Source organism: Parasteatoda tepidariorum, chromosome 5, assembly GCF_043381705.1.
Source record: "Parasteatoda tepidariorum isolate YZ-2023 chromosome 5, CAS_Ptep_4.0, whole genome shotgun sequence".
In the NCBI taxonomy this organism is placed as follows: Eukaryota; Metazoa; Arthropoda; class Arachnida; order Araneae; family Theridiidae; genus Parasteatoda; species Parasteatoda tepidariorum.
In genome coordinates this window covers 23,943,016-24,015,104 of record NC_092208.1, presented here as the reverse complement: position 1 = coordinate 24,015,104, position 72,089 = coordinate 23,943,016, and the positions used below count along the sequence as shown (strand labels likewise).

At 28.9% G+C, this 72,089-nt stretch overlaps 10 protein-coding genes across 18 annotated transcripts in view; 4 read left to right on the top strand and 6 right to left on the bottom strand.

Annotated features, from left to right (window-relative positions):
• The window catches only part of LOC107451303 (uncharacterized), a 32,180-nt gene extending 28,035 nt beyond the window's left edge, over positions 1–4,145 (bottom strand). Inside the window, exon 1 of one of the 2 annotated variants that reach the window (XM_016067356.3) lies at positions 3,972–4,145. The gene's annotated coding sequence lies outside the window, so the exon portion shown is untranslated. The remainder of the gene's footprint in view (positions 1–3,971) is intronic. The other variant, XM_043050766.2, reaches the window with a different exon arrangement.
• Positions 4,146–11,406: 7,261 nt separating this feature from the next.
• LOC139424791 (zinc finger protein 271-like) lies at positions 11,407–12,471 on the bottom strand. The gene has a single exon (XM_071181017.1). It carries the CDS (start codon positions 12,469–12,471, stop codon positions 11,407–11,409), a length of 1,065 nt encoding a protein of 354 aa, XP_071037118.1.
• Positions 12,472–20,967: 8,496 nt separating this feature from the next.
• On the bottom strand, positions 20,968–25,419 carry LOC107451296 (zinc finger protein 845). Of its 3 annotated transcripts, none has more exons than XM_071181178.1 (3): positions 25,211–25,419; positions 23,722–23,767; positions 20,968–23,611 (listed from the first exon to the last, which is right to left on the bottom strand). In XM_071181178.1, the coding sequence occupies exon 3, from the start codon at positions 23,073–23,075 to the stop codon at positions 21,132–21,134; it is 1,944 nt and encodes a 647-aa protein (XP_071037279.1). In that variant the 5' UTR covers positions 23,076–23,611; positions 23,722–23,767; positions 25,211–25,419; the 3' UTR covers positions 20,968–21,131. The 3 variants fall into 3 exon arrangements, with proteins under 3 accessions (XP_071037279.1, XP_071037280.1, XP_071037281.1); XM_071181179.1 differs by having other exon boundaries at positions 20,968–23,080; XM_071181180.1 differs by lacking the exon at positions 23,722–23,767.
• On the bottom strand, positions 25,208–34,762 carry LOC139425685 (gastrula zinc finger protein XlCGF57.1-like). Its single transcript, XM_071181182.1, has one exon. It carries the CDS (start codon positions 34,600–34,602, stop codon positions 33,496–33,498), a length of 1,107 nt encoding a protein of 368 aa, XP_071037283.1. The 5' UTR covers positions 34,603–34,762; the 3' UTR covers positions 25,208–33,495.
• On the top strand, positions 25,673–26,565 carry LOC139425623 (uncharacterized). Its single transcript, XM_071181016.1, has 2 exons — positions 25,673–26,048; positions 26,162–26,565. Exons 1-2 carry the CDS (start codon positions 25,673–25,675, stop codon positions 26,563–26,565), a joined length of 780 nt encoding a protein of 259 aa, XP_071037117.1.
• Positions 34,763–35,537: 775 nt separating the features above from the next.
• On the top strand, positions 35,538–43,529 carry LOC107451294 (gastrula zinc finger protein XlCGF57.1). The gene is made up of 2 exons (XM_043050762.2): positions 35,538–35,713; positions 39,441–43,529. Exon 2 carries the CDS (start codon positions 40,203–40,205, stop codon positions 41,307–41,309), a length of 1,107 nt encoding a protein of 368 aa, XP_042906696.2. The 5' UTR covers positions 35,538–35,713; positions 39,441–40,202; the 3' UTR covers positions 41,310–43,529.
• Positions 43,530–52,098: 8,569 nt separating this feature from the next.
• On the top strand, positions 52,099–52,953 carry LOC122268283 (zinc finger protein 271-like). Its single transcript, XM_071181015.1, has one exon. The coding sequence runs from the start codon at positions 52,099–52,101 to the stop codon at positions 52,951–52,953; it is 855 nt and encodes a 284-aa protein (XP_071037116.1).
• Positions 52,954–58,920: 5,967 nt separating this feature from the next.
• On the bottom strand, positions 58,921–65,962 carry LOC107451300 (zinc finger protein ZFP2). 3 transcript variants are annotated; one of them, XM_016067352.3, is made up of 2 exons: positions 65,651–65,962; positions 58,921–64,442 (listed from the first exon to the last, which is right to left on the bottom strand). In XM_016067352.3, the coding sequence occupies exon 2, from the start codon at positions 63,966–63,968 to the stop codon at positions 63,114–63,116; it is 855 nt and encodes a 284-aa protein (XP_015922838.1). In that variant the 5' UTR covers positions 63,969–64,442; positions 65,651–65,962; the 3' UTR covers positions 58,921–63,113. The 3 variants fall into 3 exon arrangements, with proteins under 3 accessions (XP_015922838.1, XP_042906702.1, XP_042906703.1); XM_043050768.2 differs by having other exon boundaries at positions 65,719–65,962; XM_043050769.2 differs by lacking the exon at positions 65,651–65,962 and adding an exon at positions 64,530–65,602.
• Positions 65,963–66,083: 121 nt separating this feature from the next.
• LOC139425686 (zinc finger protein 665-like) lies at positions 66,084–69,190 on the top strand. The gene is made up of 2 exons (XM_071181195.1): positions 66,084–66,200; positions 67,599–69,190. The coding sequence occupies exon 2, from the start codon at positions 67,772–67,774 to the stop codon at positions 68,927–68,929; it is 1,158 nt and encodes a 385-aa protein (XP_071037296.1). The 5' UTR covers positions 66,084–66,200; positions 67,599–67,771; the 3' UTR covers positions 68,930–69,190.
• Positions 69,191–71,682: 2,492 nt separating this feature from the next.
• LOC107451320 (TBC1 domain family member 19) overlaps positions 71,683–72,089 on the bottom strand; it is a 25,408-nt gene continuing 25,001 nt past the window's right edge. For all 4 annotated transcript variants that reach the window (XM_016067388.3, XM_043050774.2, XM_043050775.2 and 1 more), the window contains exon 18: positions 71,683–71,901. In XM_016067388.3, coding sequence (XP_015922874.1) covers positions 71,791–71,901 — 111 coding nt within the window. In that variant the 3' untranslated portion in view covers positions 71,683–71,790. The remainder of the gene's footprint in view (positions 71,902–72,089) is intronic.

Below are 72,089 nucleotides of genomic sequence, written 5' to 3'. Positions count from 1 at the left end.
AGTCGGGGTCTTAGGGTTTGGCCATTAGGGTCGCAGGCCTACAAGCGGTTGCATCATGAGAAGCTATTAGAATTCAGCCCATCTTGCCTTTTATTTAGGAATTCTGAAAGGAAATGGGTTGCAAGATATTCCCTTACGTAACCGAATGTCATTCAAAAGGGAAAATAAAATATAACTATCTTGATTCTTTTTAACATGTTAATTCCGGAAAACTTTTGGAATTTTCTTAATGGGTATATTTTCCAGAATTATTAACTTCAGAAAATAATGTTTTAATTGGAATATTGACTTTTTACTGTGACTCTTTGTGTAAAACGATTCTTTAAAATTAGTAAGCGAATCTATTTTAACCGCTGAATTTAATGTAGAAAGAGTGGCATGAGACATTCTAAGCGTATGGTCTTATTTTATGACCGGCGTTGAACAGCCGTCCCAAATCAGAGTTAAAGACAATCTATGCTTAACTCCTAAGCATAAGTTTTAAACTTGACTCTTTTTTGAAGCTTTCCAAACACTCGTTTTAAAAAAAACTTAAATTGCACCGTATAATCAACCGTTTTATACTACTTTGAAAACTTATTGTAGTATTTAATGATGCTTAGACAAATGATTAAAATTATCATATTCTAATAAAGAAATACACGAAAGTATTTTATTTTATTTTTCAGATAAGAAGAGCTCGGACTCTGTTTCAAGCCCCGAATTCCAGTAAATCATAGTCGGGCTCTTATTCTATTTTTATCCTATTAATTTAAAATATAACTTTCTCTACAAACGTAGATTGAATGTAGAGTAGAATTCCTCAATATTTATAGGGATGACTATTTTTCATCCGTGAATGGAACTTTTGCACCGCATCCGGGCATTGAAAAATGTCTCTCATAGATGTAACTTTACAAATTGCAAAAAATCGTAAAGGGAAAAAAAATGGAAAAGTTTGATGTTTTCAAATCTACGTGAGATACAATTTTTTTAATTTTATATTGTGGAAAATCAAAGTTGATTTTAGCATAAATAGATTTAAAAATACTTGAAGAAAAAAAGTATACGCTTCAATTTCTAGCCATTCTAACTAATCTAGTCAAGTAAGTTTAATTTTAAGTTATACCTTGTTTCCACCAGCAAATTAGGAAAACTGAAACGTTCGGAAAACTGTTTTAAGAAATATCAACTGCTCCTTAAGAAAGCTTAAAGCTGCATGAGCAAACATGATACTATAATTGCATAGGAAAAGTATGGATGGTAATGTCTTCAACACCCGATACAGAAGAGCCAGAAAACAGTATAAAATGTCTGTTACACAACAGTGGCTTAAAGAGTTAAATGAATGCGTGATTTACAAGTATTATAGGTATTGGCATGAATGCCATGCATGAAAACTATGCGATGTGAATTAGTAAATAAAAATATCTCGTGTAAAAATATGTAAAAAAATATTTCAAGGAGCCGGAGGATAAAGAATCCCATTGAACCATCTCATCGAAACATAATTGAGATGCTGTCGAAGGCTACGGGGTCGATGGGGGAGCCGAGAAATGTTGAGTTCCTGAAGGTGCGTTAGGTGGCTAGTGTTAAGTATAAAAAACAAGAGAGCAATATTGTTAAGATGATTATGTATTGAATAAAAGAAAATATAAGAAAAATTGCATGTAGCTAAATTTTAAATTCATTTTTAAATAGAAAAATTAAATACAAATGTGAAGCTTACCTAGAAAATGATGCAAGATCCTCTTTAGAAAAATCTTCTTTGCATCAAAGTCTTGAGAACTCAATATCTTGAACAATCGCAATACCAATAATACGGACGAAGTCAAGCGATCATAGACAACCACAGGTTTATATATAGTGCAGCTTTCAGGAGAACTCCTCCAGACACCCGTCTCGCGTCGTGACGGGTACTATGGTTACGAGGAAAGGTCACTTCGAATAGGGGTGCGGGATGAATAGTTTTGTCTTAATCTTAGCATGGGTCCTAGTGAGTAAACCAATCAACACCTTCGTTCCTTCATTTCACTCCATTAGAAATGTACTCTCGCTTGTTACCATAGCAGCAGACAACCCCAGACTTTCAGTCGGGAGGAGTTCTCCTCAAAGCCGCACTTACTCTCTCTATCCAACAAGATTATCTCTAAGGTCATCAAAATAGTCGCATAGAGGGCTGTCAGTGTTATCTGTGACTTTGGAGTAAGTGATTAAGCTTTTCTCATTTTAAATCTATCATTGAATTTTTTTTTTCTTCGTATGTCTAATTTGGCATAAGTCAAGCAATTGATTCATTCCAGCTATATAATAAATAGTGCTATAATTATTTATTGTTGTCACCTTTTACAAGCGTACGATGGTTAAAGTGATGTATATGTCTAAGTGGTTTTGTATAAGTCTTGTCTAAGTGGTTTTGATGGGAAAAAAATTATGATTGGGTTTGCAAATATGCATAGACATTAAACTTAAAATGAATATAACTTGTATTTCTTGAATAAGCGAAATTACCTTATGTCAATACGCTGCTACTATATGCCAATATTACTACTTACTAATATCATATACTTTCATTTTGCTAATTGAAAAAGTATTGCAAAAATTCACTATTCACCTTTTTTATCACATAGTATTCTCTAATCATTGGTTTTGAAATATATTTTGAGAATCCGTCAAGAATGAATCCCAAAAAGTTATACACAGCAGGGAACGCAATATTTTATTTAAGCAAAAAATAAATAAATGAAACAATAACAAAATTCCACAAATCACCATTGAAGTAGATTGAATCCAGATTGATTATCCGATGAAAAATTTATGTACCTTGATAGTCTTTTCTTAACTTTCATAGGCAATCTAACAAACGCTATTCGTCAAGCCCCTATAATACTTATGTTTTTTCTGACAAAACTATTAATTAGTCCGCGATAACTCAGTACTTAAGAAAGAGGGTGCCATATCAAAGGAGAAACCTTTCGTTGCAAATTTTCTTTCACATCCAAAAGTAATTTAAAATTTAAGGTATAGAAGAAGTGAGTTCAGATAAACTTAGAGTAAGCCAAAAAATTTCAATTGTTGAAAAAAATAATTTTGCTGTCACTCTTTTTATTTCCCCTAACTACCGTTACCCTGTAAATTTGCTAAATCAAATCTGTGTAGTTCAAATAGTGCAACCAAATAGTGTTCCACAAATTATAACTTAACAAAATTTTCCTTTAATTTAAAATAAAACAAATTATTAATATTTTCAACAGCAACCAACCAATTTTCTTAGCAACCAATATTACCTACAACATAGAGTACGACGACATAGTGGCTACAAGTATATGCTTCAAAATATAGAGCTATTTTTATTTGTGAACGTAATGCGAATTATGCTTCTAAATTCGAATTCGTTTGATAGTTTTTTCAAATATAAGTTTGAGAATTTTTTTTTAGATTTCTGCATTAAAGTTTAACTTATTATCTTCTTTAGTAGAAAATTAATAAGCAACGATAAATACCTAAAACCTTTTCTTACTTGAATTACTATAAGTCTCGTCAACGGTTTAATTATTAAAAATTATTCATTTATTTATTTCTCTATAATGAGTTCCACTATACGTATTCCTTAGGTTAATTTTTTTCAGGGGAAGACTATTTTCCAAATCTAGGTAAGCGTCTACTTCATTACGATTGACATATTAACAAAATGTTTTTACATAAAGCTACAATAATAGTATAATTCGAAAACAAAATGTTCTGTTCTTTTGCTGGAGGTGGGTGGGAAGAAACAATAAATTTAAGGGAAAAAACAATGATGTATGAGAAGCAATTATTGGTTGCAAGCAAAGGTTGATGAGCGGAGCGAGCACTAAGTTCAAATAAAAACTTCAAGAGAATATTGAAGTGAAACAAATAGAATAATGAAATTGATTTACAGATTAATTTAAAGAAAACAAATCTATGAAAATTATTTAATCACACAGTGTAGATCAGACAAAGGCTCTTACCTGAGAAAAGAGCAGCCACAACGCAATATTTACATTTCCCAAAAAGAGTTAGGAGAGAAAAGAAGACTTATTTTAAGTGCACCGATTTTTAGAACGAGCGGGAAGAGAAGATCTGGAGTCAATCTTCAACACTTCTTTTTTAACTACACCCAACGTCACAGTCAACGTCAAAAAGGTGAAAAGGCATATTCACCATGTATCCTAAGGAAAACAAATAAACCCAACAGCAAATCTTGCTGTCCTCCCCTGACGTCATAACAAGATATGACTAACGTTTCGGTTCGATAGAATGTGCATCTCAGTATTTAATTTAAAACGATTTATGCTTTTTTAAAAATTTAATATTATAAATTATTAGCACATAATCAGTGAGAATGCAGTTAAATTAAATAATAACAAATCTAAACTGAATTTCATTTGCATTAAAAACATAGTATTCCGAACTGGATGAGGAACAAATACAATTTTAAAGCATTGCCTCATAAATTTAATACTTACTTTCTCTTCTTAATTTTTTTTAGCAAATAACACTAGACTAATCAAGTTTAAATTCTCAGTAAGTTTATCGATAAACAGTTAAAATAGATAACTGTAATTACTTCACATTGCACTCAAATATTTGGAGAAACTCACCTTCTTACAGGTGCAACGTATAAAGCTATATAAATAACAGTTCCATTATTTTATAAAAATACAAAAACTTTTATTCACAAATAGTAACAAATATGAAGTACCCGTAACGGGATAGTTATAATCTTGTAAAACAAACGAGAAAAACCCGTATTCATAAATAAAACTAATCTCTTAAAAACCAATAACTCTGTTGTTCTAAAAATTGTTATTCTAATTTTATCGTATGTCATTATTAGGTTAATAAACGACCAGTTTAAATTACTCGGTCAGCTTTAATTCTGAAATGAAGACATTTATTTTTTTTTTTAAAAAAAAGGGGGATTTGCAACTAATTCGCATTATTTTTTATCTTTGATGCATTCATCAAGAAAGCTCTTGATAAAACAATTCTATTAATACTATGAGTACACAATTCTTCATTAGCACTTGAAAAGTACTTTATTAGCATTCGAATAAATAGTATATTTGAAAAGTACTATTTATTCGTTAAACACGCTGCTTTGTAGGTTTGCTAAGTAGGTAAAAAATGTATATATTCATGTAAGCAGAAAGGATACAGATTTGTTTTGTTCAAGTTAACAGTAAGATAAGTTCACATTGGTATTAACTTATGTTACTTATTTTAAAGTGCCTTTATTGAAATAAAACGTAAGTAAACTTAGCAATCACCTTTTTTTTTATTGCTTGAACATAATTATTTGTTCTTTGACTGGTTCCTTTGTTTCCCAGATTATAAAATATGTAAGATAGAGTTATAAAGAAATATAACCTCATTTAATATTCACAATTTTACAAACCATATGAAATGAAAATAAAGCAATAAGATTTTGTTCTCCTTAAACATTTACTTTAATTACTTAGCTTTTCAGCAACATCAAAAATTTTAGACACTTTATACAATTCCGAAATTATATTTCTTAGCAGGACTATTCTCACTACGCGTGTTTATAAACGAGAACGAAAATTCCACCTATCAGATTTGAAAGTTCACTTGCTTTTTCGAATATGAATAGTACAAATTGCACTTCGGTCAATGCAAAAAAAAAATTTTTTTTTCCAGTTCCGAATAGAAATGTCTTGCTTCACTTCGTAAAGAAATAATAAACAAATAGAGAAAACGGAAAAGGAAAAAACTGAAATCTTTTTCACGATAGCAAACAAAATATTTTAGGGAACGGCATTCCCTTGGGTTACCCCCAACTACAGTACTGCTCTAAGCTCATTAACTGTTTTATATTGTCCATTACAAGTTTTATTTTATTACAAGTATTATAACTCCCAAGATATTGTAATTTAGATAAATATTTAATCAGAATTTATAACTGCAAATTTTATTAAAAACTTAACCAAGAGATACAAAATTATAGAATAACCAATATTTTAATTAAAACAGTAAGAATGACTGAAATAAATTAAAGGCATTAATATTCTTAGCTTGTAATGAGGTCGTGTTTTGCACAGTGTTTAAAAATTAGCTTACTGAAGTGAAAATAAAATTGGATTAATTAACATTTCTTATTTTAAAAATAAAATACGAACCCTGAAAATATACTGCTTTTTAACTAGAATTTTAAACTGAAAAAACTCAAATGACAGACAAACAAAAATTTTATTTGATTGAAAAAGTTAAATGGATTGAATTTTTTTTAAATTAAATATTTATTTCAAATAAACGATAAATTTTAACTTAATATAATTAAATTTATAAAATAAATTATATTGAAATAATAAGTATAATTGGTCTCTATTTAATTTTTACCTGATTAAACTATACAAATTTTTACAATTACTGTTATAATTACTTATTTTTTCATGATGCACCGATTTTACTAGGCATTTATAACATTTTTCAAATATTTATCCTTTTTTTCTGCTGCACTGGCTTTAGCTTTATGTTTAAACTCGCTTAAATCTTAATAAAAAATCAGGGACGCAGAAGCATTTAGGGCCTGTGGTGGAAATTCAAGATTCAACCCCACTGCCTTTTTGGTTAAGGAGCGAATTTTGGAGACAAGTAGTTCATGTTTGCCTTTACTTTATTTTCATACTTTTGTGTTGCAAAAGCATACAAATGTGTAAATATGTCCTTTATTTTCTAAATTTAAATATTAATGATCATATATTTTGTGTGAAGACTTATGAGATTTTTAAAATACAATTTTTTTATTTAAATTAGTACCTTAATTTAGTTACAGTCATAAGTATAAAAATCTATTTTCACTGTTTAATTTAAATAATAATGAAATAATTCCAATAAAATAATAAAATTAAACTAAATAAATTTGTATAATAGCAGTAAAATACTTTAAAACTATTGAAATCTAATTTTAGTGAAATTTAATTTTTTATCTGTTGATTTTTTTTTATTATCATTAAGATTTATTTACGAGTTTTTAGAAGTTAATATTTTATTTATCAAAGTATTATGAGCAATGTTAATTTTTACACAATTACTCTTACTTTGATTCAGTATTAAAAAAAATCCAGTTTCTTCCGCTTGTATTCGCAACATAACCAGGTGACAGCTGGCTAATATACCACATAACTAATTAGTTAGAATCAAAGGAGAGAAAAAACAGTATTATTATATGTTCTAAAAGAATAGACAAATACAAACAAGACTGTGATTTGTTTGAAAATTTTTAATTAACTGAAAAACATGGTTCAAATAATATATAGTACTTTTTCCCTTGAGAATATGAACAGAGCACTGATTAGTCGCAGATATAATAAATAAAACATATTTTAAAAAAATATACACCACTCTCAGTACACTTCTTTCTTCTAGATTTTTTTTTTGGCACATAAATAAAATAAAAAATCATTATAAGAAATTTAGAAACAACAATGTATTAAATCAAAATTTTACCCTAATTTATACACTGAAGTACAAGCCAAAGCTAATTTTTGAAAGATAAAAGCTTCGTATACAGTAAACATCATTGGTTTCCTTTTCTGTCTGTTAAAAACACACTGAAGGATTTCCTACAATGTCGTGAAACTAATCTTGGGCCCCGCAATGTAAATTTTAATATGAACTTTTCCCCACCCATATTTTGAACTTAAACTGAAATATTATATCATTTACCGTATCTTATTCAACTATAATGTTAGAAGCTTTTTTTTTTCTTCTTTTTTTTTTTGATTTTCAGGAAATAAGAGATTATTTAAATCCCTGAACTAGTATGTTCAAAAAATAACTATTCAAAATGCTGATCATGGTGAAGAATGAAGCTTTTGATATAATTTCAAAAGCATAACACACACTGGAGTGTATAACTTTACAATAACTTTGAACTCAAATAATTAACAGTTGACGATTCTTTGAAATCTGATTGAAATTTTCAAGAAGTCAAAACTAAGCACAATTGAATGAAAATTTTTCATACAAATTGAAATATAAAATCTTAATATGTAAGTATAAAATCAAACGAATTCGAAAAAGAAAAAAAAGTTATTATGTATGAAATTTTTTTACTTCCTTCATATACAATCAAATCGGAAAAAAAAAGAACTTAATATGTATTTTTTTACAGATAGAATTAAACAAATTAAAAAAAATTAACTTAATATTCATGCAATTTTTTTCAAATAGAATCAAAAAAATTGACAAAAAAATTTATATGCATGTTTTTTTAAAAAATTCTTTTAAGAAATAAGCAAAACATTTTCGTGTTATAAAATTTTTCAACTCTTTCTTAAAAAATATAAATAATTCAAAAATTAAAGCTAATATATTACGATCCTTTAAGCTAGATCACTAAGAGAAACGGTTCAAGCGTTATAAGAATATTATAATCAATAAATCCAATAAGTTGATCATACTAAGTTATTAAAAAAAAAAGAAAGAGAATATGAAGACTTTATTGGAATTGGAACAGTATCATTTTGAATTTAATCTAGATGCATCAATCAGGAAAACGGAAGAATTTAATAAAAATAGAATCGGCCAACAAATTAATAAGAATAAAACAAAAACCACGAGAATAAATGCAAAATTTAATAAGAAAATAAAAAGAAATTCTGTAGTTAAAGAAATTGATTCTTTCACATACCTTGAAGCAATAGCAAATTAACAAGGAGGCAGCAACGATGATGTAAACTAAAGAATCATAAAAGGTAGAACCTATTTCAGAAGCCTTCAAAAATTTTGAAGAGCTTCAAACGTAAAAATCTCCACTAAAACAAATGTTTTTAAAGCTGTTGTTCGCTCCATACTTTTATATGGTGCTGAATGTTGAAGCCACCACAAAACCGAAAAACTAGAAACATTCCAGAACAAATGTACAAGAATAATTCTTAAAATTTTCGGGACAAACACTATTTCAAAAAAAGGTCTACTAATATAAGCAAAATTGCAGGGCTAAATGTACGGAAGGAGGAAAGAGGACTGGCTCAGGACAGGAGTGGAAGCAAAAAGACTTGAGGCCTTGTGTGCCAGCTGGCGTGAAGAAGATAAGTAGGTAAAGTACTAGTCTTAAAAATTATAAATAGAAACACAGAGCTAGGACAACATTACAGAGTGGGGTTTGAAGAAAAGTCATCAATCCAGTTAGTCAGTGATTTTGCAATATTTCAGGAATTTAAGGGAGTCTCAGAATTTTTCACAAAATTATTTATTGTTTAACTGGATAGTCATTGAAAGCTTTTAACTTGTAAGGTATTTACATCATTTGAAGTAATGAAATTATAGATGACAAAAACACAAATTACATAATTCAAAATATAGTAATTTGTAGACCTTACAATATAGGATATTACCACTCTTAAAAATATTTCAAAATTGAACTCTTTTTTTTTTAACCAATTAACACAATCTAGAGTTGTTTACTAGAATTTTCAGAAATTTATAGCTCACTGACTCCAAAATGTACCTTTCTATGATAATGACTCATATATTAAATTAATTATATAATTTTTTTAAATTTTATTAATTTCTATTTTACAGCAAACAAGAAAAAAATAGCAGATAAATTTGTAGATCAATCACAGAATAATAAACCACTAATTTTTTCATGAAGCTATATAGTTTGTCTAAGGTAAGAACACCCCTCGTAACAAAGTCCGAGACCATCTGTGATATGGAAACAAGAATAGTGCATTATCTTCTCTTCACTCTAGGACTAACACAATAGACCAAAGAAAAAGATTATTTTTCTCTAGCTGACCCAAGCCAAAGCCTGTCCTAAACAGTGACCCCACGCCCCTACTTGAAATAGTTATACCTCGTTACCATAGTCACCGCCACGGGTTCAGACGAATGGCTAGGGGAGTTCTTACTTTAGACAAACTATAGTTTATTCCCTTTACAATGACATATTTCAGAAAAATTGATAAAGAATGGAAAATTTGACTCTTCAATTTTGTTCTTTAGATTATAATAAAAGTTAAAATGGTTTCATTACAAAAATAACATTTTAAATGCAACAACTACTGTATTTATAATTTTTGCATACACATAAAAGGTAATGGATTACACACACATCTTATTCAATTAAACAAANTTTTAAATTTTATTAATTTCTATTTTACAGCAAACAAGAAAAAAATAGCAGATAACCTTGTACATCAATCACAGAATAATAAATCACTAATTTTTTCATCAAGCTATATAGTTTGTCTACGGCAAGAACACCCCTCGCAACAAAGTCCGAGACCATCTGTGATAGGGAAACAAGAATAGTGCATTATCTTCTCTTCACTCGAGGACTAACACAATAGACCGAAGAAAAAGAATATTTTTCTCTAGTCGACCCAAGCCAAAGCCTGTCCTAAACCCCACACCCCTACTTGAAATAGTTATACCTCGTTACCATAGTCACCGCCACAGGTTCAGACGATTGGCCAGGGGAGTTCTTACTTAAGACAACTTTTTACATTTTTTTTTTTTTTTGCCTNCTATAAATTTCTTTAAAAAATAATCATAATAAAAAAAACTATAATAATAATCTCAATTTCACTTTGGTCAGCAATTCAAAACGTTGGGGGGGGGGGGAACAAGAAAATTTAGATACAATATTAGAAATTTTGTGTAAGCAAGCAGGTATTTAAGTTGAATCAGACAATCTCATTTTTCATAGCTGAGCTATATCATAACTTGATTATTTTGCAATAATTATGAAAATTAACAATGTTTAAAATATAAAGTATTATTTATTTTTATTTAACAGAAAATATTTGTTACATTTTTAAGGAAAAACAAAAATTTTACTATTAAAAACAAGTGGATTAATTTATGAAACTTAATCTTCCGATTTTCTTGCAAGACTGATTTCAGTCCCCAGAACTGAAGAGTGGCGCCCATGCTTACAATGTAATCATTTTTCAATCGTTATTATTATTAAATTATCTAAACAATAAAAAATGTATTAAAAAATTAAATTGTAAAACATTTTTGCTCAGAATTATTTCTGAAAAAACCTTTTTTATAACTGCAATAACACAATCTTTTTTCTTTTTTTTATTCATTTTAATAATTTCATTTGTTTTTAGAAAGAAAACTGTCAAAATGAATGAAAATGTAAAAAAAAAAATTATCTTTAATTGAATGAATTAATGTATAAGCGAGGATTGTAAATTAAATAACTGCATGTTGAAAAAGAGTTACTGCATAAATACATAGTTATAGGGTGAAAAAAAGTTTTTTTTTTCCTGGATAGATAAAACTGTGTTTTGCTAAATAACCCTTTCTTAAAAAACTCTTATTACATATACTACAAGAATATGATTTTCTTCCAGTATGAGAAAGGGTGTGTTCATTTAAATTACTGCTCAAAACAAAACTCTAATTGCTTATGTTGCATTAAAAAGGTTTTTCACTTGTATGGACCATGCTGTGTCTTCTTAAATCACCCTTTCTTAAAAATCTCTTATCACATATACTACAAGAATAACGTTTTTCACCAGTATGAAAAAGGATGTGCTCATTTAAATTACTACTTGTTGAAAAACTTTTATTGCATATGTTACATGAAAAAGGTTTTTCACCTGTATGGACTAGGCTGTGTTTACTTAAATCACCCTTTCTTAAAAAACTCTTAGCACATATACTACAAGAATAACGCTTTTCACCAGTATGAACAAGAATGTGCTCATTTAAATTACTACTCGTTGAAAAACTCCTATTGCATATATTACAAGAAAAAGGTTTCTCACCTGTATGGACGTGGATATGTTTAGTTAAATCCCCCTTTCTTAAAAAACTTTTATTACATAAACTACAAGAGTAAGGTTTTTCACCTGTATGAATTAAATTATGCTTAGTCAAATTATTTTTATTTTTAAATCTCTTATTACATATGCGACAAAAATGCTTTTTCTCCCCACTATGAACAAGGTCGTGGTCAATTAAACTACTTTTAGTGGAAAAATCTTTATTGCATATAGTACAAGAATAGGGTTTTTCACCAGTATGAACTAGTTTGTGTGATTTTAAAGTAGTTATTTGAGAAAAACTTTTGTTACATATACTACAAGAATATGGCTTTTCTCTAGTATGAACTAACATGTGCTTAATTAAACCATGTTTTCTTGAAAAGCTCTTGTTACACGTACAGCAAGAAAATGGTTTTTCATCAGAATGAACAATGCTATGTCTAATTAAATATCTTTTTATAGAAAAACTCTTGTTACATATATTACAATAGTAAGGTTTTTCTTCCGTATGAAACATACTGTGTCTTTTCAAAGCTTTAGTACTTATAAAAATCTTATTACATATGATACAAGATAAAGGCGTTTCAGCAATAGGAACAATATTTTGTGGAGATAAAGCACTTTTTTCAGCACAGAAATAAGGTTTTTCATTAGTATCATCAGAGCTGGGGCAATTTAAAAGAGGTTGACCTAAAAAAATTTTGCTAGACATGTTGAAAAAAATATGTCTATTTCTAAACCTTTACAAAAACACAGAAGTATTTTGAGAATAATATTTTTGTTGTGAACATTTATATGTATTTTTTACAATTAAACTGATGAAAGGAATAAAAATTGGACAAATTACAGATAATTGATTAAATATTTATCATATGACATTCAAGAATGAGTAAAATAACAGCAACGTTAAGAAATAAATTTTAAAAAATGGGACAAAAAAAGCGTCATTATTAAAAACAGCTAACAGATTTCTTCAATTTACTAACAGTACTGGAACTTCAAAACCACTTTGAAAGTTTACTTTTAGACAATATAACATATCAACACGCAAAATGGATTATCAGTTAAATTTCTCATTTTCAATACAATAGGGATATTGATATTGAATTTTTTTAAATTGGATTTTAATTATGCGGCTTAAAAATTATGACAGTGCAATAAATTTATGCATATCTTCTTTAATTTTAACTTCTATGATATACATCCAATGATTTTGATTAAACCTAAAAATTGAAAAAATAATTAATGCACAGAAAACATAAAATCTAAATACATAAAAACTAAAAATTACAATAGACATAATCATTCTTAGCATTAAAATCATTACACTCATACACCACACTACATATTCATTAAAATTTGAGAAAATAAAAGTTAGTGCTTTGATTTAGTAACTTAATTTTTTTTTTTAATGTCAGAAGAGTTATTACAACTGATTAGAAAAATTGTGGAGAGTTCAAATATCAGGTTAAAGCTAAAATATTTTCATCTTATGCCTCTTTAAAATTTCTATTTCTAGAGATGAATTTTTATCTAAATCTAGCTAACTCTCAGATCCATGTACTAAAATTAAGGGAATAAAGTTTGGTACCTAATACTGAGCAACATTCATAGATGATTAACTTAATTTTGTAATCACATTTTTTAACATTCTAGCAGTATTTATATGTTATGAATGAGTGGATTGCATTTAAAGTTATTCACTAACTAAGTAATCAGGGGTGGATCCAGATTTTACTTTTTAAGACCAGTCTCTCTGAAGAAGAAAAAAAAAGTGTGATGACAGTAAATATTTTTGTGACAATATTTAATGCGTAAAAACAGTCATTTTTAGTTTATTTACCAGAAAATACAAGAGAGGTAGCAATATGTTAGGTATACAATAGTGCGATATCTTTTCAGTTTATTGATGAAATAGGGGGACCTGAAAAGATTTCTTCCGATACTTTATTTCTCAGAAAATGTTTACATAAATGCCTGAACTTGTTTTAGAATTAAGCAAATCAGCTGCGAAATAATTTTATAAAGAATAATTTATTTAAATTTGAGATACGTAAGGCAGCGGCGTTTTCGAGATATAAATTTTGTAAAGTTTCCCAAACGTATTTCGTGAAAATGGTCCTAATTTTCACCAAGATAGAACCCTTGATAATAAACCTTAACGCATATTTTTTGTTGAGTATTATACAGAGCTATTTAACAAAAGTAGTAATTTAATATATCTTTGATACAAAAGAAATGACTAAAACTTTTACATATTGTAAAAATGTAAAATTTCTCAAATAAAAATTAAGTTATAAAACTCACTACTAACAGATATTACATTGTCCACAATTCTAGTAGGTAGTGGTTTTTTATAACCAAATAAAGTTGGGTTTAATTAAATTATTTTCAACACATGTAGAATAGTGTATCTTTTATTTATTTAAAAATATTAATTAAACATCTTTATTCATAATTATAAGGGTAAGTACCTGGCTTTTTAATTATATATATCAAAAGTGATTTTTTAATTAACATAGATAACGAGATTGTCAGGAGTAAAGAACAAATATCAATCGTAAACTTTGTAATATTTATAGATTTTTTATGAAGTAGCCACTAAATTTAATAGCTCTAGTTACCATTGACTGTTAGATTAGTCTTTCAGTTTTTATTCCTTTACTCATTTGCATACATGATAAAATATACACAAACGTGCAGTTGTAGAAAATTTTTTTGTTATTAGTCATTATAAGAAAAAATTTCAGATATTATGATGTTATATATACAAGCATTGATCAGTCTTTTTCTTAGATAGTAACATCATGTATATAGTTTGAACATAATATTTTTCTGTTATAAAACATTTTGACACAATTCAGTTTTAATACTCTTTATTTTTATACTGTTATATAGGGTAAAATAACTATCTAGAGAAAGCAACATTATTTAAGCGTAGAAAAATTGAAAAGTGGTTCTTATAAAAAAATTTCTGATGAAGTTAGTTTTTCGCTTTTTTAAAACTAAATATTAATCCTGTATAAGGACCAAGCAGAAGTTACTGTTACATTTTTCTTTTTTTTTTACCGATTTAATTCCTCGTAATACTTGAAATTATATTTTTCCCCGAAGTATTATATTCGAGAGAAATAAAAAGACTTCATTTTCAGTTCAATAAAATTTTGTTCTTATTCAAAATAAAGAATAAATTCTGAACTATTTTAGAGTTTACATCTTAACCTCTCCGTATGTAAATGCTAAACAAATCAGCAATATAAAAATAAAGATTTACTTAATACATATGCGTTTATAAGTAAAAATTGTTTTCAGTTTGATAGAAATGTACATAAACATAATTTGGTCGTAAAACTAAAATAACTTAAAATATAAAGCACCGCATATATTTCAATATTAATAACTCCATTTTTAACCTAAAAAATAGATACAATTAACTAAATAGTTAAAATTCCTAGTCATTACAAATTTAGAAATTGATATTTTTCTTCAAATAATTAGGACAAATTTTCACCAAAATTGAAAAAAATTTTAAATCAAAGAATTTTAGTAAAACTTTACTTTTAAATTATTTTATCACAAAAAGAAAACTAGAATAAATATTTTTTCATTTAATTGAATTTAAAAAAAGACACTCATGCAAAGTTGTCGTATGTGTTATGTAGTTAATGTATGTAGACGTACTAAGTAGTTTATGCCAGTTGTTTATGTAAAGTTAAACTGCGTTATAGGTACTAAATTAAAAAGGTATCGAAGTGTTTAATTTAAAAAAAATTTAAATTAAAAGTATATATTCAAATACAAAATTTAAAATAAATAAACATGGAAATGTAAAGTAACGCCAATACGAAAATAAGGTATCAGATTATAGCTAAGCTCTTTACGGGCAACTCTGCCACACAATGGCCTATGACATCGTAAGGCAGTGGTGGATAGCTCTTGTGTAGAGGTACCTCATTTATTCGCCGAAGCTTGTAACGTAAGGACGTTTTGAAACATAATAGTTTAAGCCCAATCCTTGTTTTTTCAATTTCTTTGTTTACCCATCGTTAATATGGCCAGTGGTCATTGCTTAGACAATGGCACAAGATGGCGAATAGTTGGAAGAATCACTGGCTACCTGTTCCAGGGAGCTCGGTGTTATGAGAAATGTGGTGTCCACTCTGTGGAAACAGTTCACGGAGATAGGAACAAAGGTCCACCGACCTGGTCAAGACCACAGAAAAACAACAACACTGACTCAATACCGTTATTTGAGACCAACGGCCAAAAGCGATACAACTGTCTCGCAACACGTATGATGCAACAGAAACATCGATTTCATAGATAACAGTCTCCCACAAACTTAATGCAGGTGGCCTATATGCCAGATGCTCTGTAATCTGCATCTCTTTGATTATGAACCTGAAAGAATGACCGCCTAGCATGGTGCGGGAATACAGAGGGTGATACGGAGCGGGTTCTCTTCAGACATAAGTCGCGATTTAGTCTGGACAGTGACTACAGATGTTTTCTCGTCTGAGGAGAATCAATACAGGCCCTCTAACATTGTCGATACTATGACCACAATGGTCGAGGTAGTCTGGGCAGTCATTATGGCACTCTGACTAGTCAATCGTACAGGAACGAGATTCTCATATCTTATGTAAAAATTTTCCACGTAGCATATCGACCGAATTTCATCTTCATGGACGATAACACCCATCTACACAGGGGTGGGTGAATACCTCCAATCGAAGGATATTCAACGATGGGAGTGGCCTGTGATATACCCTGACCTTAATACCAACGAACACGTATGGGACGTCCAGTTGCAGCTCGACGATCAGCACAGCTCGAGTTGTGCTAATCGTTAGATCTAACTACCGTCAACGAGCTCAAGGTGCCGTTAATACCGGCAAGGATAAGGACTCTTGTAAAAATATGAAACACCGGTGCGAGAGTTGTGTAGGTGTTAGAGGCGATCATACACCATATTAGACATGTTTTTCTTTGACTGTTCAGTCAGTTGCTGTGCTGAACAAGTAACCAGTATCCTTATTTGGGGAAAAGGTACTGCCCACGTTTGTTTACCCACATAGTGGTGTTATAGCGAATAATATTTTGGCCAGATTTGGTTCGATTCGCTTTGTTAATTTTTTGTGAACGGAGTTTTTATTGAAAAAAATTGTCCACCGTAATTGAAAATTTTTAATATAAAACAAATTAAAATCTTAAAATCATGTTTCTCTAATATTACATCTAAAGTATTTCTAAAAATGGTACATAAGATTTGATAATTCTATACGCAATTTTCTTTTAAAAAATAATAGTTTTCTTAGAAAGAAAACTTAGTCCCAATTATCACAAATGTTGTCTTGGAAGGGGAGAAGAATCTTTCAGTGGCGTAAATAACACCCCCTTGATGCGGGGGCGCGCGATCCACTTTTGAAATACTGCTCGAGCAGCACTTGACCGTAATAAAATAAGCTATTTCATTTTATAACAGTCGTTTAAATGCCGACCCGGGTTTACGATAACTAATGTTCAACTACGTAGCCTTGTAATTTTGAACCCAATCCAGAAGACAAGGGAATTCCTAGATCCTGGAAATTGGGAGAAATTTGCCTTCGTGGGGGACTTCTTGATGGAACTAACCCGCATTTGTGTTACATGGAGAAGAAGAAGACGAGAACTTCACACGGTTAGCCAGACGACAAGGGGACTCTAACCCATAATCCGTCCACCACTGAGGATATTTCACGTCAGCACTGTGGTTGGTGCAAGCCGGATGCGGAATTCATATCGACCAGCTTTCACTGGGATTTGAACCCGGTTTACCTCATTGGAAGGCGAACTCACTATCCTCTGAGCCATCGAATGAATCTTTATGAAGTGCACATTTGAGTTTTTAACGCATCAAATCCAAGGTTCTCGATCGCTTTTTACAGAGGATATCGCTACGAGTTTCCAAAGTTTAAAAAATTCCAATAATAATTCGACAAAATTATGATGCTTGAATTTCAAATTTTAGCAATCAGTTTTAAAACTCTTTATCTATGTTCAGTTTATAGTTAATCCAAGTGACTTTTTGATCGAGTTTTGGTTTTCGTAGGCTACCGAAATCCCTATCCTTTTAGTACATACATCAGACAAGCGAGTTTCGAATTCTGCAAACAGTAATCACTTTTGACGTGCCTTCTTTGTGTCAATATTATCATACTATTTTGTCAGTACTAGTACTGACAAAATAGTATGAGCTCTCTTTTTAAGTACTATTTCTTTCTTGTTTCTCTAAGTATGTTTACATAAGTTTACCTCGTAACTAAGTTTTGACCTGTACTCGTTTTTCTAAGTATCGTATCATTTCTCTAAGTATTTTTCTGTTATTTTTCATCACTCAATGCTACTCATTTCCACGAGATTATGTAAATCCCGATATATTTAATATCTATTAATAAGACACTCGAATCGCGCATTTAAATGTGCGCTTTATTTGAGCAGATTTCATCGCAAATCTAAGAGATTTATTTATTTTTTATTGTTATTTCAACAGTTATTGCTTGGCTTTTGCACGTGGTTTCAAGAATTCTGATATTTTTAATCCGGTTGAACGAATTTAAATGAATTTTTATTTAACAACATATACTTTATAGACACGAAAAATGATTTTTTACAGACGTGAATAAATTTGGATTTATTATAAAAAAAATTACACGTCAAAGGTTTTCTAAATGCTTTTACACGACAAGACAGAATTAAGACATTTAACTAATAACAATAATGTTGCACTCAATAAAATCATTACATTTTCTAAAATGTTGTAGCACAGATAATTTACAACTCATACTTACAGCGCACATGAGCATGATTTTTTTAAAATTTTTATTGAACATAGTTGTATTTAATTCCTTCAGTTCATTCTTAATGTTGAGTACTCCTCCAACAAATATAATTAACAGTGGGTATCACAATCAAGCAGGCTCCAGAGAAGTTAATGAATATTGTGAATGGTCTCAATTTTTTCCCCTCATGCCTTGTGGAATAAGTAAATCAAGGGTAGTCATCTGCAACCCGTGATTTAGGAGATAATTTTTTTTATGATTTAAGAGGCTCTCCTGACCAAACTTAACTGCCGAAAGGGTTAAAAAGAGACTGGAAGAAAAAATTCTAAATATGCTGGAAATCCTCTTTATTTAATTTTTACAACGAAACTGATCATGGATATTTACTCTATTTTAAGTATCTTTTGACGCATGTAAAATACAAGACCGCCACCTAATCACAATTGGAGACATAAAAGCGTGCAGTATTTTAGATTCTCTATTAACTTTTTCTGACAAAATTATGCCAATACAATTCTGCAATTCATACAATTCTACAGTTTTTAATAGGTAGTTAAATAGTATATAGTTGCCTGTTTTTCGATTTTTGATAAGTATCTTTGTTTTTACGTCATTAACGTTAAAGGAATTTTTAAGCATCATCTAAATCCATTTTCCTAAATTTAAACTGTAATAAAATTAAAATTTAACAAATATAAAAATTAAGAAACATGTAGTTTTAAATTACGTTTAAGTTTTGAGGAAAATTTCATAGAAGTTCTAAAATTATCAAGTTATCAATTATTATTTTAATTAACAAAATAAAAATTTAACTTAAATTTAAAGATGGCGAGGGTAGATTCTTCTTAAAGAGGAGAAAAGTAAATATTTTCATCTACACTGAGCATCGTTTCCGATATTTTTTATGTTGAATCGAATGAAACCAAAACCTTAGTAGATAGAACTATTAGTTAAGAATTATTAAGACTATATGAACAAAGAGATCACTTTTGTACTTATAAGCATGTATTCGACTGACATAGCTACAACATATACTCGCAGGGCCTGATCTAGAAATGTGGACGCCCTGGTCCTTACCTTAAATTAAATTTACAGGTTATTTAATTCTGAAATTTTTAAATTATAATTTTTATTAAATTCTTAATTTATAACACAAGTATTTTAATATATATTAGTAAATTAGAGCTTATCGTTATTTAAATTTTTTTTAACTCACAACTTTAAAAATTCTTAAGGAAAAACACAAAAATAAATTATTTGTAACATTAAGGGGACCCTTAGAAATGTGGGAGCGCTAGACCTGGGTCCACTTGATAAATCAGGCGCTGTATTTTATATGCAAATAAGTATGGTTTCCACCTATAAAACACACGTCGATAAGAGTAATTGCTTAGTTGTATATAAAAGTACTATTTATGATCTTTACTTAGTTACACATCTAACATTGTTATATAGATATATAACATATTATGTTCGACATACTTTCTTTATATTTTTTGACGCTAATTCGAAAGAGATTGAACACGAATGGATAGTGGACAGCTATATGGGCATAACTCTTTGGTAAAAGGAAAATTAAAAATTGTAGAACATATTTTTATAATTGTTGAATGTTTGGATTTTGATTATTTTTGAGCTATTTTAACTGCATTAAAAGTAGATTAAATTATAATTTAGTATATTTATACACAAAAAACCTTATAACTTCTAAACTATCCTATCGGCTCGCACTTTATCTCATTAGATTCAGCCTGAATTATATAAATATGAAATAATACTTCAGACATATTCATAGAAAAGAAAAAAAAGCAATGTTAGGCCAATGGTCACAAATGAAAAAAAAAACCGAAGTTAATTTGACACGAACTGAGTAATGACATATTCAATTCAAATACCGTTAAAGCAAATAATTTCAAAATAAAGTTTCCTATAACCTATCAAAATGTGCAAAATATCCTGATAAAATTAATGGTCAGCAATCTCTCACAGTAAATAAGTTTGCATAAATAAGTACACAAATCAAAAATAGAAATTATTATGCATAACAATCTTCTAAACTCATGTTGAACAAATGACTCGTGTTTATCTAATTGATTTACCTTTAAAAAATACACATGAAACCATGCATTATTAGTCTAAATAACTATGTCAGATGTGTATACAAAACCTTAATAACGTCTGAACTATTAGTCCCTTAGACTAGAATATTGTCTTATTCAATTCAGCATTTAAAAAAAAATGCTCTCCAAAACAATACCCCTTTTGTCTAAAAAACAAAATATATGTAAGTTATGATTGATTAAATGATAGATTACTCATAACTCCACAGTTATGAGTAATCTATCATTTTGATTACTTTACAAGTACAAAGAAAAACAAATAAGAAATTAGAACACTAATAATATTTATTCTCAAAATTACACAGTGGTTTAAGAATAAGTGTAGTTAGGAAACCCACTAACTGAAGAATAAGGTTTTTATTGTCAGCAGTACAGATGATGCGGTTTTTGGCTAAACAATTGTTTGCATGAAAAAAAGCCTATTATATAAACTAAATTTTATTATCAGCATGAACAAATTTATTATGCTGAGTTAAGTGATTTTTCCGAGAAAATTTTCTATTGCATATATTACAAAAATGAAGTTCTTTCGCAGTTTGGACAGTATGTACAAGATTGTGTTTAGTTAAACAATATTGCCTTGAAAAGCTTTTATTACAGATGCTACAAGAATAAGGTTTTTCGTTTGTATGGACAATGCTATGTTTAGTTAATTCACTGTTTGTTGAAAAACTTTTATCACATATATTACAAGAAAAAGGTTTCACATTAACATGAATACGCTTATGTACATATAAAACAGAACTTGATGAAAAACGCTTGTTGCATATGTGACAAGAATAAGGTTTCTCACCAGTATGAACAACACTGTGAGTCGTTAACTGACTCTTATGAGCATAACTTTTATTACATAAGCTACAAGAATAAGGTTTCTCACCAGTATGTACAATGCTGTGTTTTAATACAGCACTTTTTGTTAAGAAACTCTTATTACATATGCTACAAGAATGAAGATTTTCACCAGTGTGAATGAGGCTGTGCCTAGTTAAATGAGTTTCTTGATTAAAACTCTTATTACATATTTTGCAAGAATAAGGTTTTTCTTCAACATGAACCAGACTGTGAGAAGTTAATTGAAATTTACGAGCAAAACTCTTATTGCATATGGTACAAGAAAAAGGTTTTCTCCCTGTATGCAGAAAACTGTGAGTAGTTAAATTACTTTTTTGAGAAAAGCTTTTATTACATATATTACAAGAATAGGGTTTTGCATCAGTGTGAATACGATTGTGGACATTTAATTGACCTATTTGAGAAAACTTTTTATCACATACACTACAAGAATAAAGTTTTACCTCCATATGACTAAAGCTATGAGAAGTTAAATGACTTTTTTGAGAAAAACTCTTACTACATATATTACAAGAAAAAGGTTTTTCACCACTATGAACATAACTATGAGAAATTAATTGAGATTTACGATAATAACTCTTGTTACATATGCTACAAGAATAAGGTTTTTTTCCAATGTGAAGAAGACTATGACTAGTTAATTGACTTTTTTGAGAAAAACTCTTATTACACATAGAACAAGAATATGGTTTTTCTCCCGTATGAACACGAATATGAGAATCTAAATGACATTTTTGAGAAAAACTCTTGCAACATGTATGACAAGAATAAGGTTTTTCATCAATATGGGCAAAACTATGAGTAGTTAGCTGACTTTTTTGAGAAAAACTCTTATCGCACACATTGCAAGAAAAAGATTTTTCCCCACCATGAACAAAACTGTGAGAAATTAACTGAGATTTTCGAGCAAAACTCTTATTACATATGCTACAAGTGTAAGTTTTTTTACCAGTATGAAGAAGACTGTGAGTATTTAACTGACTTTTTTGAGAAAAACTCTTATTACATACAGTACACAAATAAGGCTTTTCACCAGTATGAATGCGAATATGAGAAATTAAATGACAAGTTTGAGAAAAAGTCTTATAACAAATATGGCAAGAATAAGGTTTTTCTTCAATATGAACAAAGCTATGAGTAGTTAAATGACACCTTTGAGAAAAACTTTTATCACATTTATCACAAGAATAAGGTTTATGACCAGTGTGAACCACACTATGAGAAGTTAATTGAGATTTACGAAAAAAACTCTTAACACATATATTGCAAGAATAAGATTTATTACCTGTATGAAGAAGACTGTGAGTAGTTAAATTATTTTTTTGAGAAAAACTTTTTTGACATACATTACAAATATAAGGTTTTTCTCCGGTATGAACACGAATGTGTGAAACAAAATGACTATTTTGAGCAAAACTTTTACAACATATATGACAAGAATAAGGTTTTTCTTTAACATCATCAGAGCTGTGATTTGTCACAGAAGGTTCATTCGAGCAGCTATTAGAACTTTCAGTAAACATAATACCTAAATTTTAATAAATAAAACTATAAAGGATTTAAAAACCAGGAAATTAAGTATGTACAGAAATAATTTCACATGAGCACACAATTTTTATTAAAAAAAAAAGAAAAGATTCCTTTGAATTTAAAGCATTTTTTCATTCGAATAATGCTTTACTAAAATGCATGCATAGTATTAATGTAATTCATATTTAAATGACTATTAATTAGAAAAGTATTAAAAGAAAAAACAATAAAATTTGCACAAGGTTTTTTTTTCAGTTAGTTAATCTTTCAAAACAACTGTTTTGAGTAAATTTAATCGACATCTTATATAAAACATGAAGTAAAAAAAATAAAGAGTTATAGGAGTTCACAAATTATTATCAAACTGAACCATGATATCTTTCTTTTATTAGCTGATAATAAAATATTAAGTTAAAGAGTTGATTAAGTTCTAATTTTATTTCAATATCAAGACACGTTCTGAAGGAAAGATAACATTTCAAACTGAATTGTGGTATTCTCACTATCTTTTATTGCACAGCTTCAGAAGCTATAAAAGAATTAAACAACATAAGGATACCTCAATTTCAAACATAAAAGATTGATTACAAAGCTAAAAGATTGGTATGCTATAAGGGTTAATAGTCGCTTCTAGCATACCTTTTATTCGTTTTTATATCATGATAACACTTCTGCTTGCTTTTATCTAAAAGAGAATACAAATATTTAATAAAGTAAACTAAACAATGCTTTACATTAAAATTAACTTATAAACACAAAAATATCTTACAACTGAGCAACTTATCTTTTAACTAAGAAATTATCAATATGAAGAGGTATGTAAGTGATGTTTAATTTTATAATTATGATGCAACAATATGTGGATGATTTTCTCCAAAAAGTCAATTTTTGCCTAAGACAGTTGGAAAAATTCATCCTTTAATTACCTTAATGTTAATAATTTGCACTTATTTAAAAATAATTAAATTTTACAAAATAATTATAATAACATGTAAGTGTAATTACATTAGATTTACATATTTATATTAATATCATTGATATATTTAAGTATGCAACTCAACGACCAGTAAAGTGTCAGTTAAATTTTTACTCTTTTACTGAAACGTTTTGAAAGCATGGAATTCGCAGAAAAAACTTTTTCATTGCGATTTTATAAAATCCAAATATATTACTAAGTGACAAATTTGTCACCTATGAGTATGATTTTAGCAATTTTTGAAGAACATTTGGTGACAATTGACACCATACTGGCTAGAACCTTAGTAAGAATATTCTTGTAATTTAATACTAACAATACTTATCAGCTAGTCAGGTGCAATGAAATTCAAATATTTTAATTAAATTTTAATCAATTTACAAATTAATTTTTTTAACTTTTTATATTTTGTGAACTCCCCCCCCCAACTCCCCTTTTAATTCAATGATTTTTAAGAAAATAAATGAAATAAAAGTTTGCACAGAGGTCTATATTTTGGGGATTGTAGAGGTTTATAGTATTGTCATCTGGTGAGCCAACAACATTCGCCAAGGTTACAAATGGACTTTAAACTTGCAAAAAATTTTAAAAGAAAACATGTAGATGTTTGCCCGGGGGTGGCTACGATTTTAACCTCTCGAGATGGTCCCTTTCTGTGATTCTTTTTCACTTTCTTGCAGGTCACTGCCCAGAAATTGCCAAGACTTGGCAATTATTCTGTCACAAATCAAGATACGGAAATTTCTCCTATATTTATTGGCGACTCATCGCTTGCACCATGCTAATCGAAAAGTATTATACATAAAAACTTTATTATTTTAAAAAAAATTAACAAAAAACATCATTATCATGTTATTAGATATTTGTTCAACATCTACAAACTCAAATAGTATCATAAAAATTAACTTTTTTAGCTCAGAAATAAACCGATGCATACTTCTTGTTTTCAAATTTTGGAAAATTTTTTATTTTTTAGCGCTTGGAGTTGTTACACGACCGACACGAAAATATTTATATACCCTTTCAAACACTTGAAACTGAAAGAAATTATCTATAATTCAGTATCCAGATTTTTCACACCAACTACATTCGCTAAACGGGTTTTTATTTATTTTTATAGTGAAATAACGTATTACGAAATTATTTCCATACCATTATGTAACTACTGACTAAAAAATTCTTCACTTTCCAAAAATCCGAAGGTCTTAGGGGAAACAATTCAAGCTTGAATGTGAGTAATATTGTTATACTCTGTAGAATCGGGTAATTTTTTTTATTACGGTCAACAAATCTAATTTAATTTAAGATTTAATAGCTATTAGATCTTTGGTAAAACAAATACAATAACAAACTTGTGGAAATCGCTCTAAGCTGTTTATTTCTGTAATGCTAATTAACTTAATCCAATACTTCAAATAATGAAAGTCTTGCGACTGACGTCAAGTCCCCTGATGAAACTTCATTATACGAGCTGTAGATGGCGCTAGACAGAACTCTCTACCTATGGTAATACTTTACCATAGGTAGAACCAGAAGAACATTCCTCCAAACTGGGAAAACGAAAAAAAATCTGGGAAAGACTCGTACATTGGATTCAAAAGAAGGCCCGGTGTTATGTTTTCACTTCGAAAACCAGGACCAACTGGTACTTCTCGAGCCACCAGCTTCAGAACGGACAATGTGAGCAAGTTTCACGAAAATTTAGAATTAACTCTCCAACGTAAGAACTTTTCAGGTAGTAAAATTTTTAATCTTGGCGAGTCAGGGCTCACAACTGTTCATGTACCACCAAAAGTTATAGCTGGAAAAAGAGTAAAGCAGGAGTTGCAAATGACACCAGGAATGCTTGGTAAACTTATAACAATTATTTCTGCTTTAAATGCCATTGGTAATTCAGTGCCACCATTTTTGATTTTCCTTAGAAAGTTTTTTAAACATCATATGCTAAATGGGGCACCCCTTGGTACCATTGGGGCTGCAAATCCACGTGGTTTGTCAACATTTCAAACATTTTTGCTTTATTTCAAACACTTTGTAAAACAACAAAAAATAACAATATCATCCTAATAATTGACAATCATAATACATTTATAACTATTGCAGTCATTGATTTCTGTAAAGAAAATAGAATTATTGTGCTCACTTTGCCACCTCACACAAGTCATAAACTGCAGGCTTTGGATCGTACCGCATTCAGTTCTGTTAAAAAACATTATAATATTGGTTGTAATAAATGGATGCTTGCACATGCTGGAAGGCCTATAAAAATCTATGATATTGCTGAATCTGTAGGCATAGCATATACTATTTCCTTAATACCAAAGAATATTGTTTCTGGTTTTCAAGTAAATGGAATCTATCCCTTTAATCGAGATGTATTTGATGACATTCTTACATTTTTATCAGCTATTGTGAGTGATACGCCAATTCCATCAACAAGTTTATTTATGCAAAATATGAATGAGTCCCTAGTAAGCGATTCGCTTCTGACAATAATACCTGAATGAGTGAGACTATTTCCAAAGGCAGAAACTCAAAAAGAAAATAACCAAGGTCGAAAAGGGAGGAAGATCTGCGATTTATACAGACATTCCTGAAGAAAAAAAAGGCACTTGAAGAATAAGGCTATTAAGAATAAAAAGGACTCTCAGGGAAAACAAAAATAATGAATGAATAGAAGAGGTAAAAAAGTGATTGAAAAGCTCCGGTTTAGCAGTAGTAAAGATGAGGATTTTATGCTCTCAAAATTAGTGGGAAATACATCTAGAAGAAAACCAGTAATTAGTGATCTATATAATGATAACAGTGATGATGCTTGTAGCTTAGATGAAATGAGCAGTGAAAGTGACAAGGAAATATTTAATGATAAGAAAAAAGTGGTTAAACAAAACCATTTCTAATTGCAACTTTAATACTAATTTGTGTAATAAAATTTTTAAAAATTTAGTTTTTTCACAATTGGTTAGGATCAAAAATATTTGCAATAATGTTGAAAGTTTTCGGGAAGATGTGAATAATTTGAGCAATAATGATTTTCCTTTTAATTTTTGTAATGTTAATTTTTTAATTAAGAAAATGATTGAAGAATTCTAGGTTTTTATATATTTTTTTCTTTTAACAGGGCGCGATTCAAGTCTTAACTGAGCAGCCCCAGTTAAGCATTTTATTAATTTGTTGCGTATTTCTTTCTCTTGACTTCTTTTATTTTATTTTCTATCTGCGCATAGAAGGAGTTGTTTTCTTTAGTTTTCAGTGTTTCCTTTTCATTCGGCTTGCTTGTGAAATCGATGTTTGACCTGGTTAAGTGAGTTTTTACTTTCTGATGATTTTGCTTGAGTTTCTTTTCTAAATTGGTTATTTGTACTTCATGTTTTTTCCTGGACTTCTATACAAAACCATCGGGGTACTGAGGGAGTTAATTTAGGCATTTGCTTCTCCCTCAATTAGAAATGGTTTTGTTTTATGGCTACCGGGGCCGGCACCCCCTGAAGACGTCGGCTTCGGTGGTCATATTTTTATTTCCTTCGTTTCCTTTATTGCTACTTTTTTGAAATTTCTGCTGCTTTTTAGCGCGTTTTTTTCAAAGAAGTTTTATCTATTTAGAATTTTAAAAAAAAATTTGTTTTCTTTTAGTATTGTTACTTTTGTAGGTTGCATTGAAAGAGTTGATGGTGTTATTGATAAATATGAGCTATTATTTTTGAGAAGAGTGACTCAAACTACAACATTTATTTATCCCGAAAAAGAAGACAAATCATAGGTAGATTCAAATGACATTTTGTTAAAACTTAAAGAACCTGAGCGAAGCAATGAACAATCTTTAGGTTTGGTATTTGATTCTGAACAATTGACTACAAAATTTGTTAATTGGATTTGCATAGAAGTACTTGAGACTAACAAAATAAAGCTCTACTAGCAAAATTAGATAATGTAAACTTATTAGTTATACTATTTTTAGAAAATTTATACCTAACTTTTCACATCAGTTTAACTGTCCCAAGGCGCCACACTAAGAGGTACACCTTGGGACAAATAACAAGATAACTAAAAAAAAAAATTAAAATTTTTTCTATGACAGATACAAAACCGAAACCTAGGTAAAAATGCTTTCAAATGTTACAAGAGTACCAGGTAAAATTTGTTAATAATTGATCAAAATAAAAAAAAAAATTGAAAAAAGATAGTAAAAAAGTGTCCCAAGGTGAGCAACTCTGCCCTACTACAAAAACAGTTTCTTAAAGTTATCTAACAAAGCTCTCAATGTATTTTAATGTGTTAGAATAGCCATAGATAGAAATACATCGACCATGAACTTTTGTGTGATCTTTGATACAATACTGCCCATTGGCCAATTTAATAATTATCAGAATAATTGTGGATTTTCCTGACAATTCTGTCGATATTTTCAAATTCCCATAAAATTCTAGGTGCATCCTGTTTCCAATGAAGAGTCACACTTTTGGATTAGTTTCAGTGTTATAAATCATATTTTTTCATGAAACTTTTAAATTTCAATTTGATTATAATATTATTATTTAAAAGTTAAAAAATAAATTTGACTAGATGACACAATATTTTAACTCCAAACATTATAATAATACAGATCCAACAGAAGAGCTTAATCATACACCCAATTATTTCGTTAGGGACTTGTGGTTTTGATTAGAGAGCCCCCCAAATGATTGATTACCCCCAAACTGATTATTGATGATTATTGAAATGATTTTGATTGATTACCCCCAAACTCACTTCATAAGTTAAAAAACTATATTTCAGAAAAAAAGCATACAATTATAAATAAAATTAAACAAATATAAATATGATGCTTTTTTCTGTGAGGTGTTTGTTCTTTTGAATTAATTACAGTAAAATTGGATGCAACAACATTATTTGTTTTGCAAACTGCATGCAATAAATTGTACTATGCTTTTTATTGAGCATAGCTAACTAAAGAGTTTTTCTTAAATAGACAAGGCATAAGACTTTTTCAGTCAAAATTCAGTTTGTTCTTTTGAAGAAAACACAATGATCACTGATGCTAAAGTAGAACTTCAAAAGTAAAAAAAAAAAAATAATAATAATAATTAATAAACTCTGGAAAGTATTTAAAAGATTAGAATTCAATAAAGAAAATAAACTTAGTTTTCTTTCCTTTGAAAACATAAATGGTAAATAGTAAGATATTTCTACAGGTCTTATATACCACATCACTACCTCTCTATGTCTTATTTTTAAATAAATTTAAATAGTATTTACATTAATAAAGGGGATCAGAAAACTTTAATGTAGATTACAAGGGAGGCAATGCAGTGAAAAGTTTTAGAACTTCAGAGTAACATTTTACAAAAAGGTGTTATACACTAAAATGCTAATGTATATTCTCAATAGATGAGTAATGAAATGAACCTAAGGTAAAATATAATCAATCAAGTATAAATTATAATTTATTTTAAATAACAAAATTATATTAAAACATATTACTTATTTCATTTGAGTATTAACTGAAAATACAAATCACATAATATAAACATTTAATCTAAAATATAACAATGGAATAGATGAGTTCATTTCTTTACATTCAAATGTTGAAAAATTACTTACATGAAAGACTGAGTTTCTCGATTTATTTGCTATTTAAAGGATATAACATTTTATAGTGCTTATGTATGGTGGTGCAAAAAAAGAAAAAAAAATTAAAAAAAAAAAAAAAACCTATTTTGAGTAACATTAGATAAAATTTTATTGATGTTACTCATATTATTTCTTTTTCATCTAACTTAGTTACTATATTAATTAGTGTTGGTAATTAAGTAAAAAATTAAGCACAAAAACCTACTTTCCCTAATTGACATAACTTTTTGGACCAAACTAGAGAGTTCTACCTGCTGCTTGCAATCCCAACAACAGAGCTGCAAAGCGCAATTCATATCAGATTGCTTTTAATTAGTCTTCAAAAAATAAATATTTATTAGAGGCAATGCTTCTTGCTTTTTCCTAACAATCATTAGAACTACTTGCATAATTTTTTCTAGATCACTTCTCACTTCACCTGCCCAGTTCCCAATGAGAAGATTATAGATAGAGCAACAAAAATTCAAGATGCTGGTGTGGATTAATATTCTTTTAAAATAAAGCAACTTTACAATTTATTTACTCAAAAATTTATGAAAAATTTAAATAAAGCAAGATGCATTGTTAATAGCCAGACACAAGAGAAAGTGGCTGCAAAAGATCATAAATCTAATGCTAAACTAAAATACCCTACACCTAGAAAAATAATAATATAAAATAAAATAAAAACTTGACTTAGGCATAAAACAACTCAACTAACATTTTCTACACACCTTCTTATATAATAAAATTCATAAAATTATATTACGTCTATATTAATCATGAAGTAGGGAAGTTTTCTAAATGGGAGCAGTTACGTTTTAAATTATTTTATTCATTCTAAAGGTATGATGAACCTATGATAATATTTCAATAGGATAAATAAGCTCAATGTTTTTGCCAGTCTCTTGAATAAACTATTCAGAAATTCAGCTACTAATTATAATTTTCATAACTGAATTTGGAATATCATATGTGGGTCTTTCAATTATTATCATTATTTTATAATATTGTACATTAAAAGTACATGCAGTGGTTTATGCACAATTCAATTCGGGAGAAGTAACCAAAGAATTATTTTGATTTGTAATAGACTCCTCTACCCTTGGCTATGCTGTAATTAAACTATCGAGCCAAAAGTATTCAGACACTGAGTGGTACAGAATTGGAGAGTTCTGAGGCATAATATGATGTCAGCCCCCCTTTTGCCTCAGTGACAGGTTACACACGTCTGGGGAGACTTCCCACATTTTTAGTAAAAAAGAATACTTCTCCGCATCATCACAGCTGGAGTATGAGCTACCAGTGAGTTTGGTTGATTTGACTGGCTACATAATCTGGTTTCTAATTCAACCCAAGATGTTCTGCGAAGCCATGATGGTTCAGAGGATAGGGCACTAGCCTTCCAATGAGGTGACCAAGGTTTGAATCCCAATTATGGGTTGTATTGATAACATCGCTGATGCAAAATATCCTTAGAGGTAGAAGACGGATCATGGATTAGAATCTCCTTGTTATCAGGCTAACCTTGGAAGATTTTAGTAATTTTCCTCTCAATGTAACATAAATGCAGCTTACTTCAACCAAAAGTCTACTACAAATGGTAGCTCGTCCCAATTAAGTTTGGGGTACTCGTTTCCTGGATTGAGTTCAAATTTACAAAGATATGGAGTAGAACATTGATAGTTGTAAACCATAAAATGGCTTGGTTGTTCAACCACTGATTATAAAATAAAAGTTTCTATGGGATACAGATCAGGGTTCTAAGAAAATTAGCCCAGTTTTTGAACATTCATTCAGTCTAACCGAGGATGCCCAGGTCTCGACGTGTGAATGGTCCCATAATCTGGCTAGAAGAGAAATCGGCTTTCCCTGAAATATTGAAAGAATAATATTGAAAGGGATCTGAATGTCCACATGCATCTCAGAGTTCATACTTCCATCCAACCACAATAACTAAGGGAACCGGGCTAAACCATGATAAATATTTCCACATAATGATGATTTAGATGCCTGTATGTATACATAAAATTATTTCATTTTTATATATTTTCCTCATATGACTTGTAATAAAGTTATTATTTAATGTTCACAGTTATCTTTTTATCTAATATTAAAAAAAAAATATATAAATGCTGGTTCTAAGTTTTTGGTAAAGGCAAGAACAAAAATTTTTTTCTAGTGTTTAAAATTCAACACAAGGAAGAAAAATAAAGAGGATAATAAAAATATATGCATCAACACAAAAAAAATTTTTTTTTTTTTTTTAATAATTAAAGATTTAAAACTTAATTGATTTATAGACTAAATTACTGTTATTCAAAAAAAGATTAAATGAAAGGTTTAAAATATTTTGGTTATATTGCCCATTGCTTACAAGTATTTTAAAAAGAAAAATGTTTCTGTCAGTACCTATAGTTCTGTTGGTACAGTACACCTATTAAAGTAGATGAAAATCCAGTCACTACATCAAAGTTTTTGACAAGTCTTTGTGCACAAGTTTTTGTATTTGTATTCTTAACAATTAAATTTGTATTTCTTATAAGGGAAAAAAAATTATACCTTATTTTATGCAATTCATTTCAGGTTTATAATAAAAGCAAAATTGATACCATATTGCTATATATTTTTTATGCATTAAAATTATGAAGAAAAAAAAACTCAGTTTCAAATTTTTAGATAAGAAATATATATAATTCCCCTCCTCCACAATAAATGATAAATAAAAGTCACTACCGTTTTTTCAATTGATTAACTACAATTTATTATTTGTTTTCTATTGATCTTTGTAATATTTTTATTCTTTTTGTAAACTCTGCATACAATTGCTACAGATAAAGTAAAAAGTTTTAATTTTTGTTTTATATGAAATATGCAAGTATAAAATATGAACATTATCATATTGATAAATTATCTAAGAAATTTATAATGTTGACACCTTAATAATTGTAAAATGTAGTATGGTTTGCAACAATTTGTCTAAGACACATCATTTTGTTCTAGTCACAGTTTCTTAATATCAATACAATGAGAATCATTGAAATAATTATTATAATAAGTTTAATTACTAAAGATTTTTAAAAAAATATACAGAGGAGAACCGATTATCCGGAATGATCGGGACCATCGCTATTCCGGATAACTGATTTTTCCGGTTTTCTGAATCGCTACAAAAAGCCGTTTTTTTATTGTTAAACCCAACTAAAAAAAAAAGTATTTGGAAATAATCTTAAAAAGAAGAAAAAACGATGAAGTAATACAGTAATGATTATTTCTAAAATGATGGTATGGTAAACATCTTTCAAAAAAGAAAGAAAAATCCTAAAATCTTATGANATAACGGGAATATTCATCGAATTTCGTTCCGGTTTTTTGGTTTTCTGATTTCCGGATAATGGGTTCTGTAGTGTATAAGAAAATGAAGAGTAATTGTCAAATCTTCAGAAAATTCTAAATTCAGCGTATACAAAAATAACAGAAAAAGGTTCCAAGCATGGAAAATTGTTACCTATTCTTATAACACCTTCAATGGAATTACAAATTTGATCTATAATTCATGTCTTTGGGAATGATTTGCTCTTTACTTTTAAAACACAATAATTTGAAAATATAATTTTGAAAAAATATACATTCAATTGAATTGTCTGCAGAAAAATTATAACAGAGACAATGACTATAACTATATTGATACTTATGAATGGAAAAAGCTGAAGTCACATCACTTCTTATATGAATGTTACTGGTAGGTCAAAGAAACTTTATAAGAAATTTTTTTATTTGTTACACTTAGAAAAAATATATACATAGAAGTGGCCTCCGTGGAGGTTTTACCTTTCGGTTTTGACTGATTCAGTGATATTCCCTACCAGTTTCCCTTCGAAACTTGATGCTGTTACTGATGTGGAAATCTTTTTAGCCTTTTTCGAGATTTTCCCACCCTCAAGATTTGCTGAGCATTGTGGTGCAGGTTCCAGAATGGAAATTTCCTCAGCCTTTCCAGTGATATTCCCTGTCAGTCTCTCTTCTGACACTTCCTGCACATCCTTAACACTCGGTGAGCATTGTGGAGTAGGTACTGGAACGGAATTCTTCTCAGAATTTTCACGAGTATGAATGCGTATGTGATTATTTAATACACTCTTAATTGAGAAGCTTTTATTACATATGCTACAAGTAAAAGGTTTTTCCCCAGTATGGATAAAGTTGTGATTATTTAACTGATTTTTTGCTATAAACATTTTATTACAAATATCACAAGAATAACGTTTTTCACCAGTATGGATAAAGGAATGAGTCACTAATTTAGATTTTTGAGAAAAACTCTTTCCACATACTGTACAAGAATGTGGTTTTTCACCAGTATGGACAAAATTATGTTTAGTTAAATCACTTTGTGTTGAAAAACTCTTATTACAAATTTTACAAGAAAAAGGCCTTTCTCCAGTATGAACAAAACCATGAGTTTTTAAACTACTTCTCTGGGAAAAACCCCTATTGCAAATATTACATGTATAAGGTTTTTCTCCTGTATGAACATAAATGTGTTTCTTTAAAACACTTTTTAGTGAAAATCTTTTATCACATATATGACAAGAATGTGGTTTTTCACCAGTATGAAGAAAACTATGAGACACTAAGTTACTCTTGAATGCAAAACTCCTGTTGCATATGTGACAAGAAAAAGGTTTTTCACCAGTATGAACATTCATGTGATTTATTAGATTGCTTTTTTTAGAAAATCTTTTGTTACATATGCTACAAGAAAACTTTTTTTCACCCGTATGAATAAGAGTGTGTGTAATCAAAATACTTTTGTTGGCATAGGTCTTATTGCATATGACACAGCGATTTTCATCAGAATTCAAAATATCATGGGTTGCAGAAGAATTTTGAAAATCTGAATCTGAAGAAATTTGAACTCGTTCACTACACATGGTTAATACGAGGCTTCAGTTCTTTCTTTTACATAAATAATAAAAAAATGCAGAAAATTGTTTCAAAAGCTACACCAGTATGGTAATTAAATATAAGAGCTATTGCAAGCTCTTCCAATCATTAAAATACAGTTTCTTTTTGCTTTCAACTTCTTGCTGATGTAGTTTACTTTATTTTTTTCTAAAAGCAAACTTCTTTTTGCTTTATTTTTTTCTTCTCCTTGTTTTTAAAATTAAAATAAGTAACAGAACTCCATTAGAAGATGATTTTAATGCGGTTTATTTTCTCACAGATATGTTCATAGAAAAACGATTGAATTCAAGCACAATAACAAAAATAATTTTATTGAATGATTTATGATAATATTAATGATTCCATATTCTGTCACTATCACTGAATTATTGTTTGAGTTGACTTAGTATTTAAATATAAGTGAAAAAATTTGCACTTTGTCGATGTCTTCAAACATTAATCAATAAACAGATTTATTAGATTACAAAAAACTACTATTTAGCACGGAAATAAGCTTTTATAAATAGATATACAATCGAACATTACAACTCAATACGTGAGCGATTATTCATGCACACACATCTGATAAGCCGATAAACCAAAACCATTGTTAATCAACTTCAGTAAATATCCCCGTAAATATGAAACAAACAATTTGTTCGTAAAATGTTAACGTAAGTAAGTTTATGAAAAACAAATAAAACCCAGTTGAAAAATTTTAGTGTGCTTTCATAAACTGCTTTTTAGAACAGAACCAAACAACCTGTACATCCGTTTCCAGCTGCCTGTTTTTGTTATTGCAAGAATTCTTTTATAACTTCCTTTTTTTAAATCAATTATACAAGTTAGAAGCAAACATTGAATCCTGGGCAGAATATCAAAACTGATATTTCTATTCAAAACAAAACCAGTTTTTACTCAGCTTTCCGAAATTATTTATATTTTACATTCGGATTTGAAGTTAAAAAACTGATGTTAAACTGTCGATTAGAAATGTCAAATCAGAGCTAGTTACTTTCTTTTGAACTCAAACAAGGCTTTTATGTTTAATTTAATTTAGTTAAATTATAGTGACCTTATAAGCTACCTCAATGTACGGTATGTAATAATAATCATTCTCTACGAAATAATTTATTGATTTTATTATCATTTAATTTCATAATTAACATAATATTTTATACAAAACGCAGAATGAGAAAGTGAATACCTGAATAACTTTCGATCTAATTCATTCGGTCAGATTTTTACATACTGAGATGCGATCTGAATGGTTCAAAGACCTAATTTGGCTTATAATAATTAGTGTCGACTATATTTAAATTTAGGGAAAAGATTTCCGTATTTTCCCTGCATGTAAAAAGGGAAAGCGACAAGTTTTTCCTCAAACCGGGCCATAGGACTCCGAAAAAAGAGTCACTTTAACTAGAAGGGTATAACTCTAAGCCATACCTAGGAAAACCTCTACAGTATTTTTCTAACTTTGTGAAAGTTAAAAAAACTTTGGCTCCTTGTTTAATTAACTGGTCGTGAATATCCATATTTTAAGAAATCAGTCACAACGTACTTTCTCTAAATGAACATAGTTTTTTTTATGGCCCTCAGATTATGGGGAAATACCCAATATCTGAAAAAATATTGATCTGGACAGTGATAAAAATTTTCGGCCTACTTAATGCAGAGTTCATTCTAGGCGGAGATTTGCACGGCGGTGCGTCCCGGTTGACCTTTAAATGAAAAATTTCCATCCGCATGCCCTTTGAACTCAATTACGCACTACGATATACTTAAAATAAGGCCTATTTTCAGTGAGCTTCTGTAAACCTATGTTGTTTTCTGATTGTTTTTCCACAGTAATTAATAGTTTTTTTAACCGTTTCCCTATGGTTTTTCAAATTTTGATATGTTTAATATGTTTTTATGACTTGCGCATTTTTAATTTGAAGTATCACTTTTTCTAAGTGTTTGATTTGTGAGGATTTCATCATAATTTCGCATAGTTTTTTCTGCCCTTTTTTGTTAGTCTCTCAATTTCCAATATTTTGAATATGATTTTATGAAATTCAATTTTCGATCATTTTATTATAATTTCAAGTCGTAAAATGATATTGAGCTGTTAGGGAATCCGGTGTCAATTCTACATATAATACAGTGGAAAGTCGCGTTTTCGGAATCAGTGGGATTTCCAGAAGTCCGGGTAATAGATTTTTCTATATAATAGACCCCAAGGTAAACAAAGCTTAAAACGCTCTGAATCTAAGAAGAAAGAAATGAATAAACCAGTGTTTTCACTACAGCGCGAGAACGCGAGAATCTCGCATATTTTTTTCTTTTCTCGCATTAAAAAATGATTACCGCGAGAAATTCGCGCATTCTATGAACCAATTTCAAAATTCGCGAATTTCTCGCATTTTGTAAAAAATTTCTCATTGCGCCAATTAGAATGAAATCCGTTTCACTTTTCTTCCTGGATCTTTCATTATTTTCAACATCTGCCCCATTATCTAGCTTCCCTGTTTACCAGTATTGTTCAGAATCTTTAAGAACTACAGAACACCATCCCTCCGAACCTCTTTCAGAACGCATTTCTCTGCAACCACGTGTTTACTGTAGGTAAGGTTTCTTCATGTAAGACGTTAAAATTTTTTGCGCATTAATGCAAGATGGACAAATACTTTGTAAAGGCAATATCTTCTACTCCGAAACGGACAAATGAAAATGAAACAAATGTGGGTAGAAACGATCAAAACGAAACAAATACGCATTTGAGTTACCTAATTAGAATAGCTGATGAAAAAGTAGATATAGAACATTTTCCATATGATGATGCAGCAAAAATATTCAATGCTTTAAAAATTAGAAGATATTAAAAATGTATTATAATTAAAGAAATGATTTTTTTCATGTCTCTTTACGTTTTTGTTTTTTAATTTTTAGAAATCTCACTTAACTTTTTGAAATCTCACCCTGTTTTTGAGAAAGGGTGAGAAATTCTCACCCATTTTTTCTCTGCGATGAAAACACTGAATAAACATTATTTTACAGGCAATAATGTTTTGGTATTAGAATGATATCTAATCAATCAAAAACAAAATATTAGGGAAAAAAAAATAATTATTGCTTAAAATATAGAAAGCAAAAAAAATTTGACAGTTATGAAAATATTAATTGCTCTCTCCACCATTTTGAACAAGAATGATTCAGACAAGAAGCCGAAATTACTGTCATTCATTGAGGTGGGTAGGTGGAGGAGAAAAATTTATTTCCTCCTTATTTGTATAGAAAAAATATGCTTAAAGAGGAGATCTTTCAAGTTGAGGATGGGGAAGGAACTGACAAATTCTTATTTTCTCTGATCATTGGCTATCAAACAAGTGTAAAGGCGCTGCATGCTGATAGGGCTCTCTTATTTTTTCTTGTGTAACTGAAAGAATCTGGTTAGTGGTTGTTAAAACAACGTTACGGAGGTGTATATTAATTTCGCCTGGTTTAAAAGGGGGAGAATTGTCAAATTCATATTTCAGTTGAAGGGAATCTTGAAATCTTTTTCATGTCAATTCTAAAGAAAGAAACTTGTCCTTTTAGTCCTATTCAAATTTTCCACTTTTACTACCCCTCCACATTAACATTCGCCGTGTTAACCTATTTCCACAGTATTTTTTTCCCCTAACACTCTAATAAAAAGGTTCCAGGAAATGCCTCTTTTACTACCCAGCTGCATGGGAAAGAACAGGGGAGGGGACTCAGTTGCGCACTTTGGAAAACAAATCTCCTTTTGTCCTGCATTGCAGAGGAGTAGCATCAGTAACGGTCACTCGACAGTCCTGGTAGATCTCCCTTTCCCGGCGATATAAGGGTTCAATGCATAAATCACTAGAAGCTAGAAAACGAAAAAACGTGTCAAGAGACCTCTTTTTTTTTTTTAAGAAAGGGGAAGATGAAGAGATGTTTGTTTATTTTGATTGTTAAAAGTGTCCTCGAAATTGACCCTTCCAGAAAAGGGACGTCTGAATACGAGAAGTTACACTGTACTAGATAATATAATATAGCCACATTTATTTATTAACCCCTTACCTGCCGAGTAAAATTTACTTGATTCACTCCCCAGTGCCACCATTTTTCACTCAAGTGCGCTTTGTTACGCGGTGTTTTGGTTGCGGAAAAAGATGCACGTTTTGCAATTTAAAAACAGTTTACTTTCACAAGAGAAGAAAAAGGAAAAAAAGAAAACACAAAACTTAAATTAAAGAATAAAAATACAATATAAAAGATATTAAAACTTAGCTGTTGTATGATAAATCCTGAAACATGGTTGGACACATAAACCAACATCACATTCATTGCACTGATAGCGGGATTCTCGACGAATATACACGGGAAATGAAAGCAAAAGAAGAATAAACCCGACCTTACTCAATTAGGAGCACACAAGCAATAAATATTGTGATATAACTTTTGCAACGCATCCCTTTAGCATTCCCCCTTCCCCTCCTCCGAAATTGGTAATACATACATTCATTGCAAACCCTTTCATTGGCGAACACTTTCAAGATCATTTTACTGCATGGTCAAGTCGGGGGTGTAGTTCTATTTATAGCAGCGCAATGCGAAGCATCGTACTTCGGGAAAGCGTATATATACACCAGCGGCAGTTAAGGGGTTAATACCTTCTTCTTTTTTTTTAAATTTAAGAAATGTTTTTTTGTCCTGGCATTATATTTAACCTATATTATTTTAATGTAAAAATTCCTAAAAAATTATTAATCTACATATACATCTATAGTTTATTGAATAATTTTTTTGAATAACAATATTTTTCTTTTTTCAGATTAATGTAAAAAATTCCTGTAAACAGAAAAGGAGATGCATGTTGTATCAAAACCTGTTGTGAAATAAGTTCGTTTTCTGCTCCCACTTTGATATTGCTAAGAGCAAATCAATGCAATGATGCATCGCTGTCTTATAAATGAAGTAGTTATCTCAAACAATATACTGCTTGCCTATATTATGGATACTGGTATTTAAAAATTCAATATCTTCTAATGTGTCCAGTGGTTTTCTTTTTTTTATTACTAATCAATGACAATCGATGATTATACATTATTCAAAGACAAGTGACAATACCTAAGTAAAGTTAAGTAATCTTCATTCCCTGAAATTTTTGTTGGCTTTATATATATTACACTTATGTGTCACTCATAGTTGCATTTGTATGATTATTAAGAATACATCTTGTTCCTGAAAGAAAAAAAAAGATATTCACAAAATTATATGTGAAACTTTTGTCCATTTCCATGACTGTTTAGAATTATATCTTATTCTGTTAGTCCTTAGACTATGTATTGACTTTATATATTTATTATGTTTTATTTTTTGTCTATAATTTGTTTTCTGTGAGATATTGATGCTGATTTTAAAATTGTAATGAATAATTTTACAGTAAGTAATCTATTTGGTATCTTTATGCATATTCAAAATTGACATGGAAAATTTTTTATAGTGGTTTACGTGTGTATTTTATGTATAAAGGTGTTTTAAAAACCAGTTTAGCTTGTTTCTACTCAGGAAAAACCAACTTTATTATAGAAACATGTCTACTAAAAAAAATACGTATATTAACGCAAAGACCCTAATACCTTCCATGAAGAATTATCCATGCATTGTTTGTAATGCTACATTTTCTAAGAAAAAGGATTTAGTTGCTCACAGACTTACCCATAATGATGGAAAACCTTACTTTTGTAACATATGTGATAAAGGATTTGCAAAAAAAAGTACTCTAAAAAATCATAGTTTTGTTCATTCAGGTGAAAAACCTTTTTCTTGTAATGTATGCAATAAGAGTTTTTCCTGGAAAACTAGTTTGATGGCTCATATCCTGGTACATACTGGAGAAAAACCTTTTTCTTGCAGTATATGTAACAATAGCTTTACTCGTAAAAGTAGTTTAATGGCTCACAAACTTGTTCATACTGGTGATAAACCTTTTACTTGTGCTACGTGCAATAAGAGTTTTTCAGCAAAAAGTGACTTAACTAAGCACACGTTTGTTCATACGGGTGTAAAACGTTTTATTTGCATTGTTTGCCAGAAAAGTTTTTCACACAGATGTGACTTAAATAGACATAAACTGGTTCACACTGGGGAAAAACCTTATTCTTGTAATATATGCGATAAAAAGTTTTCAGCTAGAAGTGCTGTTAATAACCACAAACTTACCCACACTGGAGAAAAGCCATATTCTTGTACTATGTGTGATAAAAGTTTTTCTCAAAATGGTTCATTATCTACCCATATAAAAATTGTTCATTTGGGAGAAAAGCCTTTTTTATGTACCATATGTAATAAAAATTTCTCATTGAAATATGACTTAACTAAACACAGCTTTGTTCATTTTGGTGAAAAGCCTTATTCTTGTAACATATGTGATAAGAGTTTCCCAGATAGAAGGCGTCTCATGATTCATAGTGTGGTTCATTCTGATGAAAAACCTTTTTCTTGTGAGATATGTGGTAAAAGTTTTTCTCTGAAGCACCATTTAACACGCCACAGAAATACTCAGCATGACAGTGAGGTAATAGCCTCTTCAACCATCCATGAAGCCATCTCTAAATTTCAAGATGCTGGTTTGCAAGTGTCTTCCAATGTAGAAAAAACTGACCAAGAAGAAGATGGTAGGGAGACTGTAGCATCTTAAACCATGTTTCCCAGTGATCCATTACTCTGTAGTTGACCCTCAATTTCACAATGCTTGTTATAAAAATCAGGGTTCAAAAGTTTTTCTTCCTTTTTAAATGGGAGATAAATCTGCCCCAGAAAAAGTGAGTTTTATCAGTTACAGAGAATAAAAAAAAAACTGCTTTTTCATTTGAAGCTACATGCTTAAAATAGGTTTCTGGATGATATTCAAATCATTGATGCTACATATCACATCTTTATACTTACTTATTTATGAAAAAATTAAAATTATTTTACTTTCTGTAAATGCACTATTGAAAAACTATGCATTAAATTTATTCATTTTTTTTTTTTATTCTTCAAATGACGTGAATATTTTTTTCTTCAAATGATTTACACTAAACTTTATTTATTAGGAGCTAGGCCTCAGTGTTGTAAATATTACTCTATAGACTTAGTATTTATAAACTTAATTTTTCTTAAATTTTTATTCAAATTAATATTAGACAAATATATATATTTACATCAGTGAATGGCTACGTATATACAGTTCACATTATATTGCAAATGACTGCATTTCCATTGGCATATCAGTGAAAACTTAAAATATTATATCATTCTATTACTGTGTGAATTTATATATATTACAGTATTGCAATAAGTATTTTAGTTAAAATAAGTTGTTAGTTAAAATAAGTTTTTATTTAAACTGCAAGGCTATTAATTTAATTAAAAACCTAGAATATAAAGTTGTTAGTATTTTAATAAAACAATGAAGATTTGATGTAAAACAGAAAACATTAAATTATAAGCAAAAACATGTGATTCTGTTGTGTCTGATGGATGTTAAAGAATAACTACCCTTTTTAACAAATCATAGTAGTACAAAAATTTAATCCTTTTAATTTTATTCCAAAACTATAGCAGTGTTTTGCTTAGCTTTAAAAATTTCATAAATATATTTCTGATTTTAAAAAGTAAAATTATTATTAAATTAAGCAATCTTTCATCACTTTTCATAGTTGGAATTCTAATCATAATTTAAAGTTTTCCTCTACTGAAATCATTCAGCACTGCTCTTCATCTACCAATTTAGTTCATCATTCCATGTATTGAAAATATATTTTAGTTAATGATCTCTCTAGTATGTTTCCAATGTTTTGAAATCTATTCTAATTTAAATTTTACACCTTCTACCCTGAGATTCTCATCCAACGACCACACCCTTGTTTTTTTAAACTCTCTTCTTTCAATATCTTGTTTTTCTTACCTTACTAGTTTAACAAATTTTTTTCGTATTGCAGCATGTTTGTCTTGCTACTTTTCTACTGTCATTTTGTGTTTAGACACTGAGGGAAGTTCTTGTTTGTTGAGCTGAAACTATAGAAAGTAGATTTCTGTACTTTTATTTGTGTTGTTTAGCTATATTCATACATAGCACAAAATGTACCTTATCCTCATAATGATAATATTTTATACTTCAAGCTTACCATAACTTTCTTTAATTTTGAAACTTGAATACTGCCTAAGAAATTCAACTAATATTTTTTTATTATTATTGTAGTTATTTATTTAATTATAGTTTCTCATGACAACTATGCTGTAAAAACATTGTAGCACAAATATGATCCATTGTGGTTATTTAAATCCCCCCCCCCTGTGTTTAGTTATTTCAAATATCATAAAGTTAGTTTTGGTTATGTTTACATGACTAGAGAATGATCAGTTTTGGCATCAGTTTCCTCAGTTTTTGTCATCATGCAAAAAATTTATCAGTTTCCTGATTCTTTATTAGGAATTTCTGTAAACAGAAATAAATTATAACTGAAGAAAATATTATTAATTACTTTCACTTGTTATTGTTTTCTGTGGTAATAATTCAATTTGTAATTTAGAAGAAGAAGCATTAAAAAAGAAGAATATGTGTTTTAATATTTTATTAATTGAAGGAAGATCATAATCTTTAAATTCAAGATTTATTATTTTAAAGTAATAATTATTGTTATTTATATTTAAAAAAATTTTTTTGAACATTTATATTATTGTTTTGTTATTGCGTTTAATCAAATATTTGAATTACTTTTGTTACATTATTTATTTTTACTGTATCTTGTGCCCATCATCTTTAGTTTGATATCTATTAATTTGTTATAAAATCAAACATATTATACTGATCATCTTGTGTAAATTATCTTGTTACTTTTCTAAATAAATATAAAAGCTTTTTTTGTTAGAGTTATTCTGGCAGATATGTTTTTTTTTTTACTCGACACACGCGGATCGTTGTGTAAGCTTTTAAATGTTACTATTGTGGGAAAAAATAAAAAATATTTCTATGCTTTAATGTTTTTAATTTACAAGATAGACAAATTTTTTAAATTTTCCAAAAGTAGAAAGGGAGGTTACTATTCAGTGCTTTACATAAACTGTAGACTAGATTTCTTATTATATAAACAAAGAAAATGATGAGTGAAAACAAAGAAATGATCAAGGGATGAAATTCTCTTTAGTCATAACTCGAGAAGTAGGATCTCTCTGTAGTAAAAAGTAGTGTTGGTATCGCAACTTCCCTTTTCATGAGGCAGAAAATCTCATGTTCATGAATTATAATTCACTCTGGCTACAAGGAGATTTGCCAAAATTCGTTTTATTGCTAACAACTTAATATGGCAGTACACTTAGAACTTAACCTTTATCGATACTGAGAACAATTAAGATGGAAGAATGTGTACATGACGGAACATTAACTAGCAACTTGAAAATTGCATATTAAATAACGAATCGATATTAACTATTCAACTGCTCCGAAACTACTATTTAGCTAGAAATTTAAACTTAGTGAAGCGACTTGCTCATTTTTAATCACTAAGTAATCGAAGCAAAAAATAATTCCTCTGCTAATAGTTTTCGCTAAACTAAATTGTGTGGCGACAAAAAATGCTTTATTTTAAGATAATTTAAAAATTAATGCCTGCTGGAATACCATTTCGATATCAGAATACAAAATTTGTTTCGTCTAATGATCGAATTTACAGGTTCAATCTTAATGGTTACTGGGGGGGGGGACCGCAAAAATGCTAATTAATTGTTGCAGATGATATTTAAAGTTATGAAATCAGGCACGAAAATGCACTTTCTATATAAACATATCTTTTTCTCGACGGATTTGGATTTTGACCCCCAAAATTTGAAAAATATGGCCCCTATAGTTTGCTCAAGAGAGCGGTCCAAGGTTTGGAGCTCTTAATGTTATACTTTTTGCTTATTTCGCCATATCTCAAAACTTTTTAAGTGAATTGAAGAACTTATGTACACAATTATGAAATTTGTTTCTCCAAAGATAATTCCATGCAAAATATGATGCCTTTTAATATTATAATTTAATAATAGTCGAAAAAAATTTTACTTCTTAGGTATACAATTTTTTACATAGTTTTAAAGAAATCGGTCGAATAGTTCCTCAGGAATCGAATTCTAATAATGCGACTTTTTCAAAATTCGATTTCTTAGAATTTTTTTGACTGATTTCTCTCAGATTTTGCCATTTAAAATGACATTCTTTGAATTGATGTAAAATATTGTACATCTAACAATTCGAAATTTTTTCGACTATTATTATTTATAATATTAAAACATATTAAATATTTACTAAAAGTTATATTTTACATGGAATTATCTTTGGATAACAAATATGTATTTAAATATCATCATAAATGTTTCATTTTACAAGTGATTCGACTACATCTTCTCCAGAGTCCAATAAAATACCACTTTCAGTTCCAAAGACCTAGAGCAGATAAATTTTGATGCTCCAACTCCGTTCCTATATAATAAGATAAAACAGCAGTTTTATTACATATCTTACTACATATATTCATGACATTCAAGATTGAATTTATAAAATTTACTTTTCGATTCAAAATCATATTTGTACGTTTTTTTTTATAAATCAATCTCAATATTTTTAATGATATCCAATATCAAATATAATAAAAAGTTGTATGAGAAAATGATTTTAATTTTGAATATACTTTTAATGCCTACTTGTATATAAATATGCATGCGTAAAAAACTTTCTTACAAATGGAAAATAAGAGAAAAAAGTTTTTTATGAAATGATAAACTTTTTTGTTCTTGTTTCTTAACATTTAAATGACAGCTCTTCAAACTTTACAAATTTTTATTATTCACTAATTTTTTGGGAGGGAAAAATTTATTTAACACAATAATATTTTTACTTAATAAGCTACATAAGCTAGCCACATTAGAAGCTCGTTTTTTATACAATACTTTCTCCAAATTTATTTTATATATAATCATTAGATTACTACATTATTATCGAATATTTCGGTCAGCTTTTATACTACAATTCTGTTATTTATATTATCAGCTTTTATACTAATATGCTTTTATTTTTATGTTAAGTGAGGAGTAAAAAAAAGAATTACTGTTGATAGCGGTTAGATTAAAAAATACCATAGCCTATTTGGATATTAAAGATGAACTTGGCAATAAAAACCAAATATTTATTTAAAAAAATATTTATTTATTATAATTATTTATATAATAAATACTTATTATAGTTTCAAATGTTACATACAGCAAAGTTTTTAAGTGGCAAAATTTTTGGTTTGAAGATTTGATAACAGAAAGTAACTTCTTTTCTCATCATTAAAGAGAATTTATTTTACTATTTTCAATTTCAAAAAAAAATTTTTTTTCTGTATTTTGTTTCGTTTTTCTTAATATAGAAAAAGTGAAAATATTTTAACGACATGTGAGTCACTTAAAAATGAAATTTTATTCACTACACTCTTTGAAGCAAAACAAGAAACTTTTATGCCCCGTACATCTCGCTAAAAGGCAGCATCATTAGATATAGTCCTTCTCATTTCAAACTTAAAGTGGTGCCTTTTTCTGTGTTCATGATTGCAATGCTCGCATCTGGGGAGAACACAGGTTTTATGTACTGACCCTTCCCCCTTCTCACAGTTGCATAGGAATGTACGACGATATTTTCCTCTTTCTTAATATTTTTCGTATTTAATTGTCTAAAATATTTTTTTTTAAACTTCCATGATGCCTTCTTTTAGAGCTATGTTCAATATAGTTTCTCTGCTAAAAAGTTTTAATCTATTTAAAAAACAAGAGAGAAACTAACGTATTGCCTTATTCTATAACTCTCCCCACACGGCTGCCATAGATAGAGAGTTCTGCTCTACGCCACCTGTAGCCAATTTTTCTTATCCACGGTTAATCAATCACTTCATGTCTTGAAAACTATAACATGAAAGCTATAAGCAGGAAAACTCTAATTCCAATAAGAATTTTATATCTGACTTCATCCTAACAAAAAATCTGTAAAAAAAAAAGTAAATTCTTTTTATTTTTTGATTTAGCAAATACCCACAAAGTAACGTGCCCACAGAAATAAGTGACTCGTAAGTCAAAGCAATCTTTATATGGTTGAGCTAAAAGTAGAAATTATATATCAGACAAAGCTTGAATGTCGTGTTTCCGTTATGGAAAAGGAATAGTTAATCATTTGAATAAATAAGCTTTGAAAATTGTAAAATGTTTGTGACTCGCTAGTACAGTGTAAGATATTCTTATATATTATATCCAAATAATAAGTTTTTGAAGATTAACTTTTTGAGTTTATTGTCATACAGTTCCCGGATTCTTTGTATGATTGTTTAGTTTCTTAATGTTATTGTTATTTAATTATAACTTATAAAATTTTTCTTGCAATGAAATGCACTCTTTTACTTTTAAATATTAAATTAGTTATGTTACAACAGAACTGATTCAAACAAATCCTGTTTATTCAAAGTATGCTCACCAGTAAAAATTTATGTAAGTTGTGACCTGTTAATTTTTTTAAATATTAAACTAGATTGAAATACTTTAGTTTAAATTACAAATTTTTTTTCTTACAATTAAGTTAATTCTAGGTGCTACTAATTGGGGCAATATCTGATTAGTATTTTTCTTTATGTAGCATTATCCCTTTATTCATTATCCCTTTATTCATTAAACTGTTACAGCCCAATGTGAGTATTTATGTTTAATTTTTGTAAAAATCAACAGATTGCAAATAAGATTGAACAGATAAAAAAGTATTGAAACACATCATTTATCTATTCAGTACTCTTCCGTTTTGGAGAAGAGTAAAAAAATTGCTCAACTATTATAAATGCTAGTGTTGTTTAATTTATTGTGGTAATGGGTACCTAATTTGATTATATTGATAATGTGGTAAGTGGTTGTTTAAGTCCCTTTCTGAAATGTAGAAACGAGTACTATTAAATTTTTATTTTCTTACTTTGGCATAAAAATTATGCTAAGAGTAATGCTTGGATAAAGTAGAAAAAAATTTATTGTTGTACTCATAAAATTCTTGAGTCATGTTTCTTCTTGAAACAAATTGTATTGTGCACATGCCAAGACCATGCATAGGTTTTGTGGGCCACAAGACAAATTTTGTGTCTAATAATCAGTAATATATTGTTGAACATGACAATTATTTATATATTTTTTTTATTATATGAAGTAATTTTTGAACTAATTATATATTAGTTAAAAAGACATTATATAAGTGTTATATTAGTTAAATATATATATTATATATTTAACTAATTTTAACATTATACCTAAATTTGTAATTTAAACCTTGCTCTCAGCAATCCTGTTGCCACACTACAATTGTTCGTATCTTCTTCTCCCCTGAGAACAGACTTGTGCATGGCTTAAAGTGCACATATCATCAATCAAATTAAATACAGTGAGAAGTAACCAATTGTGATTAACCGAATACTGAATATCTGGCCAAGAAAATCAGCTACCGGATAGCAACATTTTTTAAGAAGAAAATCATTCATAAATATTATTTACTATGTGGAAACAAGTTTAGTCATTATTAAAAAATAATCAAAGCTTAGCTTTATTATTGGTGTACCCCATACTAATAGAACATACAGGGAGAAAAACTTTAATAAAAATGTTTAAGATAATGATGATAATTAGATATTAAGATAATTAGAAATATTTAGGATGAGGAAAAAACTAACTAACAGACTATAAAAAAAGCAACCTAAAGTTGTAAAGTTGAAGAGAAAAAAAAGAGTGGAAAAAAATATCCCCTTAATTCTTAAAACAAAACTTTAATGCTAAAAATGAATCTATCAAAAATGCTTTTAAAAATGCAGCATTATCATTGAAATGTCGATAAAAAAAACCAAGATACAAAAGCAAAACAGAAAAATTAAAAATTGATCTTAATTTTCAAAAGAATTTTAAAGCTACTCATTTCAGTTTTCCATTACCATATTTTCAAGAAAAAGTGAAGATTAAAGTTTAATAGAAACCCTCTTAATTGCTGCATCATAATCAAATCGTCTTCTGAAAAAGAAAAAGCTGGATAGAAACCAAAACAAAAGTCGTTCTTAATTTTTAAACAAAGGATTTAACTCTAAAAATCTTAATTTAACTTTTTCAAGTTGGTGTTTTTTTTAGAAAAAAGTTACCATGAAAGAAAAATGTTCATTGGAAATGCTCTTTAAAAAATCAGTTTCCTCAGTTTTTTAAACATAAAGAGTTGAAAAAAAAAAGAATTGACTTGCCTGAATATAATTAAAAAAAAGAAAAAAATCAGTATTACAAAACTCATAGTTCAGTATAAAATAAACTAGAGTTTTAATTCCTCAAATTTTGCTTTTCCATGTGTCTTTCTGAGCATTAAGTTTTAGAACTTAAAAAATATATGTAAAACTTATTTCTAATTCTGTACTGTAAAAAATATGATTTTAGATTTTTCTTTGTTAAATCTATTAAAATTTCCCTTCAAAAAAGCTTTTCCAAGTAATAATTTGACAAATATTCAGGTCAAAAAGGTCCAAAATACTGGTCAAATTTTCTGTAGCCCTCTTTTATTCATATCATAATTTGATGATTGCTTTGAAAGCATTTTCTCATTCGGTTATGTTCAACATACTTACATGATAGTAATACTTACAAAGTCTTATAGCAGAATTTATTGTGCCTATCTGAAGCACTATCTTTATAAATGCAAATTTTACTCCAACTCTTATACAATCAGACAGTCTATTATTTTAAAAGTGAATCTTGTTTTCTGATGTAATTTTACCCTGCTATAGTTCTAAAATTATTGTATATTTCACAAAAAAACGTTTGTAAAGATTGTTTTAAAAGTATAAATGCTCTTAAATAAATGTATCAGGATTAAAACAGAAAACAACATTTTTTCGTGTTATTAAATTGAAGATTTAAAGTTCATGGATATCAAAATTAAGTTTCACTTTGGATTCAGTATGTTTTGCTGAACTCTACACAATTTCATCAGAAAAAAAAACTGAAAAAAACTCGATTAATCTTTGGTTTATTTGAAATATGAATGAGAGTGTAAAAATTAATTTATATAGTGGAAATTTAAAGTGTTCTTATCTATAGCAGACATGTATTTTTGTTCTGCACTTGACTCTTCTGAGTGTTGCCTTTGTCAAGTTAATAAGCAATCAAGTTAAGGCAATTTAGTTAAGTCTTGTTAGTAAATTTAGTTAAGTTTTGTCAAGTTAAGGCAATGCCCTTGCATGTGAATGATTATGAATTTGAAGCTGTTGATGAATTTAAATATCTTGGGACTACTGTAACCTGCAAATATGACATAAATACTGAAATCGATAGCTGTTTAGCAATGGCAAACAAGTGCTACTTTGGTTTAAAAAGCCAACTAAAAAGTAAATTTCTTAAACAAAAGACAAAAATTAACATATACAAATCACTCCTACGGCATGTGATCCTATCTGGTAATGAGTGCTGAATTCTTAATAAAAAAGAGGATAACAAATTGCTGATTTTTGAGAGAGGGATACTTAGAAGAATTTTTGGTGCAGTCTATGAGAATAACAATTGGCGCACCCTTTACAATCACGAGTTATATAAAAAGTACCAACAACCAGACATAGTTCATGTTACTAAGGCCAATCGCATTCCATGGCTACGACACCTTTATAGATCTGAAGACCAAAATCCCGCAAAAAGGAAAATTTTTTTAAACCAGAAGGTACAAGAAAAAGCGGTTGTCCACTGACTAGGTGGCTGGACACAGTTGAGAGGGACCTAAAGATAATAGGAATAACTGACTGGAAGGCCATGGCACAGAATAGATCAAGATGTCAAAAACTTATTGGGACGGTCTTGGCCTGTCATAGGCTGTAGTGCCCAAGAAGAAGTATTTTTGTTCAATTTAGTTATTTTAAGGAAATTGTTTTGTTTTTCATGAAAAAACTGCCATATAAAGGTAGAAACTTGCGAGAAAACTCGTTTATATCTTAAAATATGCTCACTAAGTTGTACCATTATATTATTTTGGTAATATTTTTAATTGTATAATATGTCTGTTGCATCTATATTTACCCCAATATTCTTCTTTAAAATATAAAATTTTAAAGAAGTTTTGTTGTTAGGGCTAAAATTATTATGTAGAGCTGTAAACAAATTAGTAAATTATTTTTCAGCTATTTCATTATAAAATATAGAGTAGTAGATACTCACTAAAGCTAACACATAAGTAAAAAAAAATATCCCTATCATACAATAGTTAGCTAAGCTTAACCATAAACCCACTTTATGCCAACTCAGAAAATAATTCATAATAAATAGAATTTTGAAATTTCTTAAATTTCAATGTTTTTTAGATGTCCCTCTACCAATTTAAACTAAAATTAATAGTTTTTGCCATTTTTTAATGATTTTGGAAGAAAGTTTGTCAGCATTATAAACTAACATATTGTATAAGTTGATTATAAACAGATAGTTTGTAAACATTAAATTTTTTATCAGCTTCTAAAACTGAATTAAAAAAGCTTGCCACAATCTCAGTAAATGTGTTTTAAAATATTAAACAAATTTTCTCAATTTAAAAGGAGAAGATAATATTTTTTAACACATACCAACTTTACCCTATCTGACCCTATGATGCATGTAGAAAATATTAATAATTATAATTATTTGATTTTACACACTGTTTTCCCTATAGGGAAACAGTGTTTAAAATCAACTAATTTGGTTAACTAGATTTTGGAATAAAATAGATTTCTGAAATAAATTTTTCTTTAGATAACTTTTAATTGCCACATTTGTTATCGTTTTTTTTTTTTTTTTTTTTTTTTTTTTTTTTTTTTTTTTTTTTTTTTTTTTTTTTTTTTNTTTTTTTTTTTTTAAGTAAAATATGTCAGTAGGATCACCACAGGTGCAATTGATAAACCATAATTAAGTAAAATAACAGAATACAAGTCACATGCCATTAATGTCAAAAATCAGTTTTTGACATTAAAGAGTCAACCCTGTAAGGATCAGAATTTGAAAGCAATTTATTTTATTATACTTTTTTAAAGCATTATTTCTGTGAAGAGCCGTTTTTTTAAAGACTTTTTACAAATAAGAATTTTGTTGGAGTTTTATTTTTATGGGAACTTTTTACATTAGGATTAGAAAGAGAGAGGTCAGTAACTTTTTAAACTTTTCTCAATTTTTTTGGAATCTACCTGATTATAGCTTTTACATTATATATATATATATATATATTTTTTAAAAATATGATTTTCTTGGCTCACATAATTTTTTCTTTCTTTTTAGATTAGAAACAAAAATCCTTGAACGCAACCTAAAAGTAGAAGATAAATAAATAGAATCTTCCAACAACCTTAACCTTCCTACTTGAGTCTTTATGCATAAACTTCAATCCTATGTCTAACTACTCACGCATTTAATTACCAATAAAATTTATCATGTGTAGTAACACTTTTGCTCATGCACCCACCACAGCTATCCACAATTCCAGTAGCACTGAAGACAAACCATATTCTTGTAACATATGCAATAAGACTTTTTCCTGCAAAAGTGTATTAATTACTCACTGTCTTGTGCATTCAGGTGATAAACCTTATTCTTGTAGCATATGTAATAAGAGCTTTTCAAAACAAAGTCATTTAACTTCTCATGGGTTTGTTCACACTAAAGAAAAGCCATATTCTTGTGATGTATGCAATAAAAGCTTTTCAAGTAAGAGTAATCTTATAACTCATAGCCTCGTCCATACAGGGGAGAAACCTTATATTTGTGATACATGTAATAAAGGTTTTTCACAGAAACGTAGTTTGGAAGCTCATATACGTATTCATACCGGGGAAAAACCTTATCCTTGTGACTTATGTAATAAAAGTTTTTCCCAAAAGAGTAGTTTAATGACTCACGGGCTTGTTCACAGTAATGAAAAACTTTATTCTTGTAGCATATGTAATAAGAGTTTTTCAAGAAACACTTCTTTAAATAAGCATACCCTTATCCACACTGGCGAAAAGCCTTATTCTTGTAGCATATGTAATAAAAATTTCTCACAAAGTAGTACTTTAAAAACTCATTACCTTATTCATACTGGGGAAAAAAGTTATAATTGTAGTATATGTAATAGAAGTTTTGCAAGAAAGAATGGTTTAAAGACTCACAGTGTTGTTCATACTAATAATAAACCTTTTTCTTGTAATATATGTAACAAGAAATTTTCTCGAAAAACTAATTTAGCTTCTCACTTTTTTGTTCACGCTGGTCGTGCTGTAATATCTACAGCAGCTGCAACAAACTAATCACTTTCATGTTTTCCTTCAGAATTATATTGTATAAGAGCAGTGGTCGGGTATACTACATTATTTTTGTATTTTATTGCACATATAGTTAACTACAACTACTTTTTTTTTTAAATATAGTGACCATTAACTACTCTACTCCACTATTTTTAAGAGACAAACTTTGTTGGAGAGTTTAATTTATGCCCATGTTTAAAATGGTGTTATGTAAAAAAATTTTTTTTTTATTTAAGCATGAGCAATTATTAGTATTCATCGGCCCAGTTTATTATTATTCTAAATTATTTCTTATGAATTTGTTAATTTAACCATAAACTTTTAATAATTTTTTCGCCAGCGAATATTTAATTTCAATGCTAATAAATGATCAAATATTTGTGATTTTTTAAAACTTTTAATACCCTTTTATTTCCTCCAAGAAAGAAAGTACATTGTAAGTTACACAGCAAAATGTTTTTTTTTCCATTGAAATAACAAAGTTTATAAGTGTACATTTGCATCCGAAGATACAGCTCTAGCAATAAATGACATATTATTCATAACAACTATTTTAAATATTAGTAATTTGTAATTCTTATGCTCAGACACAAGGGTATTTTATTTGCGTCCATTGACAGACCCGTAAAGATTTTTACTTATCAGATTTGAAATAATAGTTGCATTTGAAATTTGTTTATTTATTAGACTAACATTAAAAGTAGTTACCAGAAATCTCTACAGACTACTGTTCTTTTTGTGTTGCACTGCTCACTACACTACTTTTTTTAAAAGGTAGCACAGTACACTATAAACTATGAATAAGAGGTAGTACTTATCAGATTTGAAATAATAGTTGCATTTGAAATTTGTTTTTTTCTTAGAATAACATTAAAAGTAGTTACCAGAAATCTCTACACACTACTGTTCTTTTTGTGTTGCACTGCTCACTACACTACTCTTTTTAAAAGGTAGCACAGTACACTATAAACTACAAATAAGAGGTATCGACTTCATTAGTTTCGCTGCTTGTAGTATACTATTTCCGACCACTGCATAACCCTTTGACACCGATGTGTCACTGGTGTCGCTTTTATATATTTTTGTTTCTGATGCTCTAATTACAAGCAAAAATATATATTGGTATATTTTAAGTGTGAAAAACAGTATAGTAATTACTAAAAAGATTTGTTAAATTAATGTAATTATATTTGTTCTAAAATATAAAAATCCAAAATAAGTGGTTTAAAAATATTTTTTTTCATTCATATTCAAACATTTATCTATAATAAATTTTATAAATAAAATAATTTCATTGATGAACAACTGTTTTTCATAGATCTATGAAAAACAGTTGTTCATCAATCAATAACTGCATATAAGTACAAATTTGTAAAAAATATTGTTTGGAAGGGAGCTGTATTTGGAAGATTTTATCTTTAACGCATACAAAAACACCTGTGTTTCTTGCTGTATTTTATTACCATAAATTTCTAAAATGCTAAATATGATATTTTTCACTTATTTTGACCTAAATAATGGAGAAAGTATGCAAAATATGTTTAATAAAAATTCTGTGTCAATCTGTGTTTTATCATCTGCATAATTGTTCATGCGTATTTAAAAGCTGTAAAATTCTGGACTTATAAACAAATAACATCGAAAATTATTGAATTGAACTTTATTTCCCCTCTCAGTAATAGATGACCGTCCGCTTGTTGTGTATTTAGATTAAATGTTTAAAAATTCAAATATAAAAAAATGATGTTTTAAATTTTTATTGTTAATTTATTTACTGTTATGAATATTGTATGAAATTGCTCTTAGTATTATTAAATAAAGGTACAGTGAAACCTGTCAAATTAACCTCTATGCAATCTGGCCACTTGTCTATCTTGTATGTAAATAATTCTTACTTATCTGGAAATATTATTGAAAGTTGTTCTAAATCTTCATAAGTTGACTGAACTTTTATTTGTAAGTTTTGTATGCTATATTTATATATTAGAATTTCATTGAATTGGGAAAATAGTGTTAAAAGCTAGCCTAAACCTCTTTGATAGTGCAGTTGACTATATGAGAAAACTTTTAAGGGCTTTTGCAACAAATAGGTTTTTAAGTATATGTAATAAAATAAATTTTGAAATCAATAGTATATGTATGTTCTTGTGTACTGATATTTTAAGACATTATTTATAATAAATACCTTTCGTACATCACTAATAAAACTTGCATGCTTGTTTTTTTTTTATTTGTTTCCTTTTTTTTAACTAATTAGTTCAATATTTATATAAAAAATTACAGTCCCGCAGTGGACTCATCGTTAAGACACAGTTCCCAGCAGATCACCGAAGTCAAGCATCACTGGCTGCGGTCAGTGTGCGGGTGGGTGACCACTTGAATTAGCCTGCGTGGGGACCGAGGGTGTGCGGTTTCCTCCTCGTTAAACTGTTCTACCGTAAAGTGCTCGACTTCGTGTGCAGTTCGTCGGACTACCGAAGCGGGGGTACCATCCCCTCTGCAAAGGATCAAAATTGTGATGGCATGTTTTCGGATCATCCTCGAGGAAGCTTCCCAGTCCGTCGCCAATAGCTTATTGTGCAGCTCTAGTGCGACGAAAACAACATAAAAAATTACAATTCATTATAGTAATTGATATCATTTCTTAAGATACATGTGCAGAATTTTATTAATAGAATTTTAAAAGTGATCATAAATAAGTTGCATTTATCTTTATTTTGATCGACAATTTATGATAAATGTATGAATTTATTGGACAACATGGTTTATGAATTAATAGAGAGAAAAAGAAAAAAAAAAAGCTCGCCCCCTCTATGACCACTAAAGCAATGCATCTCAAATGGCCAACTATCACAGGTTTCCCTGTATGTCTTTTCCTCCTTTCAGTTAGTAGCACCTATTATTATTGAAATTGTCTGAGTTGACTTGAATTTGTCTGGTATATGTATGTTTCGGTGGGTAGGCAGAATTGGAGTTACACAGATTTTGGGGTAAAAGGAAGTCTTTGAAAACACGTCGACTCTGATTCTAGTTCTTGTTGGACAGTTAGAATTTTGTCTCATGACGAAAATAAAAAGACTTAAGAAAGAAGAAAGTCATCTATGACCTTTACTAAGAAGGAAATTATTCTCAGAACAATTGGAGTATTCAAATCAGGACAGTCAGAATACGGGCATAGGCATTGCAATTGAGTCTATATCATCTTTCAATGATGAATTAGATTTTGAGAAATATTTGGATTAAATGTTGAAAAGGCTGAGGCAAAGCGAATAAAAAATAAAGAAGCAAGAGCCTGTAGATATTATAATTTCATAAGTTGCCTCTGCCATTTACCTATCATTACTTATGGTTTCTGTTGTATGAAATTATATTCCGTTGTATGCAATACCGCCAAGAAAGATAGTCAGCTCCATATGTTCTTAGTAATCATCACAGTGTTCTGTACAGAAAAATGGTTTTCAAGAACTCCATGAATCAGTCACTTTTTTAAATTTTAGTCCAAGAGTCTTTTAAAAAGTACCTGCCACGAGAGAACCAGAAGTTGCACTCGTTAGTAAATCAAATCAGTTTCTCAAAATGAAAAATGTGATGACAGAAAGACCTATTAAAATTAAAAAATATGATTGAACACTTTTTTTTTTATATTTACAGGCTTTAGTTTTTTTTTTTTCTTTCTCTCCTTGTATTGCTTAACTGACGAAATGCTTAAAAATGGTGGAATATATATTTTTTGCATATGTATGTTTCTTTGTGCTTGCTCTTCTGCAGATTAAGGTTTTAGGGAGTCTCAACTACGGGCGTAAGAAGTTATTTTCCGTCCCGGACCGACAATAATATTCGTATAGTATTATGAATATGTTGTGTCTTGTGAATGAGGTTCCCAATTTTTTTCGGTTACGGAACCCTAATTAATTAAGCTGCTTCCGGAGGATCCCAACTTCATAATTAAAGCAAATTAAGACAATTGTGTACGTATTAACAATTAAAAGACTACTCTATTATCCTTAATAATCTTAAATTAGGTTTTATGTTCGACAATTGTATTCGCAATCTGTAAGAGTCTAGAGGAATCTAGTCTAGCTCAAAATTAGTTTTTGTATTGCTATACATATATAGAGAGAGAACTGTTATAAACGTTTAAAATGAATATTGGGGAAACATATTTCTTAATATTTATATTTCTTTCAAATTCAATTATTTTATTTTGATTTAAGAAGCGCAATGGGAAATATTATAGCAATATTTTTTAAATGCATGTCGTTATTATTTTTCATTATTGTTGTTAAAAAATTCATATATATATATATATTAAATTTTGATTTCTCTCTCTTTGGCATTCTTCTTTAAATATAATTTCATAGAGTGGGCAATTGAAATAATAAGGGTTTGATTGGATCTCTAAATGTAATTGCAGATTTCAAAAGCGTGAAGAAAAAAAAAATTATTTAAAGGTCTTAACTCTCTGAACCTGTTTAACCACGGAGCCCTAGGGTTCTGCGGAACACCATTTGGGAATCGCTGATCTAGATTATTTAAAATAATTTACTATGATTTAAATTTCTTTGTATGATATATTGCGTCTTCCACTTTTCATGAAAAATAAAGAAAATATTGCTGTGAAAAATATATCAAACAATGGGAATTGTTTAGGAAACATACTTCTTCATCATCTATAAAGAGGCGTGTATAGTTTGTCTATCAAAAGAACTTCTTTTGCCATAAAGTTTAAGGCCGTCTGCAGCTATGGAAACAAGAAATAGCACATTTCAAAGAGAGGAGCTTCTCTCTCCTGTAATTATAATTGTGCGTAAAAATTTTTTAAATTTGCCTGAAAAGTTTTCGAGATATGGTAAAATACGCAAAAAGTAAAATTAAGATTAAGGAGTCCAAACTTTAGAGCGCTCTCCTGAACAAACTATTGGGACCATATATTCCATAGTTTGCAGCAACTCCTTATATTTTGGGAGTAAGAAATCCGAAACCGTTGAAAAAAAATAAAGTATGTTTTAGTGTCTGGTTTCGTAACTTATAAAATTAATTAGCATCTTTGAGGTTATCCCCTTGAACCATTAAGATTGAGTCATAGAACGTGACGATCCAATTATTAGGTCAAAAATTATTCAGGGTGTTTTTTTTTCTTTGCGTACTGTTCAAATAACAATGTTCAACTCCGTAGCCTTGTAATTTTGAACCCAATCCAGAAGACAAGGGAACTCCTGGATTAAGAATTGGGTGAAGTTTGCTTTCGAGGGGATTTTTTGATTGAACTTACCCGCATTTACGTTAAATGTAGAGAAAAACCACGAAAACCTCCCACGGTTATTCTGATGGTAAGGGGACTCTAACCCGCGATTCCTCTACTTTTATGGATATTTTACGTCAGCACGGTTATCGGTGTGAGCCGGGTGCAGAATTCGTTTCGACCATCCATTGCTGATGGGATTCAAACCTGAGCCACCTCATTGGTAGGCGAGCTGAACGTTGATTCCAATAACTTTGCACTGAAAAGAAAAATACGGAGGCACGATAAGCATATGGTCAACAAAAGGCATATTCTTTTGATGTGTCCGCAGAATTTCTAAAAATAGTTGAAGTTTTCATTTCTCGCTGTTCTGTATTGATACTGGAATAATAATTTCTTCCTTAGAACCTTTTTTCGTTTTGCTCACTTAAACAGCAACAAAATGCATTATCATAAAAAAATAATATCGTAATAGTAGAAAGCTACTAATTTTTAAATTGTTAAAAACAAAAAAAAATTTTTTGTATCTCTAACATAAACATTTTGACAGTGAAATAGAAAACTGTCGTATTTGAGCAGGCGCACTTTTTTTGAGAGAAAGAACTTAATATGATGACTAAACAACAGATAGTTTTCAATAATATAGTGGTAGGTTGAGAATTTTGTTTTACAAAAATTTTTATTTTTTGAAATATTACGCTTTAAAAAAAATAAACATACAGGCAAAATTAGGTAACAAAACTTTTTATTATAATTAATAAAATATTATTAACAAGACAGATATATTTGGATAATACAAAAAACAGTTTTTTAATACATAATATGCAGCAGATAATAATTATATTTTATTTACTTTGTTGCTGGCAAATAGTTAAATGCAGGCAGCAATGCTTTTTTTTAAAGGTATGACTTTCTTTTTTCAGGGATCCATTTCAAACGAGATATGATAATTCAATATCCTAACTTACATAAACTTCAAAATAAAATTTCCTCATTGATATGATTTAAATTTAGTTATCCTTTGAAAAAAGCATACAGTAAGCAAAATTTTTTAATGACGTAATTTAGTAACTAGTAGCCTTAATCATCTTACTAGGGGAGCAACTAGTAAGACTTGAAAATTTTTATTGTAATAAACACCAAACGAGAATTTGGAAAATTGAAATTTTTAATAATTAACTTAAATAGTATATGGGATAATTTTTCACACAAGAGTGCTCCTATTGCTCAGTGGTTAGAGCAGAGGAATTCCACGCAAAATATATAGATTTAGTTTGACTCCAGTCCCAGCCTTTTAAATAACGATTCTGATATTTTCTTTCTATACAAGTTTTATGTAAATGGTTTTATAATTTCGAAAACTTGGAGCAGATATGAAAATTAGCTTTACGTACTCTTACGCTCCTAGAATGTTCAAGAACAGGGGTTTCCAACTTACATGAGGCCGGGGGCCGCAATTAAAAACACCAGTCAAATGGCGGGGGCAGCAACTTTATCAAAATTTTAAATAGGACTCTTTTATGTTTGAAGGAACATTAAATATTACTGTCAGATTTTTATCAAGTTGTACAAAACAAAAGTATTGAAATACGAATTAAAATAAAAAGTAGATTTTTACCCGAGAAGAATTTTTTTTTTTGCACCGTTGGTATGTTAAATTTTACAGAAACAAAGAAATTAGGTTTTTTTTTAACGAAAGAAAAGTATTTTTAATCCATACAGATTTTTTACGAAAATTGCCCTAAAAAATGACAACTAATATATTTTAGTTCACGGGCCACAAAAAAAGGCTTCGCAAGCCGGATGTGGCCCACGGGCCGCCAGTTGGTAACCACTGTTCAAGAATGCGACACTTTGTATAAGGCTGGGAAATCATTCAGCTGGGTTGTTGTAGGCGAAACTAAAACTTACAGCCGTGTCGTTGTGTTCGAAACTCATTAGCTTAATTTTAATAAGCATTAGAATTCTATTTCCTAAGTGAAAGAATTGGTGTTTATTTTATCTTCAATATGAAAACAGGGAAAAGTACGTCTTTTTATTATTAAAGATTCTGAGAAAAAAAATTTTGATATTTGCTATCGCCACCAAGTTTGGAATTCCAAAATCAATTGTTGGCCACATAGTAACGAAGAGGAAGGATGGGAAAAGTGGAGACGATTTTCCAAGATCAGGAGCCCCAAGAAAAACGATTCAAATTCAGGACGGGTTAGTCCGAAGAAAGTTGGTTGATGAACCAAACAAGTGCGGTAATCAGTATGCAAGGAAATAGTCACCGAACATGGACTCACTGTGAGTAAACGCACCATAAGACGTCGCCTGAATGCAGTTGAATTGTGTACACGGATTCCTGGAAAAACTCTCATTCGGACAAAGAATAATGTCGATCTGATTGAAATTTGCAATGGAGCACAAACAAGCAAGGACTACTAAGGATTGGAAGCTCCTTTGAAGTGATTAATTCAATTTGTTTGGAAGAGATGGCTGACGTTTTATTCGCTGCCCAAAAGGCACCAGAAAAGAACCCTGGTATCAGCGGCTAACACTGAAGCAGTTCAGAGTAATGGCCTGGGGAATTTTCCATCATAATACGTGATCTCCTCGTGCAAATCCATGGAAAATAAAATATGTTTATACATTTTTTTTAGAGGTTTACATGATACCTTACTTATGCTCATAAAAAGATACCTCGTGGACAGATGTTTTAGCAAAATAATGATCCTAAGTACATCTCTAAAATTGTAGCAAGTTGTTTTACAGCTTTGAAGGTTAAAACTTAGAACTGGCACAGTCAATCACATGACCCGAATTCAATAGAACACCTTTGGGAAGTTATCGAAAGAAAAGTCGGGGCACGGAAGCATTTTTAAAGTGCAGAACTTTTTCAGGGTTTTCAGTCGGAATGGGCGAAAATTCCTAACCTAAGTCCATTCAGAAGGCCTCATTAATTCCATGTTTAGATGGTGTGTTCCCGTCATCGCAGCGAAAGGATATGCAACGAAGTAGTACTAAAAACTTGAAATATTTTTTAAGCTTAAAATCATTCATTTCAATAGAAGCTTAGAAAAACTGAATTGTCAAAAAACTTTTGATCTCAATTCTTCATTTGGTGTTTGTTAAAATAAAAATTTTCAAGTCTAATATTAATTTCTCCTCTAAATAGTATGGCAAAATTTACAAATTACTAGTTTACATCATTAAGAAATTTCGCTCACAGAAAAAAATGGAACAGAAAAACATACAGTCTCAAAACTTTTCCTCTCTATTGTATGTTACCACTAAGCTCGAAAGTCATTGATGTGCTCATTACCAAACTAATCTGCAAACATTAGAATAATCCCCTTAAATGTGAAATCAAGATTCCCCACCCGGCAATTAACCTTGGTAAAGTGCGCATCTACGGTTTTCGTATAGTTAAAGTTCAGAAGTTTGTTTCTCTCAGATTATAAACTAATTCGTTGATTGCATTTATTGACTTGATTCTTTGGATAGTGAAAAATTAACAAACGACATTATGCTAATCCTCTAAATTACATTAATATTTCAAATCATTTGATTCTTTGTATGATAGTTTTTAATGATTCTATATACTAATTAATGTGTTGATTGTTGTAACTTTATTTGTTAGATAGCGATAGTAAATATATAATATTATGCTAATTCAAGCATGCAGAAACGTTGCTGTTCTTTCAGCAAAGATTTTCTTTTCACTTTAACGAGTGCTTGATTTGTAATGTGTAGATTACCTATTTTAGTTCGTAGATTACTTAGGTTATTTGAGAAATGAAGCGCTTTTTTTAAAACCTTTTTATAGACCATCTTAGTAAGATAATCTGTAGAATAACTCATTTCTACACTTTAGCGATAACACATTTAATTAAAACTTAACCTTACCTTATTTTTCTCTTTTTTTTAATATTTCAGAATATTATTTTTCACTTAAGGCTAGTTCTTCAATCAATTCATTTTCCTGTCTGTATGTAAATATAAATGATATTATTACGAATTAATTAGTTTTATTGTTTACGAATTATAACTAATTCTTTTAGATTATTGCAAAGTAAAATGAAGCATTCAATTATATAAAAAACTTATTTTGTATAATTAAAAAAAAAAATTATAAATTGTGTGTAGTGGACACTTACTCATTTCAGCAATCACTACATTTTCACTTTAAAAAAAAATGCATTTCAGGGGACTGTCAGACTGACTATACATTTAATTCCACTCTAAATATTTTGAGACACTCAATTTTAATTTTTCCATTCATTTTTTTAATTTTATTTTTTTATGATACACAGATTTATCTTACATATCTCTTGGTTTTATATTAAACTCCTTATGCAGAAATGTACACATGTTATGAGATAAGACAAATATATTATGTGGATGAGAATGGCCCTTAAAACCTTGACAGAGTCAATATAGCATCTAAAATAAATTGTTTCAGAAATAAATTCATTTTTCCTTATCAGAAGCCACTTTTTATGTTTCAAAATCAAGAGGCACATTCATTTTACCCTCGACTATACAGATACATAAATGCCGAAAATCTCAAAATTCGGAATCCGAACTTATCAGGAAAAGTGCAATGCCTAAATAAAAGCAAAAGTTTAAAGGAAGCAAATCAAAGGCAATTTTAACATATTGGAAGCATAACAATCATATTCGACAATTTAACTGGTTTTTTAGTGATTCAAATGCATGCCTTGCTCTTTCTAGCATTGTTTTTTTTTAAATAACTGCACTGTGATCTAAACATGCATGAAGATTTTTAACATATTTTATAAAGGCAGCTATCATAGAAAATCTCAAATGTGTGTTTTATATCAGTTGATTTAGACTTGAATAAATTAGATAGCATAGTTTTTTTGCTGCTTGACTATCATATAGCATAATTTTTTTCTTGACAAGATTTAATTTTTTATTTTATGTCAGAATCTGTCGATAGTGTGGACAAAACTTTCTCACTAGCATGAATATTACTGTGTCTAGTCAGGGTAACTCTCTGCGAAAATGTTTTATTACATACGCTACAAGAATAAGGTTTTTCACCAGTATGAACGCGATGGTGCTCAGTTAGAACTCTTTTAATGGAAAAACTCTTATTACATATAGTACAGGAATAAGGTTTCTCACCAGTATGAACATGACTGTGGAGTTTCAAATGATGTTTTTTTGAAAAACGCTTATTACATATATCACAAGAAAAAGGTTTCTCACCAGTATGAACACTACTGTGTTCAACTAGACATTTTTTAAAGGAGAAACTTTTATTACATATACTACAAGAATAAGGTTTCTCACTAGTATGAACACGATTGTGGCCACGTAAATGACATTTCTGTGAAAAGCGCATACTACATATTTTACAAGAAAAAGGTTTTTCGCCAGTATGAACACGATTGTGATCAGTTAAATATTTCTTATTGAAAAAACTCTTATTACATATATTACAAGTATAATTTTTCTCACCAGTATGAGTACGACTGTGGACTGTCAGATAATATTTCTTTGAAAAACGTCGATCACATACACTACAAGAATAAGGTTGCTCACCAGTATGAGCACGACTGTGATGAGTTAGAGATTGCTTATAGGAAAAACTCTTATTACATACATTGCAAGAGTAAGGTTTCTCCCCAGTATGAACACGTACATGTGCTATTAGATTAGACTTTGAAGAAAGAGTCTTATCACATATACTACAAGAATAACTTTTTGCAATGGTAGGAACATTACAGAGGTCAGGCAAATCTTTCTCAGTTGAAAGGTTCATTTTACATAAAATACACAATAAAGAAATTTCTCATACATGTACTTGCATATAATCTTATAAACAATTTTCTATGCAACAACATTTATCTTTGTCCTAATAAGTATGATATTAAAATTTTATTTTTATTTTCCCAGATATGCCAGAGATAAGTAGTTAAATAATTATAAAAAAATATCTAAGGTGTATATTATTGTAGGATATCATAAAGTATCATTAAAAAAATAAATAAATAATAATAATAAAAAAAACTGTTGATTCCTTTAAAATGCATAACGTCTATTGTTGCAAGCAAATGACAAAAGAAATTTCTTAAATGATCGGTATTTACACGTCAAAATAAAGGGATAAATGAACGTACGACAATATGCTCTCAACTGTTTAAGGCACAAATAAGGAGTTGATTATTAGACAATAAATTTGGTTTTTATTTATAATTTGCTTTTAGAACAGTGATGCAAGTTCCTTGATGAAGATCTAAAAGAGATAGAAATCATATAAGTTAAGATAAAAATAGAATAGATTAAGGAAAAATAATAGAATAGTTAAGAGATATTAATTTACATTTATTCAAAATTCCATTCACATTCTAATAGCTCTAATAGTCAAAATTCAACTGAACCTCTAAGCTGAATGAATATTGAAGTTTCAGGAACTCCCTGATGACTATACCAAGAATTTTCTCAATAATTTCCCAAAAGTCAGATACTCTCATTCAAAATTTTGACTTACTGGAACATTCAAATTTTGCTTGAAACTCTGCGGCAAATAACATCAATAAGTTTACTGTTACAAGCGGAATTTTTAATTGTACTATAATTACAAGGAGACATTTATTTTAACTTAAAATTTCTTAAGTTTGAGTGCTAAAATTTCAATGGAAGCTCTTTCTGATGACAACAATAGTATAAAAGGTTTCATGATTGCTACAATGCAGAATTACCCTCCAAATAGAATTGATAATTAATCAAATTTTTGACCTATTTCCGAAATCTGCATATTTTACTAGTGAAAAAAATTGAAACTAAGATTACATTGTCTAAAATAGCATATTCACGAAGCAGCAATGTCCAAAATTCTAGCCAGGCAATTGACCAAATAAGGTCCTTAAGCAATGGGCTCTCCAATGTTTTTCAATGTTGTAATTTGATTCATAACATGTATCTAGATGAGTGACAGTCATGGCTTGCTCAGAATGTACATAAAACACAGTTAAGTTAAAACAAACATATTAGCACAAAGGCTATTGTGTACAGTCAAAAGTTTTAAAAGTGACTCTGGAACACCAATTTCTACTCTAACATTACATTAACAGCCATCTTCATTGACGTTAGAGAAAAGAAAAAAATCACAAAATATAGATGAAAATTGGTAAAAAATCACAGCAAAAGAGTAATTTCAATAAATTCATTTGAACATATGGTATATCTTAAAAAATAAAATAAAACTTTTAACAGGGACATTTATGAATCAAAGTTTCTATAAATGCTACCCAATACCAATATTGCAACATATATCCAATACCTAGCGTTCATTCATTATATATGCAAAACAGCGTTTTTAAAAATCGAGCATATCATACAACGAATTTATTTTAACTTATTAAATAATAACTCTGAATGAGTTCTTTTTCCACATAAATAAAATACTTCAATTTCACTTACAAAGTGGATAATACTACTTACTTATTTATGACTAAATTACGATTCATTCTCAGTTAATTGTATTAAAAAAAAGGTTTCTTTAAAAGTACCTTTTTAACTCTTTTCCTATCATCTAGTAATACTAAGCACTTTAGGTACTTTCCTTTTAATTTTATACAAATATAAATCTCTCAACTATTTTAAGAACAATGTTTCTTAAAATATTAGCTCAAATCAATAAAAAAAATTGACAACAATGTAAGTAAACTATCATAACAATCAGTAAACTATCATAACAATAATCTTATCAAGAAAAAAAAGTTTGTTTTTATATCTTATTTTATTTCCGGCTGCCTATTTCTGTCGTATGTTTTGATTGTTTTACCTAGTTGAGCCAAAGAATTCTTCATTTTACTCTGTAGTTAACAAAGTAAAGATTACAAGCGAGCGAGTAGATCCTCTTTTATTTATATGATTATCATAATAAATTCGTAGATTAGTTATTTATTTTAAAAAATATACTATTCTTTAAACTACACATAGTTCTTGTAGTTGAAAGAACTGACAATTTGTATTTAATTTAGTTTTAAACGTAAGTATTTTTTGTGAATTTAAATATTAGGTACTGCAACTAATAATATCGAGAAAATATTGAAATATTTTTATATCGTGATCTGTCGCTTCAACTAAAATTGCCGAGACGGCAAATGGATTTTAAACTTGCGATTTTTATTTATTTTTGAACGAGCTGTGAGTTATACCCTTTGATTTGGTCCTCTGTGATTTTTTTTTTAGCATAAAGGGTATTTTGCTGAATAATGTTAAAAACCTTTTTAAAAATTCAGTGTCTTTTTTTTAAAATAACATTTAGGTCAGTTTTTTCTTCCTTTATTACGAATCCTTTTCTTATGTTATTTGTATTATGAAAGCTTTTTAATATTTTTTATGTTATGAATATTTTATATTTTTTACTGTCTTCAGCAACAGCTGATACAGTTTACTCAAATGAGTCATACCCTTGAATGTCAAAACTATTGATGAAATATTGAATTTGCTCCCTTCAAACATATAATGAAACTGACAAACCTACTGCCTTTGAAAATTTCTTTTGTCTTTTCTAATAGTTAGTTGCTATTTCTTATTTATATTAAGGTTTAGTTGTTTACTTTGAAAGTGTTCAACTGTTTTTACTAAGGTTTAGATAATGTCTATTTTTTTGTAAAAAAAGAAAAAAACTCCTTTGTCTTTTCTAAAGTTAAACTAATATTCATGTTGAAGACATCCATCATATTTTCAAACTATTGTCTCTTTCAAAAATGTGTGCTACTTTTTTTAAAGTTGGATTAATGTAGATTTTAAAAATGACCACTGTTTCTTTTTTAAGATTAAGTTATTGTACTTTTTAAGTTTTTAAAATGTAAATTTTGGAAATTTATTCATGAGTGATAAGTCAGATCACAAGTTAAGCTCTGTTGATTTATGAATATATATATATATATATATAAAAATTCTTTAGTAAAATTATGCACTGTGAGAAAAGATTACTATAAGCAGGTATATGATTGCACTTATAGAAGTGTTTCTCAACCTATTAATATAATTTGTGACCCAATTTTCAGTCACAATATTAAATGCTCCCTTCATGCAATTATTTTTACCAAAATTGTGCTGTAATCATATCATTAGTTACTAATTAATCTTACGTAATTGAATTTCGACCCTAATGCTGCCCTACGATCCTAATAACAAACATTAAAAATTAAATAGTCTAACATGGCTCAGAAAAAGAATGAACGAATTGTCTTCATTTTGTTTAATGGGCACATTTTCTCTTACCTGATAAGGAGTTTTTATTATTTCTATGAAATTTGAAGATTAATGTACAATTTAAAAATGTGTAAAATTTTGATGACTTATAGCATCAATTAATATTGAAATAATCCTTTGTTTATTAAACATTGTTTTCAATTGCAAATGATTTTTCTTGTAGATGAAACTGATTTTTGCGACATAAGCAGTAAATGTTCTTCACATGCATGTAAATTAGTACAACTGGTAAAAACCCTCATGTTGATGCCATGAGTGATCAAGACTTTTCACGCACAATTACACTAACCACCAATACATCTCCTCCAACTGGTAAAAAAACCTAATTTTTGTGACATGAGCAATGAAGGTTCACATACTAGTACATTAGATACCCACAATTTTTCTCATAACATGGAAAATTCTGATGTTTATGATATGAGTGGTGAGGATTTTTCTCTCACAAGTACATTAACTTCCAATGAAACTAGTGAAGAACCTGATTTTTATGATATATCTACATCTAATGAAGGTTTTTTGCACACTGGTATATTAACTACCAACAACTTTTCTCCTGCTAGTGAAAAACCTGATTTTTGTGACATGTCTAATGAAGATGTTTCAGAAATGACTGCGTTAACATCGAACAATAGCTCTCAAACTAGTGAAAAATCTTTTGCCTGTAACATATGTAATAAGAGTTTTTCACAACGATCTAATTTAGCTAAACACGTCGTTGTTCATACTGGTGAAAAGCCTTATCGTTGTAACCTATGTACTAAGAGTTATACTCAAAAGTCCAATTTAACTAAACATATGGTTGTTCATACAAATTATAAGCCTTATGCTTGTAATATTTGTAATAAAAGGTTTGCTATGAAATATAAATTAACTGCCCACAGTTTTCGTCATACTGGGGAAATGCAATATACTTGTACTATATGTAATGTAAGTTTTTCTCATAAGCATCATTTAACAGCTCATAATATTCTTCATTCTGATGTGAAACCCTTTTCTTGTAACATATGTAATAAGAGATTCTCACATAAATATCGATTAACTGCCCATAACTTAGTTCATACTGGTGAAAAACCTTTTACCTGCAATGTATGTAATGCAAGCTTTTCACAGAAAAGTATTCTTACAACTCATTGCCTTATTCACACTGGTGAAAAGCGTTTTTCTTGCAGCATATGTAATAAGAGTTTTACACAGAAAGCTAGTTTGATAACTCATAATTATGTTCATACTGGTGAAAAACCTTTTTCCTGTGCTGTATGCAATAAGAATTTTTCAAGAAAATATCAATTAACTATCCACAGACGTATACATACAGGTGAAAAACCCTATTCTTGCAATTTGTGTGGTAAAACTTTTTCTTCGAGGAGCCATCTTGTTACCCACACCCTTGTTCATACGGGTGAAAAGCCATTTTCTTGTGAGATATGTAATAAAAGATTTTCAAGAAAATATGATTTAACTATCCATAGTGCTGTCCATGCTGGTGAAACATGAAGCAAATTTTTTTAGAGAATGTACTATAGTTTATAGATTCACAGTCTTCATACTGGTGAAAAGCGTTGTTGTTTTTTAAATAATATATGAATTAAAAATGAACTTGTAGCCATATTCATACTTGTAAAAAATATTAATTTACCACATTGAATAAGATTTTTTTATTATAAGAAATTGCATATGCATTTGTATTCATCGTATAAAATAATTTTTAATTGAATAATTTTAATTGATTAAGTTTAGTAAAATTATTTTTTTGTATTTTATTTGTTACATTTATTACAAATCACCTAATTAAGCATTATCTCATTTGTTCTGATGAAAAAACTTTCTTAGATGTAATGAACATTTTTTAAAAATTAATAATTGTATTTATGTATGCAGCTAAAAGATCATTCTTGTAAATTTTAGAGAGTCTAATTAAGCTTGCAAATTATCTCTAGTGTAAATTTTGCCACACAACAGTCAAAAAATTGTTCCGTACCATGCTTCAATTCTAAAAACCTGTTCCTCAGTCTGAACTAAAGTAAGCATTCTTGAGCAATTATTGTTTAAAAAATCTGTAACAGTTCATTATAGGTGTGCTCAAAACTGCTAGAAAACAGACATATTAATGCTCCAAATCTTTTCCAATTCGACATATCTTAGCCTGCAGACAGAATTTTGCTTTGAACAACAAATATTTAAAAGAATAATTTTATATATTAATATCAACAGTTTTTTTTTTTTCAATTGTTAAAATTCTTTGAAAAATTACGAATGCATTAAAATGTGGACACTGTTAAAAATGATCTAGCTGGAAAGTTGAAAAATTTCATAATTTTGCCCTTTATTTACTACTAATTGGGTTATTCATGGATATTCAAATAAATTTTATAAAAAAAAAAATTGCTCAGTTGTTTTAGCTGTAAAATNCTGAAAAATTACCCATGCATTAAAATGTGGACACTGTTAAAAATGATCCAGCTGGAAAGTTGAAAAATTTCATAATTTTGCCCTTTATTTACTACTAATTGGGTTATTCATGGATATTCAAAGTTTATTAAATTTTGTAAAAAAAATTGCTCAGTTGTTTTAGCTATAAAACGGTTTTTAGGAATTTTTCCCCTTAGCATTAAAATCTTTCAAGGTAACCAAATGAAATACCTAATTTCAATAAAAATCAAAATATTTTTTTAGAAAATTGTCATATTGGCATAAAAAAATTTGAGAGTATACATAAATTCAATTTAAGTTTTAAAATAATTGTATTACAACCTATCTAAAGAATATTGTGTCTTTTTACAGATAACTGTTTTTGTTATGTTATTTTCTATTATATTGTTAAATAATACCTTAGTTTTTGTTCAACATCTAATCAGAGAATGTTTTTAATTTATAATTTATTAGACTAATTATTTTTTGAACTAAAACTAACTGAAATATAAAATTTTAGTACACTTGTATTTGATATCCTATAATAATCATATTCAGGAAATATTCTCTCCGAAAATATATATAAGCAGATCTTGAACACAATATCCATTTATTAATAAAAACCAAATAAAAACATATAATTTCAAATATGATTCTGACATAATTCACAGTAAAATGAATATTAGCAGTGCAAGGATCAATTTGAAATTTATTCTAATTTTATTAGCTATAATAGATTAACTATTAGGGACAAAATTGTTAAAAAAATTTAATCTTTAGTAAATAACACCAACAAATCTGTGGTTTTTAGAAAAAGTTATCTTAAAATCTTACTATTTAGTAGCATTGTGATTTTTTAATAATTTTTACCACCCCAATTCTATATAATGGAACCTCTTCTTCAATTACTTCTGGTGCCATAATTTCTCTGTGTTCCTGAAATGTTATTATTATATTATGTTATGAGAAATTATACAGATTTATGCATGATACTTTTATTCGGAAAATGAACCATATGGAAATTAATAGAATTGTTAGCTACACTGTGTATTTAGGGGTTTAAAAAATCTATTAAATGTTAAATTTTTGAAAGTATTTTAAATTTTTATGGATAAAAATGCTTTAAAATAAAAAAATCTCAAATTTTTGCACTTGATTATGCAGTTTGTTTATGTTTAATTATGCAAAATACAACTACAATTATTTATTATGCTTAATTAGGAATAAAAAATAAATTCGGCATAATTTTTTTTTATTTCAATCAATGTAATTTTATATGCCGAAGTTTAAAATAAATTAGTTCAATAATTCCAGATAAATTTATATCCAGATGAATTTATTAATCCTATAATTATCTATATATGTTCTATAAAAATGTTCTTTTAGTTTAATTCCTTTTAATAATAATGGTTCATTGCTTTTTAATCAATTTGAATTTTATTTTTTAAAGTAATAAAAATTTTCCTGTATTTTTTAAATAAACACTTTTGTATTGATTTCCAAAAAGAAGTATTTGTAAATCAAAAATCAAATGAAAATTAACATTGACATATACTTCAATTCAAACCTAAAATGTTTTTTAAGAGCATATTTATAATTGTTGCAAAAAATGCACATTAAATAATATAAAGAAATTTCAAAATGTTTTTTAGATACAAATGACAATGGACTAAAGAAAATTTAACATAAAATATAAATCAATATAAAATCGATCAAGTTGCCAAAGTGTTTGTGTCGGCGATGTGCTCTGTCAGTGATGTGGGTGTCGGAACACAGCTCCTTCTGTTTTTTAATGCATGTAAAATGAAGTAGAGATATTAAAAAGTAAATAAATAAAATCGAAGCTAAAAATATAGTTTATTATTTATAAAAATAAATTAAGTATAAGCAGAAAGACACTGTAAGCATTGAGAAAATACAATATATTTGTATCTCTCAAATCAAACTCATCGTGATGAAGCAGCACTGTAAACGTAACTAGAGTGATGGTGGCTGTTGTTTAACATTCCATGAAGAATGGGAATAACTTTAACAGCAGATATATCTGCGAGAATATTCTGAAAGGAATTCAAGCAATTAACAATTGCATTAACTATATAAGGAATTTAAACAACTTATGAATTTATATAGGAAGTTTTGCTTAAAAATATAAATTGTATGATTATCACTAATACTTACTGCAAATGTAAAAGACTGTCTACTGAACATCTTATATTTATAAATTTCTACCACTTATCAATAAAGG

What these genes read in the sequence shown, in the direction of transcription:
- LOC139424791 (XM_071181017.1), bottom strand. Translation starts at nt 12,471, where the DNA reads ATGTCTAGCAAAATTTTTTTAGGTCAACCTCTTTTAAATTGCCCCAGC.
- LOC107451296 (XM_071181178.1), bottom strand. Translation starts at nt 23,075, where the DNA reads ATGTTTACTGAAAGTTCTAATAGCTGCTCGAATGAACCTTCTGTGACA.
- LOC139425623 (XM_071181016.1), top strand. Translation starts at nt 25,673, where the DNA reads ATGTTTTCACTTCGAAAACCAGGACCAACTGGTACTTCTCGAGCCACC. An exon ending in TGGGGCTGCAAATCCACGTG is followed by an intron (nt 26,049 to 26,161) that starts GTTTGTCAACAT and finishes TAACTATTGCAG; the next exon opens with TCATTGATTTCTGTAAAGAA.
- LOC139425685 (XM_071181182.1), bottom strand. Translation starts at nt 34,602, where the DNA reads ATGTGTAGTGAACGAGTTCAAATTTCTTCAGATTCAGATTTTCAAAAT.
- LOC107451294 (XM_043050762.2), top strand. Translation starts at nt 40,203, where the DNA reads ATGTCTACTAAAAAAAATACGTATATTAACGCAAAGACCCTAATACCT.
- LOC122268283 (XM_071181015.1), top strand. Translation starts at nt 52,099, where the DNA reads ATGTGTAGTAACACTTTTGCTCATGCACCCACCACAGCTATCCACAAT.
- LOC107451300 (XM_016067352.3), bottom strand. Translation starts at nt 63,968, where the DNA reads ATGAACCTTTCAACTGAGAAAGATTTGCCTGACCTCTGTAATGTTCCT.
- LOC139425686 (XM_071181195.1), top strand. Translation starts at nt 67,772, where the DNA reads ATGAGCAATGAAGGTTCACATACTAGTACATTAGATACCCACAATTTT.